This window comes from Muntiacus reevesi, chromosome 14, assembly GCF_963930625.1.
Source record: "Muntiacus reevesi chromosome 14, mMunRee1.1, whole genome shotgun sequence".
Lineage (NCBI taxonomy): Eukaryota > Metazoa > Chordata > Mammalia > Artiodactyla > Cervidae > Muntiacus > Muntiacus reevesi.
The window spans coordinates 63046558-63118175 of NC_089262.1; the positions used below are offsets into that span (position 1 = coordinate 63046558).

Below are 71618 nucleotides of genomic sequence, written 5' to 3' on the forward strand. Positions count from 1 at the left end.
CTTATTCCACATCAAGAGTACCCAATTACTTTTATAAATACTTGCTTTAAAAATATCACAGTGGTTTCCTGCTGCTTCAAATTCTGAAGGGCTGGTGCAGGATTTTTAGACTCTTATAAATCTTTCAAACAGTTCATATTTTATCAACAAAGTGTGCTTTTTTGTAAACCCTAAGTATAACTCCTCATCGAAAGTTTTTTTTTCCCCAATTATTTGACCTTTCCTTAAAAATAACAAAATTAAAGGAATTTGGGTCATTTCAAAAGTTACTTGCCATGTTGTCCACAGGCTCATTAACTCCAGCTCACCCACCAACAGGAGTGGGGTTTGGTTAAAAGAGAAAGCAGGAGGGCTGTCAATTTCAAAACATCCCAGCAGATGTAAAGCAGGGTTCTGTACTAGGTCTGTAAAACAGAAGTCCAGGAAGGCCGCGACTTTTGTTAAAACTGAAAAGTTCGAGGAACTTCCTGAATGAATGTGGTGTCACATCACCAGGGACACAGAAGGACTGAGCTTGATGGTGGAGGCTGGGCCCCCGGCCCTGAGGAGGCACCAGTCCTGCAGGTTACCCAGCTGTCTGAATGCATACAGCCACTTCCGTGGTTTTCCACTTGAAACCCCTTAGAGATACCCAAGGCTTGGCCACTTAGGAGACAAATCCAAGAAGGATGTTCAACCACCAGCAAGATGCAGTTCTAAGCAACACAAAAATCAAGGTGTATCCACCAACCAAATGATCACCTGGAAACTCAAGAGATTCAAGGCTTAGTCTCCTCTGTTATATTTGAATTTGTGTAATATCTTATGATCTGGAAACCACTGCTGGGCGTAGAATCAGAGAAGAAGGGGGGAGAAATGTAGTCTAGGTATGTTTTAGAGCCTCAGGTAGCAAACACAAAGAATAAACTAGGACATCCCTGGTGGTCCAGTGGCTAAGACTTCTTGCTCCCAACGCAGGGAGCACCCCCCAGTCCGATAACTGGTCGGGGAGCTGGATCCCACATGCCACAACTAAGAGTTCACATGCCACAACTAAAGATCCTGCACACTGTAAGTAAGATCTAGAGATAAATATTAAATATTTATTATATTTAATAAAATATAATATTTTATATTTTAAAAATAAATATTAAAGAAAAAAAAAGGAATAAACCAACTCTTTGAAAAATGACCTTGGGTTAGAGACCCTTGATTACCCCCACCAAAAATCCAGCTTAGAGTCACCCCCGTCCCCAACTCACCGATTCCCCACATGCCTGCATCCAGCGAAAACCTGGTGACCACCTCTATGTGCCCAGTTCTGGGAGCTGAGGCAGGGCCAGAGAAGCACGAAATGGACCCAGAGATTACCATACTAAGCAAAGCAAGCCAGCCAAAGACAAGCGTCATATGATATTGCTTACATGTGGAATCTTAAAAAAATTATACAAATGAACTTAAATATAAAACAGAAATAGACCCATAGACATAGAAAACAAATTTATGGTTACCAAGCGGAAAAGGGAGGGGGGAAGGGATAAATCAGGAATTAGGGATTAACACATACACTCTACTCTAAATAAAATAGATAACAATGAGGTTCTACTGTGTAACACAGGGAACTATACTCAATATTTTGTAATAACCAATAAGGGAAAAGAATCTGAAAACAATAGGTAATATGTATGATTAACTAAGTCACTTTACTGTCTACCTGAAACCAACACAACACTGTAAATCAACTATACTTCAATTAAAAAAAAACACAGAATGGATACCTCTCCTCAACAGTGGAATTGTGGGTGCACAGCCTTAGGGCTGCATAACCCTATCAGGCGCTAGGTGAGCAAAACCAAGCAGGCATCCAGTCAGGGCACTCGGAGCAGGTGGGTAGGCACGGCTTCTGAAGGCTGGCTACTCAGGGAAGGGGTCCAGAAAGGGAGGTCTGGGCCAAGCCACAGGAGGCAGTCACAGTGAGGGTTCACAGAGAGACAGAACTATATACATACGTATCTGTGTGTATGTATATTCACACACACGTACACACACTTCCCAGGTGGCACAGTGGTAAATAACCCACCTGCAATACAGGAGACGCAAGAGATGCAGGTCCCATCCCTGGGTCGCGAAGATTCCCTAGAGGATCCCCTGGAGGCAACCCTCTCCAGTATTCTGGCCTGGAAAATCCCATGGACAGAGGAGCCGGGTGGGCTACGGTCTATGGGGTCGTAAAGAGTCGGACACAACTGAACACACACACACACACACAGAGGATGATTTTCTGTAAGGAACTGGCTCCTGTAATCATGGGGGCTGACAAGTCTGAATTTTTAGGACAGAATGTAGGCTGAAAACATAGGAGGAGTTGATACTGCATTCTGCAGGCAGAGTCCCTTCTCTGGGACGCCTCAGCGGACTATATGGGAACAACCCACATCATACAGGGCAATCTTCTTTACTTACAGTCAACTGACTGTAGATGCTAACTACATCCACAAAATACCCTAGCAGCAATACTTAGCTTCCCATTTGATTGACCAGCTGGGCCTATGACCCAGCCAAGTTGACACATAAAACTAAGCTCCCAGGAGGCCTCTGGAGAGAAGCAAGAAGGGGCAGGCTGTGGACTGTGGAGCCCAGCTGGGCCGAGGAGAGAATGGTGGGCCAGAGAGCCGAAGGCAGTGAGCGGAAAACAGGATCACGGGGCAGGAACTGCTGCCTGGGGGTCAGCTCAGGGCTCTGAACTGTGTGCTCAGAGGTTCGGGGCGCATGCCCCAGCCTCTAGAGTCACTCAAGGTTTCCCGTGATACAAACAACCCTGCAGTCTGCAGGGAGCCTGAGGATAAACCAGGAAGAGCAGACCCCTGAGAAATCTGCATGAATCCACCCAAGGGAAGGGCCAGATCCCAGACTGGTGAGAGGAGCTGAGGGGAAGGATGAATGGCTACAAGAGGCAGGCGGCCCAGACGGATGCAAGGGACAGACGCAGGGCTGGGGCCTGAGCCACAAAGGACAGCGCATCCCACGGGCAGCAGTGGGGATCAAGAGCAGCAGCCAGCTTGGAGGTCAGGCTGGGGGTCCTGGGTCTGTGTCTTGAGGGTGTGTTCACTGAGCCCCCAGGGGACACAACCACACACAGCGCAGAGCTCAAGGTCACCACAGAGAGAAACGGGCCAGCGCTAAGTCACCTGGTGACATCTCCCACGGAGAGACCGAAAAGAACAGTTCGGAGAGTTGAGCCTTGGAGGGTGGCTCCAAAGAGCCCAGAAAGCAAGGGGACGGAACCAGAAAGTCAGACGGGCCATCACCCGATGCCAGCCAGGCCACAGAGGGAGTGGAGGGCCATCGTGCAGACCAGGGTATAAGCAGAAGCTTTCAAATGGCAGAAGCAACACAGTGACCCAGCAGCTAGGCATGACCCCAGGAAGAAACGTCACCTACCTACCCTCAGGGCCTCTCCCCCATGCAAGGGACCCTGAGAGAAGAATCTACAGCCTGGGGCACCGGCCATGTGATCAAAGGTGGAGGCTGGAGCAGAGAGAGCTTCTCCCTGAAATTCTCCTCAGCCCTTCTGAGCCCCAAAGCAGTGAGCAGAGGATCCCCAGGAGATGATGGGTGGATGTGCGCTAGACTTCAGTGGAAGTCTACTTAGCCTAGTAGGCTGGAGGTGGGGACAGGTTACTCAAAGTGGGGGAGCAGGTAACAGGGATAAAGACAGCTGCATGAGAGTAAACTGGGGGAAAGACGGGGCAGGTGACCACGGGGTGGGGGGGGGGGGGGGAGGAGCAGGCACCTTGTTCCTTGACAGACAAATTAGATGGTTCACACACCGCGGTTTACAGGATACTGAGGCTCAAGGCAGGGATGGAAGGTTCCCATCAGTAGGTGGGAACCAACCAACACTGCTTCAGACAACTGCCTGGTAATAAAGGGGTGGTGGAAAAAGAGGTACAACTGGATCTCGAAAAAATAAAAGACTACTTTAAACAAGAGATGGCAGAGGCAGCAGCCCCAGATGATGTCAGCAGCTCACATTTCTCCATGGTGCCTACTGACCATCAGACACAACTCGAGCTCTGTATGCTAATGTATGTCAAATCTCTGAATCACCACAACCCTAAAGAGACGCAGTACAATAATTACCACCACTTTACAGAGAAGTAGAGGAACAGAGAGGTTAAGAACCTGCCCAAGGTCACATAGTTAGGACGTGGCAGAACTGGGATTCAAACTAGACAGTCAACCTAGGTGGGAGAGGTTAAAAGCCTTGTCTGAAATAGAGCAAGAAGATAAATGCAGAACTCCACAAGCATACACATATGGTGACTGGTTTACCCACCCAGATGCACAACAGCCTGGGGCGTCCTCTGGGTACCCTGATTCGGAGGCAGAAGAAAAACACTCGCCAGAAGCTTGCAATGCCCCCTCCAGTCCTTAGCCAGACACACTGGTTCCGAACATCCTTGCAAAGATTTGTCCTAAACCACCATGATCTGTGCCCAAGAGCCAGAGGTCCAGGGTCCAGAAGACAGGGGCTGCAGCTGCCAGCATCACAGCATCACAGCATCACAGCATCACATACTGGAGGGGCCCGGAGAAGCCAGGGCTTCACCTGCCAGGCAAGTCCCCCACCAGGCTCACAATCAGATTCCAGAGGTGCTGAGTATGCTAGAAGTAGCTCAGCCAAGGGGTCTAGGAGATGCTTCACAGCAAGGTCCCTGTCGACTCTAGGAGCCTCTGTGTCTACACTGAGCCAGAACACAGATTTGGAACCTGGAGGTATACTGATGAACTGCTGTGTCACTTGACCTCTTAACCTGCCAAAATCCAAACTGGTAATGAAGGCAAGTCCAAACATCCAACACAGAGAGAACCCATCTTTGCCCTAAAACATTACCTATTGCGTTTACAGTTGTACCTTGCCTTTTACTGATAAAACCTTTCACCCTACAGAAGGGTTACCCGTTCAACAAGAACCAAAATGTTGATTTTGTGCTTGTCCACCCAGCCAGGGCCTTAAGGCTCAAGAGACAAATATACATTGTGCTATTTTCTCGCTCTCAGCCAAAACCGTTTTCCTGCTGCAAAGTATTAAGGCCAACTCTCCATACCTCTCCGCCCCCGTCCTCCACTGGCTAACCTCTCATCCCATTGTCTCCTCTCCAGGACAACTGCCCAGGCTCTGTTCCATAAGCCCAGTTCCCTTCCCAAGCCACACAGCCTGGCCTCTTCCTCCTCCTCCTTGTCTCTCTCGCCTCCTCCCCGTCATCATCACCCTCCTCCTCTTCTTCCTTCCTGTCCTCCTCTGTGTCCTCCTTCTCCTCATTCTCTCCCCTGCCTCCTCCATCTACCTCACCTCCTCCACCATAGCTGTTCCCATGATGGGGATAAAAGAGTGGCTTCTACTCTGGCAGGAGGAACCTGCAATAGGGCAGGGGGGCAAAGAGCAGGGGGTGCCTAGAGGCGAAAGAAAGGCACCAGAGCCCTTCCATGGGCCCTCTCCACGGTCACCAAAGCTGCCTTTTCAGCAAGAGCCACAGCGGGTGGCAGCGCCTGGCTGCTGTGACCGCAGATCACAGAATGGCAAGTCGTCCCAGATCCAGAAGTGTGCCCAGGGCCAGCGGGCATTCTTCTGACTGCATCCTCACCCATCATATAAACCAGAATTCCCCAAAGTGTGACCATGTGTGCTCCTGGACCCCTCGAGATCACTCGCTGGGTGATGGACACATGCTTTCTATTTCAGAGATGCGTATCTGTTTTTACAATCAACTTCCATTTACAGGAAGATAAAAACTGGTTTTAAGGCACAGTTATGGAATAAAGTTTCCTGTTAAAATTAACTTTCTAAGTGAAAAACATAAGCTACTTTAAAGAAAAGTAGACAGTAGTAAACGCATGGGTAGAATGCAGGTATGGTAAAAGCCACAAAGGCAATAAGCAAATGATTCATGACTGGTGATGGTGACATTAACTGCGTAGATATGGACCCATCCCACAGGTCCAGTCTGTTCCTTGGTTAAGTGAGAACAGATCAGACTCACAAACTACTTTCAAATTCAGTGGACAAATATTCACCGAGAGCCTCTGCCGTGTCCAGGAGCGTGAGAGTCACAGAGAAAAGAGAACGCCCACAGCCACCCCTGACTTCAGGAAGTTTTCCATTAACTTGTTGGAAAGAACAAGGAAACCGGAGAGAATGGAACGAAAGTCTGTGAGAGAGACAAGCTGACTTTAGCAGTGGGGAGACAAGACAAGGGAGCCCATGACTGGCTGCAGGGGCCCCGGGGTGGGGCTCAGGAAGGGTCATGGAGACCCTCAGCAGTTCCGAGGTGCTTGGAATGTTCCTTCCACCCTGACCTCGTCACCTGGATCCCAAGAAGCCACTCCAGGCGCCGGTGACCTTACGGCAGCAAGTCACCAGAGGACCTCACTTCGAGAGGCTGTGAGAAGGGGGCAGACGCCGGCAGGTCACGTCCCGGGCAGCTGTCATCCTGACGGCCACCCCCGAGGCCTGACGGCAAGGCTCTTCTGCCGCGGACCCCAGCAGCCTCCAGCCAGGCTCCGCCTAGACTCACAGTTCTAGGACTCCTCAGCTCTCTGCTTCCTGGGATGGCCCTCCTGCCTCCCAAACTCTTTGTGCTGCCCTCTCTGTGGTGGCTGGGAGAGCCATCTCCCTGCCCAGTCCTACGCCGACCCGGGAACCCAGAAAGCTGGGCGTAGCTGAGCGGGAACAGAGGCAGATTCACAAGCGCCGAATTTCCCTCCAGATCTCGAGAGCTGACCCTTCTGGGTGCCTCTTGGTGCCCTGTCTACCATGAGGTCCCACCTTAGGGAACGGCTTCCCCCCAGCCCGCCCACAGAGTCCCAGGGTGGGCCCCCATCCATCAGATCACAGCGCACGGCCCCACCCCCCGACCACGAAGCATCAGAGCAGACACCTGAGCCAATCAGATCCCCCCTCTGGAGCTGGGAGCTATTCAGAATTTGGAATTACAGCAGAGAGGCTCCAGCTTACGCTGGGCGGGTCTCTCGAGAGTAGAGATGCGAAACTCCGCAGTTAGGGGAGGCCGTCTTCTGCCACATGGCCCAGAGACGCAGGCAAAGTGGATCTGCAGTGAGAAACAGAGAAATAAGACAAGAAGAGGTAAGTCCTAACGAGCTATGCTCTCCCTCAGCCTTTCAAATGTCGCTGTCCCAACACCCTCTGCCTCCTCCCTATCCAAGGTGACTGCCCCGGCCTCCCAGCTTCCATCACACTTAACAGTAAAACCCATTGTCACAAACAGAATGCTTGCACCCCCCAGTATTTATATGTGGAAGCCCTAACCCCTTGGTGAAAAGGTTTTAGAGGTGGGACCTTTGAGAGAGAATTGGGTTAGATGAGGTCACGAGAGTGAAGCACCCCATGATGGGATTAATGCCCTTAAAGAAAAGACCCGAGAGCTTCCCTCTTTCTCTCTCTCCACTCTGTGAAAACCTAGCAAGAAGACCGCCATCTACAAGCCAGGAAGGGGGCCCTCACCAGAACCCAGCCGAGCTGGCACCCTGACCTCAGGCCTCCCAGCCTCCAGAACCGTGAGAGAAGAGATGTCTGCTGTTTCAGTGGCCCCATCTATGGCATTTCGTCTCTAGCAAGCCAAGCCAAGACATCCAGACTTCTTGCCCTGAGCCATTGGCCTTAAACTCCCCTACTTCCACTTTCCACATCACTCCCTAGACCCTGGCCACACCAACCGTCTTTCAGTTCTTTGAACAAGTCAAGCTTAATTCCAACCTCACAGCCTCTGTACTTAATACTGTGCTTCTGCCTGGAAGCAGCCTCCCTCAGTCTGCAGCGGGTTTTTGCATGTCATTCAGATTTGTCTAGAAATGATCCCTATTCAGGGCGGCCTTCCCAGACCACGCTTGCTGACACAGGCCCTCAGACGCTCTTATTTTCCCAGGACTTTGTGTCGAGCTACCTTGCCCATCTCATTCGCCACACGTGTGTTTGCACCCAGTGGCTTCAGCTGTACCCAACTCTGTGCAGCCGGCCAGGCTCCTCGGTCCATGGGATTCTCCAGGCAAGAACAGTGGAGTAGGCTGCCATGCCCTTCTCCAGGGGACCTTCCCCACCCAGGCACCAAGCCTGGGTCTCCTGCTCCTGCAGGCGGATTCTTCACCAAGCGAGCCACCACACAGTCCAGCCCAGCCCCCGGCACAGGAAGGTGTTCACCAGATATCTGTTGGATAGATGACTGACACTCAAAAGCCTGGCCTCCACGAGTCCAGACAGAGAGCCCCGCTGCGGGTGGAAAAGGGGAAGGGGTGGCGCTGGACGAGGACCAGCTTGGCCCCAGCCAGCCAGCTCACACAAGACCCCTAAGGAAGCACGGTCAGTGCAGAGCTCGGGGACACGGAGCCCAGGGCTGGTCAAAAGACAGTCGCACGCTAAAATATGCACGGCCAGATTTTGTGCACTGCGTGTTTTATCTTTGACCGTACTTGTGGAAACATTATTCAAGAACATCATGAACACACAAAAATAAATCTCTAAAAATATCATTTGGACGACACACACATACGAATGAAAAGATTTTTCTCTTTTTACTATAGCGGTCCATTAAGGCATTTTGAAAAAGCAAATTTGCTAAGTAACGGCACAGAGTAACCTGCGAATATAAACGGATCCAGTTGCTACCTACACAGCAGCCCCCAGATGAAACCCACCCCAATCTCTCTATCAATCAAGGCAGGAGAGGGGTAGCTCACCAACTCTGTTCCCTGCCTTCTGAGAATCTGACAGTGTCCCAAGCAACAGAAGGTCGTGGTTCTTACTCACACCCGGATGTGGGTCAGAGAGTTGCCACAGCCCCCACCACTAGCTTTGATCACCAGGGGAAAAACCAGGGAAAACAAGCGCCAAGCAAGGCCTTTGACACCGTCTCATTTAATCCTACAGCAGTCCATGAAGCACACAGTGTTATCCTGAAACTGAGGTTGAGCAGACTGAAGCACAGGGAGCCTAAGTAACCGAGCTGAGAAGACAGCAAATTAGCATCAAGGCTAAGATTTGAAGTCCGCAGCATCTAAATCCCCACCCCCGAGAAGCTGCCCCAACCTCCACACCACAGATTAGCTCTCCTTTCCCGTCTTTTCTCCACCGTCTGTAACTAACGTCAAGGGCCCAGCACCATCCTCTTTTCTGTCTCTCCTAAACACCTGCCAGCCTGCAGTGAACGTCACATGGCTGGTAATAATGAACCCAGGCTGCTTGCAGAGCAATGATGAACCCTTCTGGTCTGCCTCTCCCTCCCTCAGCCACCTCCACACACATATACATGGGGGCTCTTTTCTTGTCAATTAGCAGCCCTCTTGCTTTAGTTTTGTATGTCTAGCTTGTCTTGTTATCCACATCTTTTTGCTTGTAACCTAGCCAAAGAACAAGAAGAGTCTAAAACACATTCTGTGACTTTCTTTTAGATTATAATCTTATCTTAGTTGTTGTTCATTTCTTTCTTCTGAAGACTTTCTTTTACTTTTCTCTTTGTTTTTCTCTTCTCTTTGTTTTTCTCTTTTCCTAGTTTTTCTGTCTCTCTCAAGGTTTTAAGGTCTTAGGGAGAAAAAATACATATACATATATGCACATACATGGCCACCGGATTCCTCTGGCCATCAAGCTAAGTTCACTTTGCTCATCATCAAAATGAAAATGTTCTGCAACATGATCTACAAGCCTTATTGTCACTGCTGGGGATGGAGAAGTAGATTATGAACTCAGAACAACAATAAAATACAAAGATCTAGGAATCTAAATACCCACATTTAAATCTGGACATGAACCCTTGCAGCTATATGTGATTTTTGGATAAGAATCTCTGAGTTTGAGGATTTCATCTGTAAAGGAATAATAATGCTACTCCCTCCCAAGGTTGTTGAGAGGTTTAAAGGGGCCCTGTATATGAGAGTACTTTTAACCTAGAAATTATTTCAACATAAAGCAGTATGGAATCAGGGTCCTGGCTGAACTATGAAATGCAGAATAGGAGGATGCTGTTGAATTGTGCATTGCATATCGCACCTTGATGGCCCACTAACTCTTTATAGCCACCGTCTTTCCCCCAAACTGGGTTTCCCCCTGGAAGTCCTAGTTCTGCTAATGGAATCAGGAGGCATTTCATCACGCAACAACCACACCCACAAACACACACACACACACAATCTGCTGTGAGTCGGGGTAGTTGGTGCTAGGGACTGGACATTGAACTTGCTGGACAATACCCTCTCCTTCAGGACCCTTGTAATACATTTTGGGTGGGAGAAAGAGTAAGACAGCAAGCAATGAAAATAAGGCAACAGTGTAATAACTGATCAAGGCCCCTAATTTACAGGAACAGCCTGTATGAAGGCCCTAATGCAGGAGAGAGCTTGGCCTAATAGTAGCATAAAAACAAGGTGCTGGAAGGGAGCGATTGAGGGAGCGAGTCCCCTGAGGTCTGCAAAACCAGCAGAGCCAGATCTTACCGGGCCTTCCAGTCCACGGTCAGGAGTGTGACCTGGATTTTTTAAGGAGGCCTCTGGAGTTATGCAATAGAGTGATAGGATCGGGTTCGGGGTTTATTTTTGTTGGCTACTTGTTTTGTTTTATTTTATCAGTCTGGCTACAGTGCAGAGAATTAGGACTGGATAGAGTGTTGGTGAGCATAAGTCGAATCAAGAGAGCAGATGATCAGCTCCACAGTAGGACAAGACAGAGATGACTGAGGCTTGGATGGGAGACACGTAGAGAGGCGGACAGAACTGACAGGTGTTTTGGAGTCAGAAACATGAATTGATGATAACTTCCATACAGAGGCATGCAAAGGGAAGGAGAAAATTATTCGTTTTCATATGGAAGATTATTCCTGGGTTTTTGTGCTCAGACAGTAAAAGAATCCACCTGCAGTACAGGAGACCTGGGTTCAACCCCTGGGTCAGGAAGATCCTTTGGAGAAGGGAATGGTAACCCACTCCAATATTCTTGCCTGGAGAATTCCACGGACAGAGGAGCCGAGTGGGCTACAAGCCTAGTGGGCACAGAGTTGGACATGACTGAGCGACTCACTCACTCACACAGACCCCCAGAAAGGCAGTGACAGCACCGACCGGGAGATGGGGGTGGGGAGTGGAAGGGGGGCACAGGGCAGGTAAAGAGAGCGGGCAAAGAGAGGCCTAAGCCGCCCCCATTGTTCCCACCTACCCCTCCAGCGCAAAAGCTGGTTATCCTGTCCGTCTGTCCCCCACAGGCTTCTCAAAATCACCTCTACACTCGCCACCTGACCTCACAGTGTGTCCTCCTGCGGACGCGTCCGTCTCCAGTTCACTGTCTGCAATGGGGAGTAATAAGGTTTTTGCTCAGGGTTTCCTGCTAGTTGCAGATGAGGACAGACACAATCGGCCCTCAGGGTCTAAACCCAGTCAGTGTCTGGCCGAGAGTCCCCTCCTCCACAAACACCACCCTGCCTGGCCACACCAGACCACCCAGCTCTCCACCCTGCCTGCTCTCTCTCTCTCCTCTGGGCCTCTGCATATGTTGGCCCTGCCGCCTGGGAGGCTGTTTCTTCCTGTTTCCACCCTCCAAATGCCTCCTAACCATTCTCCTCTTTAATTCCTGTTTTTTAAGTGAATGTAAAAAACTAGTAATGTTCATCTTTGATACCCTTCGTAAGGTGTCAACTACTGAGGTGTCAATAGTTGAAGGCAACCATTCTCTTGGTTCCCAGGACACCCTGATCTCACCTCCATGGTAATTCTAACCACACAGTGCTGGAAAAATTATTGCTTCCTCCTCTCTAGATTGATGCTGCTATAACGGCAGTCATGACAGTCGCTCAGTCGTGTCTGACTCTGCAACCCCATGGATAGTAGCGCGCCAGGCTCCTCTGTCCATGGGATTCTCCAGGCAAGAATACTGGAGTGGGTTGCCATTCCCTTCTCCAGTGGATCTTCCCAACCCAGGGATCGAACCCAGGTCTCCCACATTGCAGGCAGATTCTTTACCATCTGAGTCCCCAGGGAAGCCAGAAGGGCAGTGCCTGGGTTTAGCTCTTCCTTCCTGCCTGGTGTGTAACACCAGGTCTAAAACATAGCCACACTCGAGAGTTTACTGAATGAACCAGTGTCAGAGTGGCTTAGTGCTACAGACTGAATGTCTGTGTCCTCCCTGAATTCGTAAGTTGAAAGCCTAATCCCCAGTGTGATGGGAATTGGATGTGGGGTCTCTAGGAGGTAATTAGGGTTAGATAGTTTATGAGGTTGAGACCCTCATGATGGGATTAATGCCCTTATAAACATGGAGCTCTCTCTCAGCCTCTCTCTCCCTCTTTTTATGTATAATCAAGGAAGCAGGCCTCCACCAAGAACCTAACCAAGCTGGCGCTCTGATCTCAGGCTTCCAGCTTCCAGAACTATGAAAAATAAATATCTGTGGGAATTCCCTGGTAGTCCAGTGGTCAGGACTCTGCACTTTCACTGCCAAGGGCACAATTTCAATCCCTTATCAGGGAACTAAGAACCATGCAAGCCGTACAAGCAGGCCAAAATAAAATTGTTAGTTAAGCCAACCAGACAATGGTATTCTGTTACAGCCACATCAGTGGACTAAGGCAGGTGGGTTCTAAAGTCTTCAAAGTAAAAGTTCTTGAATGGTCAAAATGAACCTTAAAAATCCTGCCTACCATACACTAAAATACAGTATCCACATTTTATGTCATGTACAGCGATTCTTATCCCCACTGAATTTTGAGAAGTAGAGTTCCACTAAAGGGGAGAATAAACAGAGAGGCTATATGACAATGTCATTCAAAGCACCCTGCTGTAAAAGTCATTAATCCTTAAAGGTAAGCTTTAAGGAAAGTGGGGTGGGGGAAGGGCTGAGAATGGACAGATGGACAGAGTCTTCTACACTGGCTCCTGCTTACCTGAAGGAGTTTATTTGACTTTTTTTTTTTAATATTCTATGTATGTAACCTCAGGTCCTGCTCTATGTACAGCAAGAAAAAGTTGTCATCATCATTTGGTCCAATGAAGTCTTTTTATTTTTGAGTAATTTATAGAAATAATAATAAAAGGATAGTTTTTAAATTTTTACTACAAAATTTGTTCAATCATTTAAATATAGCACATTTTCATTCCCTATTCTCCTGACTTTGAAGGTATATAAACTCAAAATGAGAAATATTCTCTACACGCAACGAACTATTCATGAGCTGTCAAATGTGAACCTGGGGCAGATCCATCTCACAAATACTAATTCCATATTTCAAGTAATTCTCCAATAAGTTCTAATTTATTACCATTTCTGGTTCTTCTTGCATTATAAAACTAGTACTTTTGAAACCTCTGATGGGTCATAAGTCTGCTAAAGAGAAGATGGTCATCTTTCTCCATAATTGCAACGCATTTTCATTTTTACATTTATAAACACTGGTAAGAGTATTCTTTGGATCACTTTTGCAAACACACCTGATTTTGTCATTTGTCCCCTTCAAACTGTATCAAGAAAATTTTGTTAAAAAAACACCACAAAAGGTAAAAGAACTTTGGTTCCTGCTTCTTCGAGCAAAACAGGATGGTCCCAGTTCTTGTTGCAAAATATTGGGTGATGAAATCATTCTTGTTGAACGACTAACTGGACGAAAATATCATATTTTCTCTTTGTCCTCAAAAATATATTGTTTATTCATCAATTCTGGAGTGTGAGAAAACTCATCTAGATCATTGTACGGTAAATTCAGAGTTTATGAGTTTGCGTACAAAGTGAATTTTACTATTACCATTACCGTCAACATCGCTATTGTCTCTTCCGATTTGTCTAGCTACTGTAAAAGCATTTTCTTTTGTCACTTTTCTTCTCTTCGCCATTTTATGCAGGCAATAAAAAATTCTCTCTTCTCAATGGCCTGCAATGAAAGCAGTAATAATAAAACTACAAAGATGGTATCTTCTATTCTCTTTTAAACTTTCTTGAAAGATGTTGTAACACTCTAAGCAATGTAATAAGAAAACTGAAAGGTGATGCAATCATGATGATTTATTTCACTATTGCATCATCTTTCTGGATGGTGATGCCATCATTCTTTCATTTTCTTATTATTTTAGTATTTTTTAGTATAATTGGTAATAATTGACGGGTAATGATAAAATAATTCCAAGGATGATAAAACGAAAAGTGTTTCAAGATATAACAAAAATCAGATTCCACAAAGTCTTAGATTTATAAATGGCCCCAATGGTCCAACATGGTACATTCAAGATAGAACGGGTTTTATTCTGCTTTTGTTTAAAAAGTAAATGTTCTCTTCGATCTTGGCAAGATTTCTTTTAAAAAAGGACCAAAATTATGAAATATTAACCTTTACAAATAGTTAGAACTCCTCAGAAAAAAAAAATTCAAAAATGAAAATTTAGTTCCATGGACCCTGATAGCACACTCCTGGTTAAATCACATTAACAGATTTGATCATTTCATGAAGATTTTCAAAATCTGGCTCACTAGAAAATTGCCCCCCACACACACATGCAAAAAAGCAACAACAGCTCTTCGTTTACTCACAGTTTTTGGACCAAACCCATCAGAGAGAAAGCGCCACAGTGCTCCAAGGCCAGAGCGGCTCCCCTCGGGCCCCAGGAGCCTCCCTGTAGAGATCAGGCAGATCCTGGCCTGGGACAGTTCCTCCGGAGTTTTGTCTGCACACAGTGAGGAAGCAAAAATCATGACCCTAGGAAAACAGAGATGCCAAGTGGAATACCATGCAGGCTTCAGAGCAAGGCACAAACAAAATTCAGACCACGATCGGACGCCCGATGATCACGGCTTTTGATTCTTTACAGTGAGGAGACAGTGTTATTATTCTCTTAGAGTTTTTTTAAATCCTCATGCATCTTTTGTTTCCAGTCAATCCACAACTATGGTTTGACTATTAATCTATGACATAGAGGAAATGTCCAATTCACAAAAGTGGTGTACTCCAAATCTTTGGGAGTTGATTATTTTGGGAACTAGGAATGGTTTTTCCTCCAATAAACAATACTATAAATGATGATGAGGTTTCCAGAGCAGCCCCACAAAAGTCTTCTTAACTCATAATGTTATTGAGGCCCCGGACATTTACTGTGAAAATGAGTAGAGAGCAATTTTGCTATAACACCAATATACAGACTCAAAGATGGATGATACAGACTCCCTTCTCTTGAATTCCACTTAATGAAACAATTGGTTTAATGAAAGAAAACAAAGGGAAAGATAGAGACTTTTTAGGGAGAGCCCTCCACTTATTTGGGAGGCTGATAGCAGCATTTTGTTGTTATTCTGTCTGGCCAGTATCACGTGGGCACCTTTTTTGCCATGTTTCCTCATAGAGACATGATACAAATGAATCGTGATGAGAATACATTTGAGGCTCACATCAAAGGATGGAGGAGGAAAAGCAAGAAGTTTGAATGAGATTTCCTTGATGGGGTGACTGAAGCTTGTGGTTGCAAGGAGGAGACTGTCTAACTCTGTATTAACTTATTTACTAGGGAAATTGAGGAGAAGGTGGAAGACCTAGTATCAGGTCTGAGTCTGGAAGAGGAGAGTCCACTATTTGGACAGGCAGTTCCCTCTCTGACCATAAGGTGGTGCCATCAGTCCAGACAGTCGGCCCCCAAGGGGGCGTGGCTTGCAGGAGGAGGAGCTCCACACGTGAAAGCCACGTTTTCCACTCTGGCTTTAGAACTCAGAAAGCCTGGACCAGCCACCAAGTATTAACATGAACCTACACAACACCGCCTCATCATTCAACAACTTCCCATCCTCCAACGCACCACCTGCTCACACCCAAGCAAGAACATCCTTCTAGGCATAGCAATCCACATCAAGATTCCAACTATTATTTACCATTCCTCTCACCCTTCACAGTGTCAGCTCTGGGCTGCTGACCTTTTCCTAACTCCAAAAGGGAATCTAGTCTGAGAGTATCCTGGAGTTTCATCCTTAAATGCCGCCAGGATGAAATAACAAAATCTTCTCTGGTGAGCACAGATATGTTCACAAAGACCCTGCAACAAGGTCCCAAAGGCCCTTGACAGGTTAATCTTGCATTTGAATACCAAACTGGGCAGCTCCTATTCCTCATATGAAACGCATGACGTCCCCTCTGGTCATTTAGCCCTGCTGGTCCTCCCTCCTACGATACCCTCTGTTCCTGTTCCACTTGTTAGTATCCTCTCCCCTTTCAAACTCAGACTCGAAGTAACCCACTCACTGTTTGGATTTAATTGGCGAATTGGAATGAAAGGAAAACTAGGGTTCCACGCATTAACCACAGAAGCCCCCAGATGTCATGAAGGGAGCCTGCCTCCTCCTTCCCACTGCCAGTTGGGTCTTAAACTGAGAAGGAGGGCCCGTCCAGCCAAGAACCCTTGCGGAGTCTCAGGGCAATACCAGCTGGACTGCCCTTACATCTCCAAAGTCTCAATTCCCATCTAGTGAGAGATCAAATCTGCAAGCACAATGCATGGTCCAGTGTCTGTTCCCCATTCATGTTTCCTTTACAGTAATAATAATACTTACTATCATTATTACTACCCCTTACCTACTCCCTACTGTGACCAGCCTCAGACTGCCAAACCAGGCCTGAGTTATAAGGCTAGAAGGAGAAAGGGAAGATCACAGCAGTCACCAGCCTGAGCTCTTCTCCCTACTCTGACCCCAGGCCCGTGGCCTCGACTGGTAATCCCAGTACACTGCCTCCTGCTTCTGCAGAATTTTCTCAGCCCTGATGGGACAGACTGGGATGGGCATTCTTCTCTGGATGTCTGGCTCTGGCCAAGTGGTCCGAATATATAACTCTTAAGAACTGGTAACTGTACTTACTATACCTCAAATCCAACCACCGATTTTTTTTTTTTTTAGTTCTAAAAGGGGCAGGTGGCTCAGGTAGCAGACACGAATGTCCCCTGTGAAACTGGAGCAAATAGATTCAAGATGAATTTTCCTATTATGCAGGTCCTGAGGGCAGTCCCAGGGCCTTGTGGTGGCAAAAGGCTGTGCCCCAGCTCTGGGAGGCAGAGATCTGCATCTGCCTGGCCCCTGCTCCACGTGGCGGCCCAGCCTTCTAACAAGAAGACTCAGAGTGACTGCATCCCACAAAGGTGGGCTTGCTCCCACCCGCTAGACCTCTCCTGTTTCTGTTGCTCAAAGAGCCAAGAAATCAGATGCCCTTTTTAATGCCAATATTACTCATGTTCTCACCTACAAAAGAGGCTCTCCAAGGAAAGAAATCCTACCCAGGAAATTCAAAGGCTTATGGACTTCGTGGGAGGCCAGACTGCCGTTGGTTTTTTGTTATGTTTTGTCTCTTAAGAATCTACAGGAGATGGTGTTTCATAAACCAATAAAGGAAATAAATACCCAAACAAAAGCAGAGTGGGAAGTGCGCACCACCTATTATTAATATAATGGACTTGTACCCCACCTCCTTCCCCTCAAACTGTTGAGGCTGTAAGATGTAATTGTTATTGGAATCACGGGCATGAGTGGTCAGTTCTTTGTCACGACACAAACTCAGACATTCAAAGCGATCCTTTCCTGGAGCTCTGAATCGGGTGGAGATGGGGGACAGCGGCTAGCTCCCAGGCGCTGCAACCCCTGGGGGCGGCCTGCTCGAAGGCGCCTTTCCCGCCCCCTCCTGTCATTCCTCCCACCTCTGGGCCGCTGGACACTGGACAGCCGCAGCCACTGGTGCCCACCCTGCCCCCATCCCGGTTCCCAACGCCCTCCTGCATCCGGGACCTCGGGAGCGGAGCTTGGGAAGCCGAACGGTGGACAGAGGACGACCTGGCCCCAGCGTCTCCGCACCCCCTCCCCCAACTGTGTCACAAGGCTGCCCCAACGAGGCGCTTGGTGCGCCCCGCCGCGGAGACCCAGCGCCGCGTCGCCGCGGGCAGTGGGTGATGAAACCTCCGGGGCGCATTACCGCAGAGGGCGCGGGCTGGGAGCGGGGCGGGGGTGGGCGTTTGGAGCTGGTACCCAAGCTCACCTGTTCTGCAGGAGGGTGGAGACGGCGGGGGAGGGGCGAAAGCGCGGCGACCCGGGTGAGCGGCGCGGCGCTCGCGTCCCCGCCCTCCCCCTGCCCTACGAGCCCCCAGAGCTGCGCCGTCGGGCTGACGGTGCCCGGAGCAGTTCCTGTCCCCGGCCTCGGCGCGGGGGAGACGTGAGCGTGCACACGTACACACATAGCGGGGGAAGAGGCGCTCCGAGCGGCGCCCAACTTTCTCCCTGCTTCCGCGAGCCGGGGCGAGAAAGCAGTCGAGCGCAACCCAGCGCCGGCCGTGCTTGGGGAGGGAGCTCGAGCAAGAAAGGAGAAGAGATGGAGAGAATTTCCTCGCGTTCTGTTTTTAGGGTTTGGGGAGAATTTTTTTTTTTTTTTTTTTTTTTTTTTTTGACCTTTACCATCCGATGAATGAAGAGTAAAGGGAACACAGAACGCGGCGGCGAGTAGCGCTTTGGGAAAATGGAAGTGTATGTTTGGAGACGCGTAAAGTTGCCTTTCAAGCTCCAGCCTCTGGGGCACGCGATGCTCCGCCGCGGGCTGACTCAGGGCTGCCTGGGCCTCCCTGCCACCCGCCTGTAAATGATGCAAGTCCAGTCTCTCACCTGGATCCCTGCAGCCCAGCCCAGAATCCTCCTGGATTGAGGGAGGGGCAAGAATCTGGCACCTAAGGTGTGGCAAGGCCCACCACGGCGGGGCGAAAAGAGGAAGACGCGGCAACCGCTCAAGCAGAGTCCTGTATCTAGTGCTTCTGCTCCTATCTTAAAATAGTTTGGAGGAGTTTTTGTTTTTAATGCAAAGCATCACACCGCCAGGAATTCCTATCTGTGCCCAGCTTGCCCCCAGCACCACTGTGTCCAGGAAATTCTCCAATCTGTCAAAGCCTTGGGGCTGGGAATCTTAACTAAATTGCAAAAGGCAGAAAGAGGAAACTTTGCCAGCCCGTTGCGGGTGTGATGCAAGCCAGGAGCCCGAGGGGGCTGGAGGGGACGGGGGACGCTGTCCCAGCGCAGACCATCCCCTCTCGCCTTTCTTTAGCTGCAACCGGAGCTAGGATTCGCTTTGAGTTAAGTCCGTTCGGCCATTGCCTTGGAGCACCCGCACACGCGCATGTATCTCCGGCCGCGCTCTCACACACTCACACACGCACGCAAACGCGTGGCCACCGCCAGGTCGGCAACTTTGTCAGGCGCTCCCAGCGGCGCTCGGCTTCCTCCAGTAGTAGTTGGGCGCAGGCCCCGCCTCCCAGCCGTGTTGTCAAACGGGCGGGGGTCTCGGATTGGTCCAGCCGCCGGGACAACACCTGCTCGACTCCTTCATTCAAGTGACACCAGAGCTTCCAGGGATATTTGAGGCACCGTCCCTGCCATTGCCCGGCACTCGCGGCGCTGCTAACGGCCTGGTCACATGCTCTCCGGAGAGCTACGGGAGGGCGCTGGGTAACCTCTATCCGAGCCGCGGCCGCGAGGAGGGAAAAGGCGAGCCGGGAGGAAGAGTGGGAGGAGGAGGGGAAGCGGCGAAGGAGGAGGAAGAGGCGGAGGGGAGCACAAAGAATCCAGGTCTCCGGGCTGGAGATTTACACCAAGAACCATGTGTGCCGAGCGGCTGGGCCAGTTCGTGACCCTGGCTTTGGTGCTGGTTACCTTCGATCCAGCTCGAGGGACCGACGCCACCAACCCCCCCGAAGGTCCCCAAGACAGGGGCTCCCAGCAGAAAGGCCGTCTGTCCTTGCAGAACACAGGTAAGCGCGTGCGCCCCGGCGGCGGGGAGCTGCTGGGAGAAGACATCCCGCACCAACGCAGCGCGCCCCGGGCGCTTCGCCCAGAAGTGGGCGCCCACCCTGGGCCGCTCAAACTCTTGGGGGTGGAGCGGGGCGTGAAGAGGAAAGCGCGAGGTCCACACCGGGCTCCGCGCGCCCGGAATCCGCACGTGCTGGCCGGGTGATGAAATGGCTGGGGCAGGACTTGTTGCTGTCCTCCCGTGATCGAGGGTAAATGAAGCACCGCATGACGCGGCCAATGCCAGCTTCAGCGTCCCCGGACCGGTTCAAACCTCCCTGCTCCATCCTAACCGGCTTGCAGGCGGCACGGAGCGTCTCCGCTACCGGGCTGCGCCCTGAACCGAAGAAGTTCTCTTCCCAGCCGGCCGGCCGCGGCAGGACTGCTTCTCCCCCTCCTCAAAAGATGCCCGACATCCAAGAACTTTGTAGGCGAGACAAATGGCATGGCGAACTTTCCCCCTTGTGGGGCATTCCTTTCGGAAGGGGCAGGGGCGGGTGGAGTAAAGCGTACCTCTGCGGTGCTGCCTCCGTCCCTGGCTCCAGGGCAGGTCAGCAAGAGAAGAAATGGTGACACAGCCCGAACCGTGCGCGGCAGCTGCTCGACCGGCTCTCCGCTTACCCCCGAGCTGCCAAGCACAACCAGGCGTGCAGGGCACGGGGCTGGCCCTTTTCCCAGCCCCCGGGAGAGGAAGAAAATCTGCCTAGCGCTTCTTCGCTCTTCACGGCCCTCCCTTTATTAAGGGGGCCTGCGAACCCGGCGGTGTCGTGCGTGCGCTCACCGCACGAGCAGGAATGCACGAGTGCCCATTAGGGGCGCCGGGAGCGAGTGAACCGCGGCCCTGCGCGCTCCTGGCCGGCGCGCCGGGGCCGCGCATGGGACCGTCCGGGAGTCCTCCACCTCCATAGGCGGATGCCAGCACCCCCGGCTCGCGCCCCGCTCGTCCTAGGAATCTCACCCACCTTTCCCCCTCCCAGAGCTTTCCCTGAGAATCAAACGTGATTTTCGCTAGTTGGTGACCCTCAACAAATGCACTCCCCTCTTTCTCTCGGCAGATTTAATCTGAATGCGGATTATCTCCTCCGACCCGCCCTTCTTCCAAAATATACTCTTCTGATGTAATTTTGTGGTTGGTTTAAGTCAGGGATTTGGGTAGGGGGAGGGAAGGGAGAGAGGCTCTGCAGCCTGACAGTTAACTCCCTCTCAGCCTGTCCTTTCAGAGAGACGAATTAGGGCCACATTCTACGAAGAAGGGCAGCGGACACCCGGGTCGCGAGAAGTCTAGGGAATTAAGCGACATCTCACCCCAGATCGCTATTAAAAAGGACCCTCGAACTGCAAAGGTTGCGTTTCTGCAGACTAACCCCTATCTGACTCGACTCCTGAGCCTGCTTGCAAGCAAACCGCAGTTTCCCTAGCCTGGTATTTTTAATGTGAATGGTTTGGAGGCGCTGCCTTAATAGGAATTTTGTTTTGATTTTTAGGTGTTGAATCATAAAGCTAAATTGAAACTGCTTTTTGGACGCTCTCATTTGGGGGTCAGGAAGGAAATGGCCGTGATTTAATAGCAGCAGCTTCATCCAAGTACAGAAGAGTATTTCATTGATGAAGGACAGACGGGAAAGACCAAGCTAATGGGTTGAAATTTTATTTTTGTCAGTGGGTTTAGAAAGCTGAAAAATCTGCAGCTGTCAAACTAAATATTCCCACAAATACTTTAATAAGATGAGAAGGATGAAAAAATGGAGTGTTCTGACCTAACTTCTCTTGTGACTTTTGTAATGTAGGTCTGGCTAATTTTTACAAATATTACAAATACTAGTTATCTTCATAAGTAGATTAAGTGATGAAATTTTCTTTCCTTGGTTTTTGGATCCCGAAACAGTCATTTCTAACACTCTTTCTTAATTTTCCTTCTAGTCATTACTTTTATTTCCACCGGCATCTCTCTGCATTCCCCAGCATGGCAGAGAATTTTGTATATGATTGTATGTAATTCTCATTTTAGCGGAAATCCAGCACTGTTTGGTCAGCGCTGGCGATGTGGGGTGTGGCGTGTTTGAATGTTTCGAGAACAACTCTTGTGAGATTCGGGGCTTACATGGAATTTGCATGACTTTTCTGCACAACGCTGGAAAATTTGATGCCCAGGTAAAAACCATATTGAGCACCAAGAATGTTTTGGGTTAGCAGAGCATGACTGAAACGTTCACTGGAAAAACCTGTTAACAGAGTTTCCTAGCTGATCGTCATGGTGGGTTTTCGTACTTGCCAGAGACCTTCCAGGTACGCAGCAGGGTGCCAGGGACTCCCCACTCCACTCCTGGGGTTCAGCTTTCTGGACCTGTCGTATCGGCCGAGTCTTCCTCCACCCTTCACCTGTGTGTGCACACACAGAGTGGGGTGGAGACCAAGCTGAACAATTGTTTGAGGATTCTTAGCAGAGAAAACTCATGGTAAATAGTAAGGCACATACACTGTCTGGCTACCCAGAACCCAGTCTGCAAGGACCACAGCATTAGGCTGGGGGTAAGGCAGGGAAGGTCAGGGACTCCAATGAAACATGCCAAAAGCTATTTGCACCTAATAGGCAAGAATAAAACAGACTTGAAATTTGTAGAAATTCCTCATCTCCTAGAGGACATGTGGGCAGGCAGCATGGATAAATCAGGGCCTCCAGAGAGCAGGTTTTTCTTTCTCCTAAGTAGCAGATCCTCCTCTCCCAACCTAAAAAGTTGGAACCCTGAGTGAGTCCCGCTCTATATAACAAATATAGTCAGGGCCTGACCCACTTCACTTATCCCAGAGTCCCCAGGGTAAAAGCCTAGATGCTGCATGGGTAGGAGAAGAACCCAACAAGTAACCTTACGGCTCCAGTGCACACCGTTCGAACACGTTTCAGGTGGAGCGGAGCATCAGGCTCATCTCCTTCGTGTCCTCCCCAGCCTGTGTCTGCACTGTGAAGTACCCTGTTGTCGTTTCATGGGACAGCCATGACTGTTTGGATGAGGCCAACAGTTGAGGCGTGACTTATGAACATCACCAGTTACCATGTACTGACATCCTGCGGACAGCCTGACAGAGCAACGCCTGGGAACCAGGAAGGGATGCGACAGGGCTGGCAGCCTCCCCTGCAGAGGATGTGGGGTGCCAGCAGGGGAAACCAGGAAGGAAAGAGGAGGAAAGTGTTTGAACTCCTTGAGATGCCCTAATAAAGCATCCCTTCTGGATTAACTGGAATTAGGAAACGTAATAGGAAATCCGGAGGAAAGATGTGTATTTCAGGGCAATCCCACAGGATGTCAGGGAAGAATACTGAGAACAGATTGCTGCAGCCCTCGCATACATTCATCTTCCTTTTTTTCCTCAACCAACAGGAGTATGTTCTCAAGTTAGAAGCATCCCTTTCAAGTCAGGTCTCAGCCCATAACTACTTAATCAACCGGCACGCCCTACCCTCCATCCTATTTGGCTCTCACTGGCGCGTCAGAGGAAAGGGAATCACCATGAGGTGGCTTTTCAGTGATCAGACTCTATCTGTAGACCTTTCAGCTGCTTCTACAGAGAAGGACTGAAATAAACGTGCTGGCCAGTGTCCCAATTCCAACCTAAACCCATTTACTTTCTCAACTCTGTTACTTCCAGGCCTGTCTAAAAAACAGGGGTGACCTCTCCAATGACAGCTCACTTCTATAGAAGATGGGGTGTGAGGATCCCTGGATGGGTATCCCACGGTGCCTCTGTGCCCCGCGAGGTTGATAAGGAAGCCAACGGCTGGGGCTCGCCTCCACACCCCCAACAGCTGTCTCCTCTCTAGGATGAGAACAATCTCGCGGGGTTGCCAGGAAAGAGAACTGCAGGCCAGATGTATGCCTGGCTGCCTTCGCCACTCGGAGGCCTGGGGTGAGGGGGAGGGGCCGTCAGCCGGGCAGTTCAGGCTCCAGATGCTGGCAGGCAGTGTGCCAGGCGGGCCTTTTAGAGGCAGTAATCCTAACAGTTTAAAGGAGTCAAATTGCTTTCAAAAAGGAAAAGAATGCTCCTCCTTAAAGGCTAGGAGGAGGAGAGAGTACGGGTTGGGGTCGGCGGGAGGCACTGAGGCAGGAAAGGCAGGCCCAGCTCACACCCGACCTTGACATCACTAGAAGGAGCAGGAAAGATGCGAGATCTGGACATGAAGGCACCTGGGGAAAATTCTTGCCACACACCGCCAAGGAGCTCTCGGCTTATGCCTGCCCAAATTTCCCTCAGAAAATTTGAGAAATGTTGCCACCATACAGTCAACACTGGGCTTCCTTGAGGACAGAGGGCCACGGGAGCCCCAGGACGAGGGAGGCTAGTACAGGCGTTTGGGAGGAAGGAAGCAACCATGTCAGTCGCCCAGGTAACATCCTTTGGGACCGAAGGCAGAGGTCTCACATCACTGTGGACAGACCTCCTGATGTAGCCTCAGCCTCTCTCCTGCAAGGATGTCCGTCTGGATGGGGCCATGAGGTTCGGTTGTCAGAAAAACCCCATGTAAGCCCAACAAGGCTCAGAATGTCAAAGCGTGTAATAAGGACTGGCCTCTTCCCCCCTCTCTTCCTCCCCGTCCCCTCCCCTCTCAGGGCAAGTCGTTCATCAAAGATGCCTTGAAGTGTAAGGCCCACGCTCTGCGGCACAGATTCAGCTGCATCAGCCGGAAGTGTCCGGCCATCAAGGAGATGGTGTTCCAGCTACAGCGGGAATGCTACCTCAAGCACGATCTGTGCTCTGCGGCGCAGGAGAACATCCGGGTGATGGTGGAAATGATTCACTTCAAGGACTTGCTGCTGCATGCGTGAGTGCTGCCCTGTGGGGTGGGGCGGGGGCGGGCTGGGGTGATGCTGCAACGCGGACGCAGGGAGGAGAGGTCTGCTGCGGTCCAGAGACAGTCTTCTTCAGTTTGATGGGTTGACTAGCAGAGGCTGAGCTCTCCTATTAAAGGGGGAGGTTGTGGTTTACCACAGAAAGCTGCACTGACTCCCCTCAGAGTCCCTTTCCGGCTGGCCTTCAGGAAAAGCAAAAGAAATTTCCACCATCAGTTTCAAAATCCTAAGCAATAGCAACAGGAAATCTATTTCACTGAGCGTGAAATGTGTGGAATTCAGGAATACCTTTCGTCTTTCCATTAGCCAGGACCCCAACAGTCCTGAGTGTTCCGAGTTGCCATGTAGGTGCCCCAGCATAGGGCCAAGGGCTGGTAATAGATACTGAGTGTGTACTGAGTGCCACGCATTGTGCTAAGGCTTCATATGAATCTTTCACTTGATCTTCATGACAGCACCATGAGCTAGGTACCATTTTCATCTCCATTTTACAGATGAAGAAACTGAGATTCACTGTGGTGAAGGCCACACAGACAATGATGAGGAGCCTGCAGTCCAGCTCCAGGACTTATACTCTTAAATACCAATAGCTTTTTCCCTTGTCCCCATAAGCTCTGCTTTCCCTTAGAATGTCCAATTCACCTTCAACATTCATGCCCTCTCAGAGAAAATGCAAAACAAATGATAAAAACTTTAATCGGCTAAACACCTTTATGCCAAAATGAGGGGATAGGAACATACTCTTTGGAAGACTTGTAATTCAATCATAAACCCAGGCCATCTTCCTTTAAAAACATCCCTACAGGATCCTAAATTTTTGCAGAGTAGTAAAGCAGATGAAAGCACAGTTGGCTCCTAACACAGTAACCCATGGCAGTTGCAATGGCTCCTTCCTTGGGGACCTCAGGGCAGAAAGCAAGGTACTAGCTAAGCAGCCCGGTACAAGTTACTGCACTGTTAGTCTTTGCCCAGTGACTCACTGGGCCAAATCAGTACAATTTTATCAACCCTTGCTCCTTACTTCATGCCATAGCCTCCCTCAACTATGTCACTAAACAGGCCACTCCCCATCCCACCCACACCACTTAGACCACAGAGAAGAGCAACCATCATCTGTCACTTTCCACTCGGTTATAAGGCTCTAGGTACCTTGCAACATCCCTGGTACTGTGTTAGAATTATTAGATTCACCATGAATCTCTATAGGCAGCTCTTGCCAGGAGCAAAGTGATGTTGCCTTTGCCCTGAGTTACACTGTGTTCTCAGTCGCTCAGTCATGTCTGAGTCTTTGTGACCCAATGGATTGTAGCCCACCAGGCTCCTCTGTCATGGATTTTCCAGGCAAGAATACTGGAGCAGGTTGCCATTTCCTACTCCAGGGGATTTTCCTGACCTAGGGATCGAACCCACATCTCTTGCATTTCCTTCATTGGCAGTCAAATTCTTTACTACCAGCACCACCTAGGAAACCTGAGTTATACTAATGCCCAATAAAATATTTTCTATTCTTCCAAATTTCTGTAAAGAATCAAACCAACAATTGCATCAACAACAATAGCAATAACAATAACTCTCATTTTCTGAGTGGGCCAGGCCCTTGGCCAGGGACTTGGCCTAGATAATCTCATTTACCTTTCCCAACAGTGCTACAAGCAAGAGAATACTAACCCCGTGCAACAAAGAAAGTGAAGCTAAGAAGTTAAAGATCTTGCTCTGAGGTTCAATTCCTAATTTCCAACTTGGGAATTGGTGATTCTGAAGCCAGTTGTCAGGAATGGACTTCAAACCTCCTTGTCCTGGCCTCCATTCTCCCCACTAGACCAACTAAAGGCTCATTGGTCCCCAAATGCAGCAGGACTTTTTCCCCTTTTTTCAAAAACAGTCCTGTTACACAAGCAGAACACTGGTTTCCTTCCTTCAAGGTGGCCCTGCAAGAGGCAGACACTCCATTGCTGAGAAACGCATGAAGTTCATTTGTCTTTGACTTACTCTCCTCCATCAGAGATAGTTTGTTGGCCTCAAAAATGGGTGACAGGCCCCTAGTTTTTAATTCTGTAACACATTCCTGGAGCCAAGAAGACTTTTGTTTCTTTGGGAAAACTGAAGGTTTTGAGGGGTTTTGCCACCCCACCCCACCTTTGCATTTAAGAAGACAGAAAGTGCTATGGCTGTCTTTTGTCTCCTCCATGGAAACATCGTCCATGGGACCCTTACTTCCAAAAGGCTCCGTGCATCACTTAGAGCCCACATAGCCCCCACCCCACCCTGCTCTGGAAATGCAGGTGGTCTACCCCAAAAACAAACCTGGACCTTTTTCTTAAATACTCACTGTGGCTACATGCAATTTCTCTTGCTAAGCCAGCAATTCAAGCTCCCCACATAATCCCACTGCCTTCCCTTCTGAAGCTGCAACTGCACACTCTGTCAACTAGTATTTAAAGCTGAACTGAATTTTTTTTTTTTAGTTTTTCTTAACTATCTTAACTGATTTGGGCACCAAAAATCCCATCAGTCCCCAATATCAAGAAGGCCATTTAAGAATGTATGACCTTGGCCACAGATAAGAAAATGAAAGCTGAATTTGCTCGTCCCTCTAGAGAGAAGGAAATCAGAGTCATCCTAGAATCCATATCACCCCCATCCCTCAACCTGACCCTCCGTTAACCCCTAAAATGCTCACATTCGGTTAGTGACTTCCTTCACACACTCTGCTCCCCTCGCCCCTTCCCTCCCACTTTCTCCCTATCACCCGTCTGGCCGTCAGACACCCTGTCACTGGGTGCTGGCAGCCTCCAGGCACATCCCCCTCCAAGTATTTTTAAAAACCCTTTAGCCTTGCTGACGCCCAGTGGAGAGAGCTGGGCTTTGTCATTAGACACGGGCTGAGCTAGCAGCCTGAGAAGGCACCATGCCAGCTTGAAACACAGCTTAGATGAACACACCCCTCCCCATGGTTCACAGCTTTCTCCTCGGCAGAGAGCGCCAAGGGCAGAAAAGAGCGTGGGGTAGTCCAGCCTTCTGGGATCCGCCTTGGGATTCAGCAAGCTCGTCTGGCAGGCAGGATGCCCTGCTGAAGGAGGCCAAGAGGCAGTCCATGGATTCCCAGGAGGGCCCTTCCTCTCCTTACTCTGGGGAAAGAAACTTGGAAAAAAGCATCCCCAAAAGACAGATGCTTAGTCTCCGTGATCTGCTTATCTAGCCGCAGGAGGTGGTAGGCAGGCTCAGGTGCTAAAATCCCAATGGTGCTCTAGCAGACACTCGGTAAACTTGTCCCTGAGGCTGTCAGTTGCTAGTTTTCAAAAGATGGAAGGAAACAGACATGCATGGAGCACTTCCCTCGTGTGCCCACGCCCCCCTCTCTTAGCTGAAGTCAACTTGGGTCATCACTGTCCTTGTCACGGTTAGGGGCCTGTCTTCAAGACTTTCAGCACCCTGCTCATCAGCTGAGCCCAGACTCTCCGACTCCAAAGGCATCAAGTAAGCCTTAAAAGGCAGCCTGATCTCTGTCAGCCGGGACATTCCTCCCCTCCGCTCTCAGCCCAGCCCCAGGCCTTCTCGGCCCAGAAGCTTCCAAAAGCCACTTTCTCCCCCACCATGTCTCTGCTCTTCTAGCTGTGAAATGAGGGCAGTTCACTCAATTACAACTTGAGGACTAATTCATAAAAATGGCAGCAAACTGCTTCACGAGTCTTAAAACCATCTGCCCTTCCTGCTGGGCAACAACTGCCAACACGCAGAGAAAAGATTCAAATGGACTGCAGCGCAGCCTCCCATGGTGCAGGCTCACCGAGGGAAAAAAGTCCTGTTCTTATAACTGATCTTACGTGCAAGACTGATTTCCTGCCCAAGGGGATAGCCCAATGCATGGTCAGATAGACCCAGAAATTCTGCCAGTGAGAGCTGCTTAAGAAAGCTTGTTAGCCATCTGGAACATGCCATACCCCTCCCCACACCTTGGGGATTTTAAGAGTCCAGTGAGATGTAAGAAAGGCTTGGTGAGTTGGCCAGGAGATCCCATTGCAGGGGGCACCTTTTGCCAGATGGGCCCCAAAATAGGCACACTGCTCCGGCTTTCTGCACACATCTCCACCCCCAGGAGGAAGGTACGTAGTCATGCCTCCTTCAGCACTTTTCCTAAAGATGGCCTGAGCAACTGGTCCTCCCCTTGGGAACCAAGCATGCATATTTCATAGACAGCTGGCTCTCGTCCCAAGCACAGAGGCCCCTCTCTGCCAGACCAGCTCTCACCTCCCTTTGTGGGGAAGCCCAGACCCAAAGAATAGAGCTGTTCAGACAGCCACTCCCCCACCTCAGCCTCTGCCACCAAGGAAGGGAAATCTTGGTTGGAATCTACACCCCAGCCCCGCCCTTCACCTGTTCCAGACGCCTCCAGATACAAAGGAGAATGCATCCAGAAGCTTCCCCAAACACCCTTCATTATCATGAGCCCAAACCAGGGGCAAATACACACAGGGGGAAAGCTGATTTTGGGGAGCGTCACTTAGATTAGGCTTATCAAGGAGAAGGACACCCAGTGCAAATCCAGCCAGTCTCGCTTCCCTGCCATAAAGCTTCCTCAGTTTAGTATTTAAGGCCCTTCACTATTTGCATAAGTAATATTCCACCGGCTCCAAGACCCATTTCCCCTCCTGCTAAAATCCTCCTAGCTAGCACACCCTAAACAGGCCGGGGGACTCCCGGTGGCTCACACAGGAAAGAATCCTCCTGCAAAGTGGGAGACCTGGGTTTGGTCCCTGGGTTGGGAAGATCCCCTGGAGGAGGGCATGGCAACCCACCCCAGTATTCTTGCCTGGAGAGTCCCCATGGACAGAGGAGCCTGGCGGGCTGCAGTCCATGGGAATCACAAAGAGTCAGAGAGAGACACGGAGCACAGCAGAAACGGGCAGGCCCGCCTCATTCCCACAGCTGTGTGCCTCACTCCCCAGGACTTCTAGGCTTCTAGCACAGACACCTGTATTGTCAGGGGCCCTTTTTCTTGTGGCGGGCTCCCTCTCCCAGGCTCCAGTTCCTTCCAGTGCCTGGCAGGCAGCCCAGTACTCCACAGAATCCAGGTAAAGACTAGCAGTAATTCCAGGAACATCTTTTGCCAAACCAAACCCAAGTGAAGCATCGGCCAGGTCTCTCCCCTCGTGTGGGTCCTGCCCTCCGCAGCCCACAGGAGGCCTTCTCCAGCCCCGGTTTCTCTCTCAATCCCCAGACCCTACGTGGACCTAGTGAACCTGCTGCTGACCTGTGGGGAGGAGGTGAAGGAGGCCATCACCCACAGCGTCCAGGCTCAGTGTGAGCAGAGCTGGGGAAGCCTGTGCTCCATCCTGAGTTTCTGCACCTCGGCCATCCAGAGACCCCCCACGGCGCCGCCCGAGCGCCAGCTCCAGGGCGAAAGGGCCAAGCTCTCCAGGGGCCACCCCGCGGAAATGGGGCACCACCTCGCGGAGCCCAGCAGTCGGGAGGCCGGCCGAGGTGCCAAGGGTGAGCGAGGTAGCAAGAGCCACCCCAACGCCCACGCCCGGGGCAGAGCGGCCGGCCCCGGGGCCCAGGGAACTTCTGGAAGCAGCGAGTGGGAGGATGAACAGTCTGAGTATTCCGATATCCGGAGGTGAAACGAAAGGCCCGGCCGGGAAATCTTTTCCTCCACGCCGTCCATTTTCTTCTCTCTGGACATTCCAAAACATTTGCCATTAAAGAGGGGGGCTATCACTCGCAGGATGTAATGGGGAGTTGCGGACTTAGGTGTATGCTAGCGGCATGAACAGGGGAGGCGGAGGCTCCCTGGGCAGCCGCGAGGGCCCGGGGGTGCCTGGTGTGTCCCGCACCCACACGTCCCAACGGGAGGTCGCCCTCCTCGCAACTTTGCCTTCTTCCCATCCGCGGAGACCCTGGGCTGTGGCTTGCGGCTCCCCTTGCCGTGGGAGGTGACGAGAGGGGCGGGGTGGCCCCCGGGGGCCAGACTGAGCGCTTGGTGCTGGGCCCCCGCCCCCAGCTTCTGTGGGTCTTAGCGGAGCGCAGCTGGATTCCCGCGCAGGAGTGGGTGTGCAAACCTCGCTGGGAATCAGGAGAAGGGTGGAGCGGGGGCAGGGCCGTGTGGGTGCCTGGTGCCAAACAGAAATCCAGTTTCTTGCATGGGACCTTGAGGTTTGGAGTAACTTAGGATGGGGCAGGGGGTTGTGGGGGTGGCGAGGATTCTAAGTGTAATTTCTGAGCCATTGTTCTGTCTGGGGGACCCTGCTGCAGGGAGTGGCCCCTGTGTGTTTGTATTTTAACCACTGCTTCGAGCCTCAATTTCACTTTTTTTATTTATCCAGTTACATCTCCGTATCTGTCGTCTAAATAAATAGCTTTCAAACAAGCAACTGGGTCATTAAAACCAGCTCAAAAGAAAGCAAAAAGCAACCCATCTTTGGGGGCTGAATTTTTTTTAAGTGCTATTTTTAAAGTAATCAAAAAGTGATGTAGCTTTATGTCTGACTGCCTGACATGGGCTCATTGCCACTAGCACAAAGCCCACCCTGGAAAAAAATACACCCAGGAGTGCATTTGACAGAGTTCCCTTTGCCTTTCAGTACCTCGCCTTGACCCTCAGCCAGGGCGGACCCTGGGTTCCATTGGGCCGAGTTGGAAAGCTGGCCTGTCCATGCTAGAGGCTGGGAAAGGGGAACCCAGAAGGACTACTCTAATTTTCACCAGGGAACGCCAACCTTTTATGTAAATGGAGGAGACTGCTGCACATCACTGAGGGACAAGATTTCCCAGATCCAGAATGAAAATTTAGCAGTGAGAAAAGGAGTCAGAGTGGACAAAGAAAAGCAGGGAGGAGAGATAGAACTGAGGACAGGGAAAGGATTAGAACAGAAAGCAGTGGCAACCGGTGTCTTGTGGTTACTGAAGAGGTCTCAGAGATAGGCCTTTTCTTCTCTTTCCTGACAAAGCTTATCCCTTCTTGCAGCCAGTACTCAAATAGGAGCCCAGTATTGCAAGGAATGGATGGATGTTCTGGGCCAGGTCCTTCTAGAACAGGGGTCAGCAAACCTTGTCTGTAAAGGCCCAGATAGTGAATACACTATTTTCAGTTTGGCAGGTTGTATGGTTTTTGTTGCAGCTACTCAACTCAGCCTTTGTTGCCTGAAAGCAGAAACATACACAGACAACACATAACAAATAGGCTTGGCTCCACTCCATTAAATTTTTATTTAACAAGCGCCCAAATGGATTTGGCTCTTGGGCCTGAGTTTGCTGACTGCTGTCCTAGTGACTGGGCAAAAAAGTATGCATCCTCCATTTATGTCAACTCATAGCTCTCCCTCCAAGCAACCTGAGGCCAGAGATAAAGAGGCTAAATTTATCTACTCAAAAATGATTTGTTCCACAGAATGCCCTTGCCCAAAGCCCAGCTAGTGTTTATATAACCTAAATCCAGTCTCACTGCTGCCAGGACAGGGTGCCAGAGTGTCGTTTTCCCAATCTTTCACGATCCATGTTGGAAAGAAACCATCTGTTGGGGGGAGGGGTACAAGAGGCTGGGAGAAGCACCTAGAAAGAGCTGGAGTTGCAGAAAACAGAGGAAATGTTGCACTTGATCCGGCTCTGCCCTCGGAGAGAGAAGGACCGGTGTGTCAGACTCTTCCATGGCAACTGAACGTAAACCATGACTGTCTGAAGCCACACAGCACGTGGACTGTTTTCCTTACATCACTCAAAAGCTGAAGCAATAACATTCTGTCGCGTTGCTGGGTCAGCTGCTCATTTGTTCACCTGCTTCTGGGCTGGGTGGGTGAAAGGCATCACTTTTATATTTTCCTCAATGTAAATGTTTTACATGTTCGCTACTGATGCCCCATGTGTTGCTTCTGTTGTAAATATTTGTCATGTGTATTTATTATCTCGGTGTTTTCCCCCGAGGCATAAAATCGCTTACTGTGTTGATCTGAACCCCCTCATTGATCGCTGTTGTATATTTTTTCATGCCACTGCTTCGTCTCTTCTCAAAAGTCAGGTAGAAATCCTTGCATTCTGGTTCCTAATATTTTGAAGCCTACAGTAGTATTTATTGCTGAGATTCTTTATCTCAAAACTGAGGAACATCCAAATTCCTGTAAGCATGGACTCAGGCATTTGTACAGTCTAAAATGTAAGCAAAGTTGTCCTTAAAAATAGACCCTCCACTTGGGGCTTCATACTTCATACAAATTTACTCCTGAGCCTTCCTTTGAGGAAGGATGTGGATTTCCAAATAAAGATATGATGTTTATTTTGAGCCCTGCATCTTAACAAGATGATCCGAACACCTCTCCTTTGTATCAATAAATAGCCCTGTTATTCTGAAGTGAGAGGCCTTAGTAGAGTGAAATGCTGACACTCAAAACTAAATAAATAGAAAATGCTAGCCCAGAGCTGTAGCTGTACTTTCACACACAGACACACACACAGAAATTTCAGCTCGAACTTAGGAAAAGGCTTCATTTAGAACAACAAGGCCAAACAACGCTTCCAGGGCCCATTTCCTAAGGAAGAGCAACCCTCGTGTGATCTCAGCATCGGCACCATGTGGGCTGGCTAGGTTATAAGATCTGTTTCTGTTACGGATTTAAGCAGCAGGACCTGTACGTTGTCACATTGCATTATCTTTCTCCAAGCCTTAATAAAGGTTTTAAGTAACTGACTTCCTCTTGAGTAGCATTTTTGTCTGAGAGAGCTTTGGATGGGCCAAGGGGATGGCTGTGAGCCAGTGGGCTTTGAGTCCATTTAAAATGCTGGATGTTCAGATACCTACGAAACAGAAACAGGCTCACAGACAAAGAGAACAGAGGTGTGGCTGCCAAAGAGGAGGGGGCTGGGGGAGGGCTGGGAGCTTGGGCCTAACAGAGGCAAACTGTTACATATAGGATGGATAAACAAGGCCCCAGGACATCCCTGGTGGCCTTGTGGTTAAGATTCTGGGCTTTCACTGTGGTGGCCCAGGTTCAATTCCTGGTTGGAGAAGACCTCACAAGCCACATGGTGTAACCAAAAGAAGAAGCAACAAGGACCTACTGTATAACACAGGGAACTTTCAATATCCTATGATAAGCCGTGACAAAAACTAATATGAAAAAGAATATATGTGTATGTGTGTGTGTGTGTATAACTGAGTCACTTTGCTATACAGCAAAAGATAATACAACATTGTAAATCAATCTTATGTCAGTTTAAAAAATTTAATAGTGAGCATTCAGTTTACAGGGAGAGGAACTCAGGGAAGAAGACCACTCTGGGCTTTTCTTCCATCACAGGGCCTCTGTCCAAAACCCTGCCTGAACCACCAAAGAGGAGGCTGAGCTTCTGTGGCCAGCCTGAAAGCTCCTATCCCAGGGCCATCAGGGTGGTCCTCACAGCTCCTGTGGAGTCCACAGACCTTGGAGTCAGCTACCCTTTCTTGCAGATGGAGCCTACAGAGGACGCAATTAAGTCTTGGCCAGAAAACAGCTCAGGGGCCAGGGGCCCTGCACAGGCAAGAAAGCCTCCTCCTCACCTCTTCCTTCCTCAACACTGCTGGAGAGTTGGAGCCCCTGACTTATTAATCCTATGGTTTACTCCACCATCAGCATACCTACTGTTCTCAGCACCATGCCAGGCATCTTACATATGTAACCTCACCCCCACTATGTCCCACAGGCAGCAGGTATTATCCCCACTTTACAGTGGGGATGGTTTCTTCTTTAAAGAAGAAACCAAGGTACAGGAAAGTAAAGCAACTTCTCCCAAACCATGTGACTAGTGGCGGCGGCGGAGGGGGGGACATCTGAACTCGATCCCCGATCTATGACTCTAAGCCCACATGCTTTCCCCTACTCAGGCCCAGATTCTTCACATACAATTTATTTTTAATTTAAACCAATCAGTATGATTCTATTTTACACAGAGCTTAAAGAAAGAATAATTATACTCTTATATTTATAGCACCAGGCCTCCAAGGAATTCTGCTTTAGAACGGAAAGGAAAATTGATGCTCTCACCTTTCCTCTCTGCAAAGACTCAGATTTTAGTTCAGATTAAGGAAGGGGAGGAAAATCACGGAGTCTGATCGCTTTTCAGTGCATATGAGTGATTTTTTTTGAAGATGCTGCTTAAGTGTTCCTAAGGAAAGCCTTTGAGGTGTGGCTGGCTGGAGTGACCCTGCAGACAGTTTTCGCCACTAAACCCACCCAATCGCCAGCCCTGTCTTGAGACGTCGGGCATTGCTGAACTCTTCACCACCGCCATCGCCCTCATCATGATGGCTGGAGTTTACGTGCCCCGGTGCTGCTCGGTGCTTCACAGATACCATGTCTGAGCTTCGTTTTACGTATGAAAAAATTGAAGCCCAAAGGCATCTTCATTTGCCTAGAGCCATCACAAGGCTAGCAAGCTGCAGGGGGTGGCAGGGCTCTGTCAGCATTGTCTGCTATCTGTCGATTACATCCCTGATGTGAAAATGTGGGTTAAATACACCCACTGTTCAGAAAGGCAGCTACCTCCCTCCCCCCAACCCTCAGAACTGCTCCAGTCCACTGGTTTAGGGATGATGAGGCTGTGGGAGGGCTAGAAGATCTTCCAAATATTCTGGATTTAAGCAAAGTTTTCAAAGGAAGCTGGAGCCGTGGGTCCCACAATCTGGAGACAGAAATCTGAATTTATTCTAAAGTTGACAAAAAGAAAGCCTCCAAAAAAAAAAAAGAAAGAAAGAAAGCCTCCTACTGAAGAGGGAACAAGTCTTGGCCAGAGAACAAGTTTCATGTGAAATTGTTCTGTGGGGTCAGAGAAAAGATCAATACAAGCCTAGGGCTAGGAGTCATATGAGGCTGCTAGCATAAGAAGTTCAGTTTCTATCACTCCACAGAAAGAACATACAACTCAAAAGTCACTCCCTAAAGAGAAATGCGGGGGAAAGCCACAAAGTCAACCTAAGCTGATGCATGAAATGGGCCCTGTTTCACTCAGCAGGATGAACCCTGCTGTCCCACGGGACCTGGGCATGTGCCCACCGCATTGAACATCAGGTCTGCCTGGGTGAGCTAAAGCTTGGGAGGGACAACAGAGGCCCCTCCAGGAATTCCGAGGCAGGTCAATTGTTCACAAGGTACAGAGGAGAACTGGCCAGTTCCATGCTCCACTGGAGAGTTTTCAGAGCTTTCTGTGGTTCTTAAAGCACAGGAGTGCCCACGTAACAAGCAGTGGTACACCGACAAGGATGGGGACCGCCAGCTTGCTCACCCTCACAAGTCATGACGAATACTCAGCAGAGGAGTAGGGCACCACAGAGGGCTTTGTGCAGGGAGAATAACTAGGCCCGGGAACTTTGTCCTGATCATTTTTTGCTGTGTTAACAACCTCAAAACTTAGTAGATTGAGACAACGATTTTATTTTGCTCACAGTTTTGTGGTTCAGAAACTTAGAAAAGGCTCTGCTGGGTGGTTGGTCTCTTCCCCAGATGGTGTTAGCTGCCTTCCCAGATGGATGGACGTGCCCTTCAAGATAACTACTCAGTGCTCCCAGGCCCTCCCCACCCTCCACCGCCCCTGCTTCTTGCTCTTTCTCCACGTGACATCTCACCCCTGAGTCCTTGCAAAGTATGGCCATTTCAGGGTGGTTAGTCTCCCTTCTTTCATGGTGACTGGCTTCCCCAAGATTGGCTGGAGAATTTTACAACACACTCTGAAGATATAAACTAGGGTTTGGACTTCATCCTTGGAAATGAATGTCACAAGGGCAGAGACTGTCACTTCTGCACACAATTTCATGTCCCTGCAGTGACCCTGCCATCACACAGCTAGAATGAATGATTAAATGAAACCTCTTGTCCAAAAGGATGCCAAATGGTCAAATCAGATAAGTTTCTATTCACTTTAACTCCTAAAGGAAATGTATCCTTTGTCCTTGGAAGGACATGTGTCCTTGGAAGGACATGTCAGTGAGTCAGTGGGTGGGTGTCAGAACTAAAGGTCACAGGGAAGTCTAATAATTTTGGAGTCAGGAGACAGACTATTAATCAAACCATTCATTTCTCTTGCACCTGGTAAATCTTTTTATTCTTTTTAAATAACAACTGAAAAAAGTCAGGACTGGCCCTGAGATCCTGGCAAATCAGGTAAACTTTCTCAGCTACAAAATAAGGAAACTGACAGACACTCTACTTCTCTCACAAGGGATAGTAAAGAGAAAATGACTGAAGCTATATGAAAGTGACAATACACAGGAGATGCTTTGAAGAGCGTGGGTGCCATGTCAATGGTGGGGGTTATTTCTCCTGGCCATTTTGAAAGGCTTGTGTCTAAAGTCAAGAGCGATGAGAGGATGGGCCACCCCAACCTTTCCATTGTCCTGGTGGTTTTCTGAGGCAGGTACAAGGTCTTCTACAGCCAGGATAGAGGGTCAGCCCCACACAGTGGGAATCTGAACCAGGTATGAGGGAGCAGAGCCTAACCAGAGGGGTGAGAGCAGCCCCTGAGCCGCTCCCCAGTGCAGACGGGGCTGGGGAGCCACCAACAGGCTGGGGAGCAGAGGGCCTTCCTGCCAGGCTCTCCCTCTGCAAACCTCAAGGCAAGGGACCCACCAAAAAGCCAGTTCATAAGCTCCTTAATGAGAAAGGAAAGCAGAGACTGACAGAGATGAGGGAGGAAAGAGATTCGGGGCCAGAGCCCACTCCACTGGGTGCCAAGGTTCCTGAGAGTTTGACATTTGGAAAAGATTTGGCCTGGAGGAGCCAAGGATTTGGGACAGGACTCCTTCCGGCTCCCGGGACTGTCAAGAAGAGAAGGAGGGGGAGGAAAATGACTCAGCTGAAATAAAGAGAAATGTATTTTTAAAAAGGGAAACGATGAGAGGCACAAAGGAATGAGATGGAGCCCCAGGACAGGGTCCAGATGCCTTCTCAGACGAAGCGGGGCCAATCTGCAAAACGCTAACAAGCTCACGAGCGCTTCCAGACCAAGAATAACACCTTGAAAATGAAGAGCATCTTCCAGGCTTGCCAGGCCTCAGGGCCCGGACCCTCCAGGTCCGGGGTCCCCAGGGGCTGGTGCCCACCTCTGCAGGAGAAACCCTGCGGTTGACCCAGCAGCGCAGAAGCTCCTCTACAGTTTTGACTCTGAAGACGGGGGCGGTTTTTGCACAGAGGAGTTAGATAGAAACTCATTTCACATTCAGGCTCACACTCACCCAGCAGGGCAAGGCTGGGAGGAGGGGCTAGGATGCCCTTCAACTCCTCCCTGGCTTCATTCCATCCACCAAACCCTGGGGGGTGGGGGAGGCATGGAAGCAGGCTCCCTCCCTGGAAGCTGATGCAACTCTCAACACGAACCCTCTGCCCCCAACAGCCAAGGGCAGATGGCCTTAATTGCAGAAGTGTCAATGGAGACTGCGAAGAGAGATGAAAATAAAGAGAAGCTGTTGGGACTTCCCTGGTGGTCCCGTGGTTAGGGGACTGGTTCCATCCCTAGTTTGAGGAAATAAGATCCCACAGGCCACATGGTGTGGCCAAAAGGGGGGAGCAGGGTGGTCATTAAAAAAAAAGAGAGAGAGATAGAGAAGCCACTGGCTGACAACTCTGCATCTCCATGCCCCAGCTCACCCAGAGCTGGGTTCATGCTGGGGTCCACCTCCCCTCAGCATGGAACTCACATTTCTAGAAGAGGAGAAATTAGGAAGAAGAGGTCAGCTCAGCATGACCGAAGAACTGTGAACCCCTTGCACAAGCCTATCAGCCCTGTCAACCTTTCTGAGTTGGTCGGCATTTACCCAGAGGCTCCTGTTCCTGGAGAAAACATCATGTGTCCTTCTGGGAGGACACGAAGCAGGGAGGCCAGCCTGCCGGGGAGCACAACAACACGTGCAGGGGAGGACCAGGAGGGGGTCGACAGACCAAAGCCAGCTGTCCCACTGTCCAGAAGCTAGGCTGGGGTGGGAAGCCTCCCCTGACTTGTAAGAGAGCTCTCTAACAGTAGCCCTACATTCTAGCAGAAAACAGGAAACCAGCAGAGAATTCCTGGCCCTCCGCATGCTGGGTTATCCCAGCACCTCCGAGACTAGAAGCTGTCCCTCTGGTCCATTCAAAGGGCTGCCAGCACCTGGCAGGGGGTTTCAGGCACCTAGAAACTGAAAGCATGGGACCGACCGGCTGCCCTCTGAGCTTGCTCCCACTAGCTGTGGCTGCCCTGAGGTTCCTTAACCAGCCTGGGACCTGCTCCACAGACAACCACAGGCAGTGTGGGAAGCACAGCCACACCTGTCTTTCCAGGGCCCAGGACCTCGGAAACTGGTTTGGTGAGGGAAAGCAGAGACAGAATTAAAAGTGTGAGAGATCTGTTAAGAGAAACAGTGTGAAAGGTCAGGTGAAAAGAAGAAGCAAGCAGGTGGTGCCTCAGACCGAAGTGCAGAGCTGACACCTGGGACGGGAGAGAGGGAAGGAAGGAGCGCTGAGTAGGACTGCAGGGCAGATCTGAGAAAGTCTCAGCCAAGAGGGTTGGGAGCCCAGGGATGCTGCTCTGTGTGAGCAAGAGTGGCAGGCTCTGCCCCAACCCCCACCATGAGCTCAGTCATTGCCAGGAGCAGCCTGCGAAGAGGGTGGCTCGGCATGAACAGAGTAATGGGCTGGAAGGAGCGTCAGGCAGAGGCTGAACCAGTTACACTCTTCACAGCAGGGAGGTATGAGCAGCACCCTCCCACAGCTATCTAATAGCCAATGCCTTATTAAACTTTAGCCAATGCCTTATTAAACTTTAGCCAATGCCTGTTTTAAACTAAGCCTTCCCTGCTGCTCAGATGGTAAAGAATCTGCTTGCAATGCAGGAGACCTGGGTTTGATCCCTGGGTAGGGAATATTCCCCAGGAGAAGGGGATGGCTACCCACTCTAGTATCCTTGCCTGGAGAATTCCATGGACAGAGGCACCTAGCAGGCTACAGCCCATGGGGTTGCAAAGAGTCAGACAGAACTGAACCGCTCCCGCTTTTTTTAAAACTTACTTGGTGCTAGGTGAAGTAAGTCAGACAGAGAAAGGCAAACATGTCTCTTATAGGTGGAATATAAAAATGATACAAATAAACTTATTTACAAAACAGAAACAGACTCAGAAAACAAACTTGGGGAAAGCTGAGAGGGGCATAAATTAGGGATTTGGGGATATATATGAAGTAGATAAACAAAGACCTGTAGTATAGCATGGGATATAGCACTGTACAGCACACAATATTTTATAATAACCTATATGGGGAAAGAATCTGAAAATCTGAAATATATATATATGTTCGTTTTCAGATTCTTTTATCTTTCACTTTCATATACACATATGTGTATATATATGAATCACTTTACACATGAAATTAGCACAACATTGTAAATCAACTATACTGCAAAAAAAAAAATTAAAAAACAAAACAACAAAAATAAATCCTTTAGCAGAGCATTCAATTCTTGAAACAGGTTCTACCAGCCCTTTTGTAAGAGCCCTTACCAGGTTGTCGTGCAAAACAAGTCCAAGAATGAAGGTAACGCTGACCGGCCAACTAGAAGGCCCCCACTAGAAGTTCACAAAACGAAGGCTCACAGGTCACATGTAGCCTGAGGTTTTGTTTGACTCACACACTGACTTTTTTTTTTAAGTTAAATTAGTTGTCAGCACAGAGAAGCCATCAAAATCTAAATTTCCAGCTTCCCTTCAAATATAATAGCATCCATCAATCCTGAGACTTCCCTGGTGGTCCAGGAGTTAAAACTCCACCTTCCAGTGTAGGGGACACGGGTTTGATCCCTGAGCAGGGAACTAAAATCCCACATACTAAGGGCAACTAAGCCCAAGCATTGCAATGCAGATCCCACTCACCACAACGAAAAAGACACAATGCATCCAAATAAATTTAAAAAATAATGTCCATCAATCCTGAGCCCACATTCCAGCTCACCACGGTTCTTATCACTCCCCACTGTCTTACTCCCTACCTGCTTCCCTCAGTCCTTGGCCAGACTGGCTCCTGCAGGCTTCCTGCCTACACTCACGGATGCATCTCAGCCATTCATGGCCATTCCATTTCCTAAGGGGATGCAAAGAGGAACATTCAGAACATCTAAAAAGGGCTCTGAAAAAAAAATTTTTAATAAATAAAAAGAGCTCTGGGTAATTAAAATATACCAGAGAAAAATGAAAAAAAAATCAATAAAACAACTGGGAGGTAAATTTAAGAAAATCCTTCAGAAAGAGACTAATTATGGAAGAAAAAGAAGATCAATCTAGGAGATTTATCCAATCAGGAGGACTTCTAGAATAAGGGAAGGAGAAAACAGTAGGGAGAAAATTGTCTAAGAAATAATACAGAATTGAAGCACAAGAGCTTTCAGACTGGAGAGGCCTAAAGAGGACCCAAGATAATGAATGAAAAACTCCCCAATCGTATGCATCCTTGTGAAAGTTCAAAATTCCTAAGGGGAAAGGGGAAAAGCCCAAATGCTTCCAAAGAGTGGAAAAGAAATACAAGGAATCAAGATCAACATGTACACACTGCTATATTTAAAACAGATAACCAAAAAAAAAAAATATAAAATAAAATAAAACAGATAACCAGCAATGACCTGCTGTGTAGCATAGGGAACTCTGCTCAATGTTATCTGCCAGCCTGGATGCAAGGGGACTTTGGGGGGAAATGCATACATGTATATGCGTGGCTGAGCCCCTTTGCTGTTCAGCTGAAATTACCACAACATTGTTAATCACCTATACCCCAGGACAGAATTAAAAGGTTTTAAAAAAAGAATCTGTAAGCCCTCAGACTTCTCACCAGCAACTTTGGAAGCCAAAAGACAAAGGAGCCATGCTTCAGCATCCTGTGGGAAAGTAACTCTATCCCTAGTCAGATTATCAATTAAGTGGAGTACAATCTAGATATTTTTTAAACATGCCAGGTCTCAAAATTTTTCCTTCTGAAATATCCTTTCACAGGAAGCTCCTGAAGGCTGCATGCTGCCAAAATGAGGGAGTAAAATTAGAACAAAGACATAATCAGATCCAGGAAGCAGAGACCCAGCCCAGGAGAGAGGGAAGGGGCTTCCCAGGATGATGGTAAGAAGAGTCCAAGGACTTCCCGGGTAGCCCAGTGGTTAAGACACCGTGCTTCCAGTCCCGGGGGTGAGGGTTCAATTCCCTGGTCTGGGAAGTAAGATCCCACATGCCACATGGCATGCCAAAAAAGAAAAAAAAAAAAAGGTCCAGGCTGACAGTTGAGCAGCCAGCCCTGCTGGGAGCAGGGGACCATGGGGACTGCAGAGGATCACTTCATGGTTTGGCCAGAGGTCTTGAGGGGTAAGTTAGTGATGGTTATATTACTCACAGGAAACTAAGCAAACCAAAAATAAGTGAAAGACTTGAATGGGCATTTCACAAAAGATCTCCAAATAGCCAATAAGCACATGAAAAAGGCCTCAACACCATCAGTCAGTAGGAAGATACAAATTAAAACACCTATGATCATCGCTGTCTACCCAGCAGAATAGATCAAACAAAGAATAACAGAGTCCCCAGCACTGGCGAGGCAATGAAGCAACTGGCTCTCATACGTTACTAGTGGGGCACCAGTGGCCCAAACACTTTGGGAAACTCTTTGACAGTTTCTGAGAAAGTTAAACATATGCCCATCCTATGTCCCAGAAACTCCACTCCTAGGAATAAATCCAGAAGGAATGAACACAAACAGAGCCACAATAATACTAGTACAAGAATGTTGAGTAACTTCATGCATAATAGCCAAAAACTGAAACCAGCCCTAATGTCCATCCAACTGGAGACGGATAAACGAAGCGTGATTCTTCCATCCAAGGAATATGAGTTGGCAATCAAAAGGAATGAGTGACACACACAACCATGTGGACGAAGAGAGGAAGGCGACAGAAAAGAAACTGAAGGTCCTTACAGTTCACACCCAGGAAATGCTAATCTATGGGGTGAGAACTCAAAATAGTATTATTTCTAGGGGATCAAGACTGACAGACATTAACTGACAAGGACAAAAGGGAAATGTCTAGAATGACAGATATGTCCTGGTGTCACAGGCATATTGTATTTAAAACTCATTAATCAGGGAACTTAAAATACACTTTATTATGTGTTAATTTATTCCCCAAAAAAGTACTGGGGGAAAAAAAGAAAATGAAATAAATTTAAAAATTATTAATTTCATGAAAAATAAAAACATATTAAAAAAGAAAATGCTACCATAGGACACTCCATGTAAAATGGACCTAGTTTGGCTGTGAGCTGTGAACACAGTTCTAGTAGATAAATATACTATATACAGATTCAACCAGAAATCTCTATTGGCAGGATGAGCAGAAGGGCAGTGTTTATGTATTGCAGAGGGTTGGGGAAGAGTAAAGAGAGACAAATCCTAATATTTTATAGTAGGAAGTCAACAGATCATGTGTAAAATCAAATATACAAATAAACAAAAAATAGCAGTGAGGTGTGTTCTTCGGGCTTCTGAAGGTAAATACAAGAAGAAATAGCTAAAGAGCAGCAAGTGGTTGTCTCTGCGGAGTAGCATTCAGCGGTGGGGACGTGTGGGCCAGATCATTTGAATCTGCTAGAGTTAGGTTTAGCAAAAAGAAATAGGAACCCGAAACAAAATCCCTTAATTAAAACAGAAATGTAAAAGTCTGGAGATAGACAACCCAGGACTACTCCACAAAGGTATCAAAGATTCAGGCTCCTTTTTCTCACTGCTATACCATACACTGGCTCCAGTTTCAAGACCACCTTATGCTTTTCAATATGGCTGCTCCAGCTCCAGCCATCAAATCCACATTTCAACCAGTGGGATGGAAAAAGAGATAAAGACAAAAAAGGGTGCCTATATTTCCCCAAAGCAACCCTACAACACTTCTGTCTAAATCTCACTGGTCAGAACTGAGTCCCATGGTCACTCCTAGCTGCAAGGGAGGCTGGAACAAATCTTCTCTGGAAGAGGGTAGTCTCTGTCATTAGGATCTGTGTTTAAAATTTTTAACTATATAGGTATCACTTTGATTTAAAAAGAAAACTGTGAACAAAAAGAAGTCGCATGAGCAGGCAACAAACAAAGTGAAGAACAGTTCTGCTGCATTATTGTACTGCAGGCTGCATCAGTTCCGGGCAGGCAGTAGAAAATACCTAATGATGCATAACCACCACCTCAGTCTTCCCACCACAGCAAGGGAGCCAGAGGGGGCCCAGAAGGAAAACTAAGGAGGTGATATATGGAATTAAAGTATTGGGTGGTGCATGCCAGGGCAAGAATCCATCCGAGGGCCAAGTGACTCCACAACGACAACCTTTCAGATAGCCCCAAGCTCTGAAACCTTTCCTAGCCTTCCACATTTAGACCAGCTTTTAAAAAGATAAAAATCGCACAAGACCCCAGAAAGGTAGAAACTGCTACTCCTCCTTTACAGATAAACAGACTCCCAGAGGTTGAGTAACTTCCTGCAGGTCATATCTGGAGAGGCTAGGACTTGACCTCAGGAATCCCCAAGACAGAGTCCTGGTTTCTCTCCTCCATGACACGGGCACTCCTCCAAGGGGTCTGGGCGGCCACCCGAAGCTTTTGGATTCTCTGCAGAGCCACATCAGGCCTGTCAATAAGTCACAAGACGCCATGACTCATCTGAAGACAAGATAAACAACAGGGAGGCCCGGTGGGATGAGAGGCCCTGTTTCCTAGGAAGTTGCCTTCTGCAGGGCTGAAAGAGTACACAGTCAGCAGGCAGGAACCTCTTCTGCAAACATCAGCGCAGCAGTTTGCAGACAAAGAAAAAGCGCTGCTGGTCCTGGAGATGGGTGGCAGAGCTGGGAGCCGTGAGTTATTTCCATCCTGAAAGGGCTTTTGTCAAGCCCAGGCCACAAGCCTGAGCATATAGAATTCCAAGCCTTTCCCCTCCAATTTCTCCAAAACCAGAAAGGAAGGTCCATCTGCACTGATCTAAAGTGAGTTCTCTACTGCATCCCTTCCAAGAATCCCAAAATGTTTAACCAGTGTTTCTGGATAAAACTGCAGACCCTCCAAGTGACCTTGGGGCAACCATTTCCTCTTCCTGCATCCCAGCTCTCAGGGGAGAATAAGATGGCTCTCAGGGAGACGAAGGTGATCTGACAGAGGGCAGAAGGAGCTTATTGCTCCCAGCACCCAGCCAACCAGATCTGTCTGGACACGACAGGCTCATGGGACCAGTCAAAGCACACAGCCCAGATGGCCCAACAGCAAAGTGGCAGGTAGTCAGGAAGGGCAGAGCAGACAGTGCAGAGGCCAGCAGGAGGGACCCAGCCCCAGGGTTCAGTCCTGCAAAGACTCAGGCCACGAGAAGAAATCTACTGTCAAATGAAGGATCCAAGTAGAGTCTTGAGGCTTGGTCATCAGGAAATATGACAAGAGATAGACTTGCTGGACTATAGGTCAGAGTGAGGTGACATAATGCTGATTCAGCCAGAGAGAACTTAAGAGGAAATTTTCACTCTCCCTAATCAGTCACGGAGCTGATGCCAGAGTCTGCAATTGAGGCAACATCGAATGCTTGGTGATGAGAGGACAGGGAAGCCCCACAGGTAATTCAGGAAGCAGCACGTGCTTGGCCACCTCCCTCCTGTCCACCTGATCAGAAGAACCTGCTCCTCCAAATCATCACAGCCAAGCAGGTGGCCTTCAAAGCAGCCGCAGGACTCTGTGACAACACTCAGAACAATGTCTTGCTTATCCATGACCTCTTCTTGGACACCTCCAGTTTGAATGGACATTCCCAACCACACATTTTATCTCTGAGTCAATTCTAATCTTCTATTGCTATTGGCTCAGCAGTAAAGAATCCACCAATGCAGGAGATGCAGGTTTAATCCCTGGATAGGAAAGATCCCCTGGAGTAGGAAATGGCAACCTACTCCAGTATTCTTGCCTGAAAAATCCCATGGACAGAAGAGCCTGGTGGGATATGGTCCACAGGGTTGCAAAGAGTTGGGCATGACTGAGCAACTGAGCACACATTGTTATTTTAAAATGACTGACTCTCACTCTATCCCAGCACAATGCAGGGTACTCAGAAGAGCTTAGTAAATATCTTTGTCTTTGACTACACTTGAAAATAATCTATTTAAGGAGATTAAAAAAGAACTTCATGAGAAAGTGACAATATAAGGACAAAATGATGCTATGAAAACAAAAGTCATAAATCCTGAGGGAGCATTGAAAAAAATAAGTAAATCAGAGAGAGGGGCCATTAATCTGGGAGGGCTTCTTAGAGAAGGTGAGTTTTGAACCAGTTACTAAGAGAAATAGAGAATATATTAGAATTATTTTGTTTGCAAGCATCAGCAATCTAATTCAAAGTAGCTTAAGCCAAAAAAGACAAGAAAAAATAGGAAGGGGGAGGGAAGGAGTCAAGGAGAAAAAATACAGGGGAACTGCATTGACTCATGTAATGAAATGTAGAAATGGCTGGATCCAGGTGCTCAGATAATATTATCAGGAAACAACGTTCTCTGTTCTAGTTTCCTCTGTGATAGTGTCATTCCAAGGCCAGCTCCCTCTAGCGTGGCTCGCTAGACATGGACCCTACAGCTTAGCAACCTCAGGAGGAAGAGAAAGCTTCTGTTTTCAATAGTTTAGAGGTACTCAAAACAAAACAAAAAACTTTTGTTGTAAAGAGATTCTGAGGGTTTATTTGTTTTTGCAGCTTAACTTGGTCTATCCTGACTAACACATGACCTGTATGTCTAGCCTGGGGAACAGACTCACCCCTATAGTCAGCAGAAAATGCTGATCTGATTGACCAGGCTGAAGCAGGGTGCAGTGCTCTGATTGGCCAGGCTGAAGTCAAGGTGTAGTGCTCTGATTGGCCAGGCTGAAGTAGGGTACGGTGCTCTGATTGGCCAGGCTGAAGCAGGGTACGGTGCTCTGATTGGCCAGGCTGAAGCAGGGTGCAGTGCTCTGATTGGCCAGGCTGAAGCAGGGTGCAGTGCTCTGATTGGCCAGGCTGAAGCAGGGTACGGTGCTGTGACTGACCAGGCTGAGCTGCACACCCATAGGGGAACCAGGGAACTGAGGCCAGCCCCACCTTAATCATGTGGTCTGAGATTTCCTCGCAGGAAAATCAAGATCCTGTTACCAAAAAGGAAGGGGAATATTCACTGGGCAGCAAAAAATCCAAAGAGCTTAATACACATTTGGCAGAAAGGTGAAAGGAGGCTGGGCATACTTCACAACCGCGATTCCTGCATCTGGGGCCCCCTGTTCTGTCGGATGATCCCCCTCCCTCCAAGGCACTCCCTGTCTCCCCACAGGAGAGTCCCCAAGCGAAAGCTGGGTTTCGGAAGAGAACTTGCGGCCCCCAGAGAAGGGACAGGTGTATCCCTTCACCCCATCTTTGCAGCTCACCACCTGCTCTGGCCAAGACGCCCAGCTGTGAAAGCTCCCGGTAGTGCAGGGAGGCTGCAGGCATCCAACGGCGGCCTGGAGGCCCAGCGCCCACACCTGCAGCCTCTGAGGGCCCCACCAAATCCTGCCGGGACTCTCCCAGCAGCAGGCGCGCGGATGCTCGCACGGTGTTCCAGCGGGGCCGACTCCTCGGGGAGCCGAGCGCAGTGCATCAGTCAGCGCTTTTAGCTCTGTCATTCCCTTACAGACTTTTAACCTCCTGGACGAAAGAATTCAGCCCGGCTTGTTGCCTCTCCGCAGACTTCAGAATCCAGCCGGAGTCGCTACGTCACACTTCCTGCAGCAGCCCAAGGGTCAGGAGTTCACCCGCTGAACCGTTTGCCTGGGGAGCCGTGGTCCTAATAAGCATGACATCCTCCCCCAAAGCTTCAGCAGCTGTGTTTCCCCCTGGCTCGGAAGGGAAGGAACCAAATAAAGCAGCAGGAGGAATTACGTGGTGCAGAACTGCTCAGCGTGGGATTCCAGGTCCAAAGGTCAGATGCTCAATTATGATTTTGAGGAGGTCAGTCTTGGGGGTTTTGCCTCAGTTTTCCTGTTGCTAAAATGTGGGGAGAGGGGATCGTTTCCGGGAAATGAGCCGGTGTATGATAAAGTAGGAATTTCACCCGGGTTCCAACAGTCGCCCAAAACCAAGCCAACACTATTTTGTAGAGAACTTTCTAGACTGCCAAACCCACCCTAGGTGCAGAGAACTGCAGTCCAGCTGAGCTTGCATCTTCAGTTCTTGGTCTGCATTGTACACTGGATGAAGCAGAAATCTGGAAGGCTGAACCACCAGTTGATGGCTTAAGGCCCCCAAGCATCTCTCCCAGGTGATGGAAGACTGGCAGAGGGCCAGGAGCAGGGCAGACAAAAGTGTCCCAGTCCCTAGAACCTGTGCTCCTACATTATTCCTGGGAGCACCAAAGTAAAAGAGACTTCTGAGAACTCACAACCTACCACTCACAGCATTACATGGATTTATAAAGGCAACAGGAACCAGAGAGATGGAGGGGCTGCAAAGTTTGGGATGGGGTTGAAGAGAACTAAATACTTGACTAGATCAGAACAGGCAAGAGAGAAGGTGGCTCCTGGCTGTTAGTCTAGAACTCAAAATTATTGTTATTTTTAGAAGCAGTAGAAAAAAAATTTTAATCTGAATAAAGCACCTCTGTGTACTAGGCTAGGAAGCATATAGCTAAGTATAAAGGGCAGAGCCCACTTGGGGGACAAGACTCGTAAGGCACTTGTATGGTGCTTCCAAAGGACACATATAACAAAATCACTTAAATGGAAATTAGGCCAAGTCCTGGCAATTGTATTAGAGGATTTTGGTTGCCAGTGGCAGCCATCCAATTTCAACTGTCTTAAGCAACATTGGGAATTTATTGCCTCGCTGGACTAAAAAAAAAACCACGGGTTTCAGCTTCAGGCATAGTTGGATCCAGGCTCAGACAGTGCCATGAGGACTCAGCCCCGCTTCCCTCCACGCCAGCTTCATTCTAAGATGCTATGTGGCATCCCCTGGAGGCTGAAGGCTTACAACCTCCTTCCTGCTGGCCATCGCAGAGGAGAAAGAGCTGCTCCTTCCCATGGGCCCTCATGGACCCCTTTTGTGTTATAGTCACTGTGCAGGGAGAAGGGTCCATTGATTGGTCAGACTGCAGCCATGTATAGAGTTTCATACAAGGGTCTGCAACTTTATGAGAAAAGCCTGGTCTGGAGATTTAAAAAAAGGACTCATTGGGATAGAGATGTTACCAGTTCTGTTATTAGTGGGCTGCAGGGCCTCGGGCAGCCCAGTGTCCCACTGTCAGCCTTTGTTTCCTCTCCTGTAAATGAATAACAATATCTACTGCAGATGGCTGCTGTAGAGATCAACCAAGAGAACTTACGTGAATTACCTAGCATAGAACATTCAACAGATGGTGGCTACTATTCTTTTTTCCTGGGTTTCCCAGGTGGTGCTGGTGGTAAGGAACCCGCCTGCCAATGCAGGAGACATAAGAGATGCAAGTTTTATCCCTGGGTTGGGAAGATCCCCTGGAAAAGGGCACAGCAACCCACACCAGTACTCTTGCCTGGAGAATCCTATGGACAGAGGAGCCTCGTGGGCTACAGTCCCTGGGGTCCCAAAGAGTCAGACATGACTGAGGGGACTTAGCATGGCACACATTCCTTTTTCTATTTGTTTCTCACTTGAGTTTCCCCCTCCCTGTTTCTGCCTTCAGACTGCTGGAGGCTCACTCTTTGGCACTACTCAGAGTCCTGGTAAGAGCTGGCAGAGGAGGGGCCTCCTGAGAGAGGAGGGGCCTCCTGAGAGAGGAGGGGCCTGGGCTGCCAGGCCTTATTACAACTACCCCTCTGTTCCCTTTGGCATGCTTCATCTTGCAGCTGTGGGCTGGGAGATGGGGATTGGCCATGCCAGGTGCCAGCCAGGATGTCAGGGCTAGAGCAGGGAGTTCTACCTGAGACATCGCAAAGTGTCAAAACTACAGGGCCCCTGTAGGGACAGCAAAATGCAGAGCCTCCAAGAATGCACCTCTGGTACATCACGGCAGGAATGGGGTTGGGACTGCTGGGTCGAGTGAGTGGAAACAGGAAAGGGAACCAAAGATGAGAGGCAGAGAAGTGACCCAAGGAATCCAACCACTTGCCAAAGGCCGGGAAAACACAGCCTGGCAGCTCCAGGGCCAAGTCAAGGCCATCCCCAAGTTCTAAGGGATTGGAGAAATTCTTTGAATTCAGAAAAACATCAGGGAAACCCCACCCACTGTTCCTGGAAGGGGGCCACAGGATGACACCAGCAATCCTGGCCCAGATGTGGGTTACAAGGAATAAAGAGCAGGCCACTGATTTGGGGAGGCTCTCCCCCAACCCCAGCCATCCTGCCTTCCCTTGGCCTTTGCCTTTTTAAGAGATTCTTTCCAGGACTTCCCTGGAGGTCCAATGGTCCCCTTCCACTGCAGGGGGTACAGGCTCAGTCCCTAGTGGAGGAACTAAATCTCACATGCCACTTGGCGTGGCCACAATAAATAAATACATAAACATTTTCTTTAAACAAAAAAAAAGATTCTTTTTGTGGAGAACCTCCCTGCAGACCTTCCCAAGGGTAGTAAGAGTCCTGAGTTGGGGAGGTGGGCTCCATCAGAGCACTTGCAGGAGAGTGAATGTGAGCAGATGATGCTAAGTTTCTATCATTCCTGGATTGAGGGACTCTGGACAAGTCCCATTTCCTAGTCCAGGAAGTTGTAATAACCACCAGTCACCTCTGCTCAGGGCTGGGCCCAGACAGGGGCAGGATGAAGGAGGGAAAGCAGTGGGAGAGCTATGAGCCTGGGGGAAGCTTCAGGGGCCCTCCTTGCTCCATCCACCAGCCAGCGGGCCCCCTGGATCAAGAACACCCAGCGTGGGGGCTGAGGGCAATTTTTAAAAGACCTCTAGCTCTTCCCCTCCAAGCCCAACCCTGGCAGCCAACCTTGGCACATCACCGGCCTTCTCTGAATCAGAATTCCTGATCTGAGCGGCAGTAAGCTTACTTGGAAGCGACACTGCACCTGCCTTTTGGAGTTATCTTGGCTGCATTCAAATACTGGCTCTAAGCCTTATTAGCTTTGTAACTTTGGGTAAGTCATTTCCCCTTCCTGGGCCTCAGTTTTCCAATCTGTAAAATGGTGATAACAGTCTCTATGTTGAATGACGTGAGCTTTGTGACTGGCACATAAAAATCACTCAGTGATAATGAGTAATTATCATAATAGCAGTAAACTGCTATGATTGATTTTTGTTGTTAGGCTTAGGGGGGAAAAACAGAGGTTTCCAGCAAAACATTTCAAAATTCACAGATTCAAGAGAGGTGACTCAGAACCTAAAATTCAGTTTTATTGCTCCTTTAACTACTGTTCTGCATTCTTGTCTCCAGGCCCCTTCTTTGCAAGATCACCCAAACATCTGCCTTTGTCCATCAGCAGTCCAGAAGTAGATGGTAAGAAATCCAGACAAGCAAACGCAAAAAGCTAATATCCCAGCTTGAAAACTGGACTGACCTGCAATGTTGGCACTTGATAACTGAGTGGGTGCCCAGGGAGCACTCGGTCACAGGTGTGGGTGGCAGTAGTGTGGCTGTCAGACACAGATCGCACACTCAATTTCCCACGGGGGCTTGCAGACCAGGTCAGGGCCCAGGAGCCACGCGGTGACCATGTGCCATTCTCCCTACAGAAAAAGGACGTGAAAGAGTCAAAGTATTAGTTGCTCAGTCGTGTCCAACTTTTTTCAACGCTGTGGACTATAGCCCACCAGGCTCCTCTGTCCATGGGATTCTCCAGGCAAGAATACTGGAGTGTGTTGCCATTTCCTTCTCCAGGGGATCTTCCCGACCCAGGGATCGAAGCCAGGTCTCCCACACTGCAAGCGGATTCTTTACCTTCTAAGCCACCAGGGAAGTCCATCAGTATGTCCTTCTTCCTATAGAAAAAGGCCACCATGGTTTGCAGTCACAAGCACCAGAGCCTCAGCAAGCCCTGGGGGAGATTTGCATGGATTCTCTCCCATGTCTCCTTGCCTCCTTGCTTGCTCCTCCTCTTCCCTCCTCCACATTTGCCCAAGAACCAAGCTGCCCATCTGTGGGTCACAGAGAAATTGAGGGCACATCCCTGACCTGAGATGGAGAGAGAAATCTAGAGGGTCCAAGAAGGAAGGAGCCTCACCTTACCCTCAGTGATACCCACTCCCTCTCCAACACTTTGATTTGGCTGAAGTTAAAATGAAGCTGGACCCCTCCAGCGCAGCGGCTGATGCCAAAGATAGCAGGTGGTGGGAGGGAAGGGTGCTGGGGCATGGTCAAAGGGAGCAAGGCCAGGCAGGCCTTCCCCAAACGATCCAGATTTTCACACTAGTGGACCCTGGAGCTGAGTTCCAGCAGCAGAGCCTTTCCTCAGGTGTGAAGGTAGCTCAGGAAGTGGAAGAGAAAAGCAAGAAAACAGAGGCAACAGGGAAGGTGATGAGAGGCAGGGAAGGGCAAAAGGACAGATGGGGAGAAGAGGAGAGCCTGAGGATGCAAACAGCTTGGGGGTGGGGGTGGGAGAGAAGGTAACTGTCTTGTTCCAAGCAGAGACTCCCCCTGTCCACATGATGGGCTACACAGGTGTCCCCAGCTGTCCCAAATCTAAGCCAAGGACAAGCCCCTGGGTGCCCCATGTCCACACACTGCAGATCGTGTGTTTGGTCTTTGTCAGTCTTGCAGAATGAGCCCGCACAGCTCCAGGGGGCCCCTGAGTGCCTGGACGCCAGTGGTGGGCCCATGGTTGTGCAGTAAATAGCCGGGGCAGCCCCGTGCCATGCCCTGGGAGGCAGCCATCCCTGCTGTGTGCTCTCCTCCAGCTCCACCTCTCTGACCTTGGCAGCCTGCACCCCAGCTATGCCCCTGACAGGTGGTGAGGATGCAGAGTGACCACAAAGGCAAGAGCCCAGAGCAGGGGGAAGAGCCGGAAACATTAGACCTGGAACTGCCCTGGCCATCCAGTGGCTAGGACTCTAAGCTCCCAACGGAGGGGCCTAGGTTTGATCCCTGCTCAGGGAAATAGTGCCCACATGCCACAATTAAAGATCTTACATGCCACAGCTAAGACATGGCACAGTCAAATAAATAAATATTAAAAAAAAAAAAAACACTGTCACCAGAACAGTCACATGGGACAAAGTAAAAGAATACTAGACCTACTCTCTGTCCGTTAAAAGGGCCAAACGTGTGCTGTGTGCTAGTCGTCCTGTCGTGTTCGACTCTTTGTGAGCCCACGGACTATATGGCCCACTAGGCTCCTCTGTTCATGGAATTCTCCAGACAAGAATAATGGAATGGGTTGCCATGCCCTTCTCCAGGGGATCTTCCCAGCCCAGGGATCAAACCCAGGTCTCCCACATTGCAGGCAGATTCTTTACCATCTGAACCACCAGGGAAGCCAAACAAATAATAGTCTTGTTGAATCCACCGGAAGGTGAGGCTGCCTGCACCCAGCTGCTCCCACCTGTGGCATCCTGCTGGCTGCTGAGGTCGGAGCTTCCAGGCCATCTCTCACAGGTGGGCCCACCTCCTCCAGGTACACACGTGCCACGGCAGCCTCCCCTCCTGCCCCAAACTAGACCCCACCCCTAGGCCACGCTAGACCCAGCCCCACCACAATCTCAGAGGACACTGGTAGTGTCTTACCCAAAAAGCACTCCCCTAAATCACCCTCCAACCTGCCTGCCCCATTTTTGTTAGTGTTATTAAAATGGACATTGAGACTTCCCTAGTAATGCAGTGGTTAAAACTGCATGCTTCCAATGCACGGGATACAGGTTTGATCTCCGGTTGGGGAAGTAAGATCCCACGTGTCATTTAGCCCAGCCGGGGGAAAAAAAAAAATGGACCTTGTTTAGACATCTTGCTGTGTGAAGCCAGACTCTTTTCCCAGACTTAGGGGATAAATTATGCTTGGTCTATGCCAACCTTGGTCATCCTTTTCCTCCTTGCCAGTGAGAGTCCAGGAATGAGCATGTGACTCAGCTCTGGTCAATGAGATGTAAGAAGTCTGCCAAGATTTTCTGAGGTTGCTGACTAAAAAAAGAACACTGTGGAGAAATGTCCTCTTTGCCATCTTTCCTGCTCTGTGTGAAGACGTGAGACCGGGAGCATCAGCAGCCACCTTGTGACCTAGAAGACAAACTTAAGGCCAAAATGCCAATGCTAAAGATGGCAGAGTAGACCAAAAGAACACGTGTTGCTCTCATGTAGCCATCATGAGATTGCTGAGCCAAACCTGGAACTGCCCTCTCCAGATTCTTTATTGGCGAAATAATTAAACGTTTCTATGACTTAAGCCATTGATAGTGGGGTTTCCTGCACTTGCAACCAAAAGCAGCCTAGATGGTACAACAATCAGCAAGTCCCTCTCCAGTCACCCTGGCCAGGCTTGGGGTGCCCTTACCCAGCAGCCAGATCTCACACACGTACCCTTCTTAGTATCCCAGGCACCTGCCCATCCCCACTGGAAAAGAAACTCCAGCCTGCTTTGCCTGTAGAGGGTGGGATGACCACTAGCCAACCTAGGGTCCATGGACTCCAACTCATTCTGTCCCCTCTGTTCATCAGTCAGCTGTCTCCTAGACAAGCCACAACCTTTCTGGGCCTCTGTTTCCTTGTCTGTAAAGTAAGGGTGATTTTTTACGTTGCCTTATTTGCTCATAGGATATCAGAATGGAAACCAGACGAGAGGACAAGCAAAGGCATTTTGTGTATTTAAAGTGCTCAGTAAATGTCAGTTAGCATTATTACTAAAATCATCTCTGGATGGGGAGGCACATTGAAAAAACATATAAATTGTTGTGGATCTTTATACTTCAAAGGAATGAATTGTTTGATATGTGTGATTCAAAAAACAATGACATAAAAGTCATTTAATACATATGTATGTAGTGTATATACATATATATGTGTCTGTATATTCATTGTTATCAAAATCATTATTGTGATGATAAAAGGTTTTGGAACAGGTAGGCCTGGGTTAGAATTCTGCCTCTGCCACTTACTAGCTGTGTGACTTTAGGTGAGTCACTTACCCTCTCTGAGCCCTGTTTCAGCTTGAAAATGGAAAATGTTAGTTGTTCAGTCATGTCCAGCTCTTTGCAACCCCATGGACCATTCTGTCCATGGAATTCTCCAGGAAAAAGTACTGGAGTGGATTGCCATTTCCTTCTCCAGGGAATCTTCCCAACCCAGGGACTGAACCCAGGTCCATACTCAAGAGAATCATATCTAGCTCACAGGGCTTGAAAAGGATTAAATAAGATAGTGTGTGTGTTCCTGGCCCAGAATGGGCATACAATAAATGTCAGTTCCCCTGCTCAGGGGACCCCTGTGGTTTGGCCGTGGAGTGACTTCCCTCCACCATTCCCAGAGAGTCCAGGTTCTTGTTCCAAGTATAGTCGGTGACCACTTCCATCAGAAGCGCTGAGGTCCTTCCAGCAAGCCCCTGGACTGGCACCTACACAGCCAGGGTCTGGGGAGCTGCCTGCTAACAAGTGTCCCCCAAGCTCTGCGGTTTAGACAGACTTAGTACTCTGATGGCCAGGTGCCCGGCCCAGGTTCCTGTCTCCTTGCCACACACCCCAAGAGGAGGGAGGCAGTCGTGATCTCTCTCGTTCCATGAGGCCATCTGATGGAGGAGTGGGCAGTGTGTTGGGCTAGATCAGTCCCTCCAAACCTGTACGGCCGGCCGGCAACTCCCCCTCCCCTCTCCTTACAGATGAGACTTCAGAGAGCAGAAGGCCTTGAACCTCAAGCGCCCCTGGGCGTCCAGCCCTCACTGCCCATGCTGGCACCCTTCGGACCTGGCAGATGCCTATGCAGGGAGCCGCTCCTCCAGGCTCCCGAGTCTCTGCAGCTGGACACAGCAGGAGGGGCTAGAACCAAGGCAGGCTTGCTTTCGTGGCTGCCCCAAGGACGGGCATCTTGGGCCTGCATGCCCAGTGGCCCGTATGAGTCCCAGTGCTTCAGCTGGGCTCCTGGGGCTTCCTGAGTGGCACCCCTCCCTCATCACTCTCCAGCCTCCCCCTCCTCCCCACACCAGCGAGGCAGGTCCATACACCTCCTCCAGTCCTCTTTCCCGCCTCCTGGCCTTGCCCTTGCAGTCCCCTGAGCCCCGTTGACCGGGATTCCAATCTCCCTATTCAATCCTCAGCTGTGTTCAAGGCCTGACTCATACCTCCCCTGCTCCAAGAAGCATTCCTGGACACCTAATCTGATGGCCTGTAGTATCGATTATCCCTCTCACAAGCTGAAACCTGTGGCCATATTCTGGAGTGTACATTTGCTCAACTGACTCAATATGCTGTGTGTGCTCAGTTGTGTCCAACTCTTTGCAACCTCATGGACTGTAGCCCACCGGGCTCCTCCGTCCATGGGATTCTCCAGGCAAGAAGACTGAAGTGGGATGTCATTTCATCCTCCAGGATATCTTCCCAACCCAGAGATCAAGCCTGAGTCTCCTGCACTGGAGGCAGATTCTTTACCACTGCACCACCTGGGAAACCCTTTGATAAATGGTGTCTCTAGTTATTATTGGGCTTCCCTGGCAGCTCAGTTGGTAAAGAATCCACCTGCGATGCGGGAGACCCCGGTTCAATTCCTGGGTCGGGAAGATCTGCTGAAGAAGGGATAGGCTACCCACTCCAGTATTCTTGGACTTCCCTAGTGGCTCAGCTGGTGAAGAATCCGTCTGCAATGCAGGAAACCTGGGTTCGATCCCTGGGTTGGGATGATACCTTGGGGAAGGGAAAGGCTACCCACTCCAGTATTCTGGTCTGGAGAATTCCATGCACTGTATAGTCCATGGGGGTCACAAAGAGGCAGACACAACTGAGCAACTTCCACTTTACACTTTTTTGGGCTTCCCAGGTGGCTCAGATGGTAAAGTGTCTGCTTGCAATGCAGGAGACCCAGATTCAATCCCTGGGTCAGGAAGAACCCCTGGAGAAGGAAATGGCAACCCACTCCAGTACTCTTGCCTGGAAAATTCCATGGACGGAGAAGCCTGGTAGGCTACACAGTTCATGAGGTCGCAAAGAGTCGGACACGACTAAGCAACTTCACTTTCTTTTCTTTTCATTGGGCACTTTCTCTGTACAAAGCAAGACAGATATAGTGAAAGATGACAGGCCCCTAACCCCCAGTGAGAACATTAAGGATGGAACACTGTATAGGACTTGAGGTCACTGCACCTTCCCGGCAGACTGTGGGAGCCATCCAGATAAGACCCCCTGCCTCCTTTCCTCATCTGCCCTGCAGCATGGCCTTTTAGAGCCAAGAACCTACCCTGACAACATCCCAAGGACCACCCATTTTACAGATGGGGAAACTGAGGCTCAGAAACTAAGCAGCTAGCTATGAACACGCCACTCGTAAGTGCCTGACCCTGGATCCACTGTCAGCCTGTGTGGCCCCAGAACCCACAGGAATTCCCTCTGCATCACACTAGCTCCCATATTAGGTGTCAACAACAACATATTAGTTGCCCCATTCCTGCTATTGGGGGGGGGGGGGCGGGGAGGGCATGCATGGCTAGCTCCAGTACTTTGGCCCCCTGATGTGAAGAGCCGACTCTGGAAAAGACCCCGATGCTGGGAAAGAGTGAGGGCAGAGGGAGAAGAGGGCGGCAGTGGATGAGATGGTTGGAAGGCATCACCGACTCGATGGACGTGAACTTGAGCAAACTCCAGGAGACGGAGAGGGACAGGGAGGCCTGGCGTGCTGCAGTCCATGGGGCCGCAAAGAGCCGGACACGACTTAGGGACTGAACTACAACATGGCAAGCGGGATCTTCATTTCCTGACCAGGAATGGAGCCCACACCCGCTGCGCTGGAAGCCTGGAGCCATCTTAGCCCCCGGCCCACCAGGGAAGTCTGGTGCTGTATCTTCCTTCCCCCGTGGTTTTCTGCTTTTTCCTGGGATCCCCTCAGCCCTCGCCCTGCGTGCGGCATACACCCTTAGTAGCTGTGCCTTTTCACTTGGCTTCTTTCTCTCTAAACGTCGCCGTCTGTGACTTCCTTCTTCTTCCCTAAGCGGCGAGTTCGTTCCCGATTCCGTAGCGCCACCTTGCGGTCATGGAAAAAAGCGCGTTTTTGATCAAGTGGGCAAGCGGAGGACGCCTCGCCGCCCTCTCAGTTCAGTTCAGTTCAGTCGCTCAGTCGTGTCGACTCTTTGCGACCCCATGAATCGCAGCACGCCAGGCCTCCCCGTCCATCTCCAACTCCCGGAGTTTACTCAAACTCATGTCCATTGAGTCGGTGATGCCATCCGACCATCTCATCCTCTGTCGTCCCCTTCTCCTGCCTCCAATCCCTCCCAGCATCAGGGTCTTTTCCAGTGAGTCAGTTCTTTGCATCAGGTGGCCAAATTATTGGAGCTTCAGCTTCAGCATCAGTCCTTCCAATGAACACCCAGGACTGATCTCCTTTAGGATGGACTGGTTGGATCTCCTTGCAGTCCAAGGGACTCTCAAGAGTCTTCTCCAACACCACAGTGCAAAAGCATCAATTCTTCGGCGCTCAGCTTTCTCTTGGTCGAGAGATATTCTGTCTGGCACACCAATAGCAAAACCAGTGTTTCCAGCACAGCCCGATCCACCTTCCGAAGGAACTCACACTTGCACTGACTCCATTACAGCCCAGCCTGCCCGTGTAGGAAACAGACCTGGAAGGCTTCCCCTCATCACCAGGAGGTCTCCTGAGGGTTTGACAGCCGCTGAGCACAGTTAAGTACAAAGAGGACTCCTGCCCTTCGGTGGGGTCCCAGGGCTCTGTCAGGCCCCAGTCGGGGAAGGCCACCCCAGCAGAGGCACCAGACGCAGCGCTAAAGTGACCAGTGGAGAGCTTATGCCTAGGTCTGCCCCAGAGCCCCAGGGATGTGCTTCCTCTCACTCAGGGAGAAACATGTGAAGAACAGTCCTCATTCTTATGACCTCGTTTCCAGTGATAAATGCAAATATAACATTGACGGACTGGATGACCTTTCTTCTTTTTACCTAAACAGTCACATGTTACAAAACTGCACCAAAAATCTGGAAGTATGTTAAATGTTCATGAGGGTTATTTGTGAGTGGTGGGGTTTTTAATATACTTTTCTATATATTCCAACATTTTCACAATTATCCTGGAATACCTTTATCATGGATAGAAGGGGGAGAGGGCAACATGGAAGACGTTCATTTATGCTCTTTGGAAAATGGGAGGCATTTCCTGTGATGCACAGTGGAGTTGTTCCTGTGAGGCACAGTAGGAATGTGCCTTGAACTGGAGGCCAAAAGCCCAGGTCATCCACTCACAGGCTGGGTGTCCTTGGACAAGCCACTGCCTTAACCCCGATGTCTCCCCCATAAACTAGAAATAATTTGGCTATCTACCTTACAGCGTTAGTCTGAGGGCTGAAGGAGATCTTGTATATGAAAATTCTGGTATGAAGTGAGTCTTAATGAGTGTTCTTTGAGTGAATAGTGTTTTGTATAGTTAGTATCGAGCAGTTCAGTGCAAGTGACAGAAACCCACCTCAATCCAGTTTAAGAAAAATAAGAAGACAGAATTTGTTAAGTCACAAAAATGAGAAGAAGAGGGTTTCAGGCACAGCTGTATCAGGTTGCTCAAAAAGTGTCTTTAGAGATCTGCTTTCTCTCTCTCAGTTCTTCTTTCCCTGTACTGGCTCAAATCTCAGACAGGCTTTCCCTGGAAGTGGCAAGAAACCCTCCGTCAGCTTCAACCCACATATCATCTCAGGTCTCAGGACCCTTAGCAGTGCTTCTATCTCCTGGGAACTCCGACCAAAGTTCCTCAGTCCTCATCCATACACTGAGGCAAGAGTGACTGTCAGGCCTGGGAAGTCATAAGAACTCCTCTGGGAAAGGCAGTCAGCAGCCGCCCTACCCAAACCATGAGTTTACCCAAGGGAAACTTTGGGTACAGTTACTCCAGAAAGAAAGAAATGGCAGACTTCCCCAATACACATCTGCATCGGTAACACAGCACAAAGGCTGCCTTCAACATAGGGTCCTGCCTCTCTTAAGAGAGAGATTCTGATAATTAGCTTCGACACTTATGCCAAGCGCTACCTTGGAGTGGAAGGAGCCCGGGCTGGGACCCGGAAGGCATGCGCTCTCCTTCCAGCCTGGCCCACGACCTGGAGGAACCCGGCTGGGCCTCAGGCTCTCCAGCTGTGCAGGCAGGGTGCCGGGCTAGGACAGACTCACATGCCTCCAGACCCAGGCAGGTAGCAAATGGACGAAGGGCCAGCTCTGGGGCCCCTTGTGAGCACACGTCCATTGGAAGGCCAGGCCTCGTGTGCTGTGAGGGAGGCCTCGTGGGCCCAGCTTGTCTGGCTTTTCAAGGTTTTCTGTGAAATCTCCTGACTTGGCAGTGTTGAAAACTAACTTAATCGAGGTGATGGCTGCGCACCTCTGGAACTATGCCCACGACTGGGAGAGCCATGAAACTGTATGCTCCAGGGGGTGAACTGGATGGAATGTGGATTTCTTCTCAAGACAGCTGTTGTAAATGAATACAAAAGCTTTCTAAAATTAGTGACAGAAGCCTTTAAAAGAATGAAGCCCGCATATCTACTGCAGCACGGAGGAAGCTCAAAATCATTATGCAAAGTGAGAGCAGCGGTCACAAAAGGTCATCTGTCATGTGACTCCCTTCATATGAAAGACCCAGAATAGGCAAAGAGCATTGATTGTTGCAAACTATTACACACAGACTGAATAAACAACAAGGTCCTACTATGTAGGACAGGGAACTATATTCAATATTCTGTGATAAACCATGATGGAAAAAATATGAAAAAGAATATATTTAATATAAATGCATATATACACATTTATCTGAATCCCTTTGCTTACAGCAGAAACTAACACAACATAGTAAATTAACTACACTTCAGTTTTTTTAGAAAGCCTGATGCTGGTAGTGGCCAGGGGGAGAGGGAAGTGGGGAGGGACGAGTTTCCTTCTGGAAAGGTCAGACTGTTTTGGAATCAGATAGCGGTGAGAATTGTACAACATGGTGACCACACCGAATGCCACGGAATTGTACACGTTAAAATGGTTAATTTTATGTAACAGGAGTCTTACCTCAATTTTGTGTAAGTTTTTAAAACATTCTGCTAGCCAAGTAAAACACATCCACGGGCTGAACTGCACCCAGTAGTTGCTGGTTTTTAATCTCGCTAAGGTCCCTTCTAACCCTCAGATCCCATATTTCCAGGGACAAAAAATGTCAACTCCTGTCAGAGGAGCAGTGGCAGGCTCACCGCAGTTTACGGCCAAGAGGAAAGAGGCATTCTGTCTCCTCGAAGCAGAACCTCCCCACGATAATTTGAGGCCAGAAAATAAAAGTCTGCTGGAACTGGAACCAGGCCAAGGTTTTCGGTTTTTTTTCTAACTGCCCTTTGCCACAATGAAGGGCAACGAATTGCATCTGTGTGACAGCAAATGGACCCTGTTGACACGGCCCAACTTTAATTTTTGTGAAGTTAATAATTAGGCTGTCATCCCTCCGCTCCAGAGCAATTAGCGGCCTGCAGGGGGAATGAATGGGCCCTATTATCAGGGGGAATTATAAATAGAAGGAGGCGCGGGGCAGCTCTGCGCAGCGTCACCCCTGCCCTCTCACACGCACCAGAGTCCCCACCAGCCCAACTGTGATCACTTGCCTCCAGCTGACAGCTTGAATCCCAGCTGCCATCCAAAAGGGCTCTAAATTCTGCCTGTCATCCGGGCCTGACTTTTTATGCTGTCCAGAGCCGGGCCGCCGCCCCACTGCGCCGCACGAGAGCCCGCTGAGATAAAGGCCTTTGTCTCCGCGGCCTCCTGACTCCGGGGTCTGGAGGTGTCTGGTGCTGAGCAGAAGGGACTGGGCTCAGCCTGACAGGCCCCGGTGTTGGGGACGCCGAGTGACAGCCTGCTTGGTGATTCCCCAGGTCAGCTCGGGCTCCCAGCAGGAGCGACGGCCCCCAAACCCCAGCCAGGGAGGGAGGCAGCTCGGGTTCACAGTGGGACCCTTCCTCTGCTTGTCTTGCTTCGTCCAGCATCTCAGGCAAGTTCAGAACCCTCTTTGCAAGCTCTTATGTGAGATCAGATCGAAAAAGGGTTTGATAGTTCAAGAAGGAAAGGCATTTGTCACTGTGAGCTGCAGTTACAAAAATGCAAATTACAATAATGATTAAATTATATGTTTCAATACACTACGTGCTGTATGTTGTTCATTTATTTGTCTGTACTGGGTCTTAGTTGTGGCCTGTGGGATCTAGTTCCCTGACCAGGGATTGAACGTGGGCCTCCTTCATTAAAAGCAAGGAGTCTTAGCCACTGGGCCACCACGGAAGTCCCCAGGCCCTTTTTATATATTAATTCATTTCTCACTTAAGCTTCCCCAAACAGCCCTATGAGATAAGTACTGTCATTATTCCCATTTGACAGGTTCATAAATTTAGGCAGCAAAGAGTTTTGATAACTTGTCCAAGTCTCATGGCCAGGAGGTAAAATTCGGCCCTACTCTGGCTCAATTCCACGCTCTTAACTACTATCTCTACGGCCTGTGCTTTAGTCGAGGAGTGCCGCAGGCCGGGGGTGGGAGTCAGGCAGGGGAGGTGGGTCCTGAACTGCCCTGGAGCACCATGCCCAGACTAACAGAGGACGTGGCTGCTGACGGGCTGCCTCACGGGGACCGAGATGCTGATTTTTTCCAAGAGAAGCTGGAAGTCTAAATTTAACATGAAATTTGATTTTCAAATGCTGGCAACTAATTCAAAACTCTTAAAAACATTGCAGAAACAAGGCACCTCTTTGAGGCACCACTTGGCAATTCTTATGCGGAGCGATGCTCCTGACTCTCTGGCCCCGCCTCTGGCGTCCCTGGGATTCCGCCTCAGTGAAGTGCAGCCTCTTGACTCTGCCAGGCATCTTTCCACCGAGAGAAAGTGAGAGACAGAGAGAGAGGTGACAATCCACCATCCGAGGCTGGGCTCTGCCAACAGCTGCGTGACTTTGGACAAGTCACTTCCCCACTCTGGACACTAATTTTCTCAATTGTTAACTAGAGGTGATAGTTCCTGTGTCACAGGGTTCCTGGGGGGTCTGGATGAAAAGAATTCAAGGACCAAGCCTACGAGTCACCTCCCTCATAGCTCAGTCGGTAAAGAATCTGCCTGCAATGCAGAAGAACCTGGTTTGATCTCTGGGTTAGGAAGATCCCCTGGAGAAGGAAATGGCAACCCACTCCAGTATTCTTGCCTGGAAAATCCCAAGAACTGTAGCCTGGGGTCACAAGAGTCTGACACGACTTAGCAACTAAAGCACCACCACCAAGGTGCCTCCAAGATGTGGGAACTTCTTCACACAGGTTGCCTCACCCTGTGGTCTGCCAGGACAGGCCAGAAGGAAGGACCCCCATCCCACGCAGCCCACTGTCCCTCTCACCCCTGCTGCCCCCACGTCCTGCCCGCCCACCCACACTGTGATGGCAGGACAAGCACGCACCACGGAGCCCACACACCCCAGTCCCTCCTGACCTTGTCCCCACACCTTCTAGGATGGAGCCTGCCCAGGTGGTCCTGCCAGACCAGGAGAGATTGCAGGCCCGCCTCTCACGTGACACAGAATTTTAAAATTAACGTGGTACAGACGAACCTATTTGCAAAGCAGAAATAGAGACATAGACATAATGAACGAAGGTATGGACACCAGGAGGGAAACGGGGATAGGAGGAGCTGGGAGATTGGGACTGACACACACACGCTATTGATTGTCTTTAGTAACTCAGTATGCCCGACTCTTTGCGACCCCATGGCGTGTAGCCCACCAGGCTCCTCTGTCCATGGGATTTCTCAGGCAAGGATACTGGAGGGGATGGCCATTTCCTTCTTCAGAGGATCTTCCCGTCCCAGAGATTGAACCTGCATCTCCTGCGTTGGCAGGCAGGTTCTTTACCACGGCGTCACCAGGGAAGCCCATACACTACTGATCCTGTATATGAAATAGAAAACTAGTGAGGACCTGCCGCACCTCACAGTGATCTGGGGTGACCCAAGTGCGAAGGAAGCCCCAAAACAGGCTTCCCTGGTGGCTCAGCTGGTAAAGAACCTGCCTGCAATGCAGGAGACCGGGTTCAATTCCTGGGTCAGGAAGATCCCTTGGAGGAGGGAATGGCAACCCACTCCAGTATTCTTGCCTGGAAAATTCCATGAACAGAGGAGCCTGGCAGGCTACAGTCCATGGAGTCACAAAGAGTCAGACACGACTGAGCAACTAACATAACTGATTTACTTTGCCGCATGGCAGAAAATAACACAGCACTGTAAAGCTGTGTTAATAAAAAAATTTAATGTAGATAGCACCATCCCTATGTCCATAAATAATTGGGTGCATATTTGACTAAGTATTTTTGTACATCAAAACAGAAACTATGTACAGTATGCTTTTTATGAAATGGGAACCAGATGTACATGGCAGCTAGCTTTTTTATTCACTCTGTCTTGGATGTCTTTCTGTATGTTAGCATATATACTGTATTCTTATGAGTGGTGCCACAGTTTCGTTATTTTTTAAAGTAGTCTCCTGTAGGTGGACATTTCTTCCAGTTCCTTTTCGGACACAAGCAGAAGCACCACAAGTGTCCCGGCACCTGTAACTTCAGTCATTAGGCCTGGGGGTAGATGTTCACGTTTGGCTAATTCTTAGCTGTGGAAATGCTGAATCGGAATGGCTGGTAGAACTCGAGTCCTTTCATTTTCTTTGACTTACGCAAGCTATCTTAATTTTTTCAATGTATTTGCTAAGGAAAGTGAATAAACCGAAAGTAGACACCAACTATCAAAATCACCCTTGTGACCCACTCAGATATCATTTATCACTATAGGTTGGGTGTAGTTACTTTAAAGACTGGGACTAAAATTCAGACCTTGCACTAGGGGTTTTCTTGAGTCCCTTCCAATTACTCTGGATGGGGAGCGGTCCCTGTGTCCTCCCTGGTGGGGAGGGAGACTCAGGCCAACAACATGGGAGACTGAATTATGGGAAAGAGATTGGTAACTGGAGCTAAACTCCAGGAGAGCATGTGGCCATGGACAGAGGAGATGGAAGGGGAAAACGATGAATTCAGAGGCCTAGCTGGGATCTTGACTCCTTATCTACTACCTCTGTGGTCTCTGACCCTCGTCTCTTCCTCTGGAATGGATGTAGTAGTCTGACTTCACAGGCACATGAAGAATCCAGCTTGATGCATGTATGTAAGTGTCCAAACTCATTGGTTAAATCAGAATCCAGGAAATTCCCTCTGTAATCAATCTCATAAATTCTGTGAGTTCATGAGGGATTACTCAGATGGTAAAGAATCGACCTGCAAGCAATCTTGAGAAAGAAGAATGGAACTGGAGGAATCAACCTGCCTGACTTCAGGCTCTACTACAAAGCCACAGTCATCAAGACAGTATGGTACTGGCACAAAGACAGAAATATAGATCAATGGAACAGAATAGAAAGCCCAGAGATAAACCCACGTACCTACGGACACCTTATCTTTGACAAAGGAATCAAGGATATACAATGGAAAAAAGACAGCCTCTTTAACAAGTGGTGCTGGGAAAACTGGTCAACCACTTGTAAAAGAATGAAACTAGAACACTTTCTAACACCATACACAAAAATAAACTCAAAATGGATTAAGGATCTAAATGTAAGACCAGAAACTATAAAACTCCTAGAGGAGAACATAGGTAAAACACTCTCCGACATAAATCACAGCAAGATCCTCTATGACCCACCTCCAAGAATATTGGAAATAAAAGCAAAAATAAACAAATGGGACCTAATTAAAATTAAAAGCTTTTGCACAACAAAGGAAACTATAAGCAAGGTGAAAAGACAGCCCTCAGATTGGGAGAAAATAATGCAAATGAAGAAACAGACAGAGGATTAATCTCAAAAATACACAAGCAACTCCTGCAGCTCAATTCCAGAAAAATAAATGACCCAATCAAAAAATGGGCCAAAGATCTAAACAGACATTTCTCCAAAAAAGACATACAGATGGCTAACAAACACATGAAAAGATGCTCAACATCACTCATTATCAGAGAAATGCAAATCAAAACCACAATGAGGTACCATTACACGCCAATCAGGATGACTGCTATCCAAAAGTCTACAAGCAATAAATGCTGGAGAGGGTGTGGAGAAAAGGGAACCCTCTAACACTGTTGGTGGGAATGCAAACTAGTACAGCCACTATGGGAAGCAGTGTGGAGATTCCTTAAAAAACTGGAAATAGAACTGCCATATGACCCAGCAATCCCACTTCTGGGCATACACACTGAGGAAACCAGATCTGAAAGAGACACATGCACCCCAACGTTCATCGCAGCACTGTTTATAATAGCCAGGACATGGAAGCAACCTAGATGCCCATCAGCAGACGAATGGATAAGGAAGCTGTGGTACATATACACCATGGAATATTACTCAGCCATTAAAAAGAACTCATTTGAATCAGTTCTAATGAGATGGATGAAACTGGAGCCCATTATACAGGGTGAAGTAAGCCAGAAAGATAAAGACCAATACAGTATACTAATGCATATATATGGAATTTAGAAAGATGGTAACAATAACCCTATATGCAAAACAGAAAAAGAGACACAGATGTACAGAACAGACTTTTAGACTCTGTGGCAGAAGGCGAGGGTGGGATGTTCTGAGAGAATAGCATTGAAACAAGTATACTATCAAGTGTGAAACAGATCAGCAGCCCAGGTTGGATGCATGAGACAAGTGCTCAGGGCTGGTGCACTGGGAAGACCCAGAGGGATGGGATGGGGAGGGAGGTGGGAGGGGGATCGGGATGGGGAATACATGTAGATCCATGGCTGATTCATGTCAATGTATGGCAAAAACCACTACAATATTGTAAAGTAATTAGCCTCCAACTAATAAAAATAAATGGAAAAAAATGAAATATAAAAAAAAAGAATCGACCTGCAATGCAGGAGGCCAGGGTTCCACCCCTCAGTCGGGAAGATCCCCTGGAGAAGAGAATGGCAACCTGCTCCAGTATTCTTGCCTGGAGAATTCCATGGACAGGGGAGCCTGGTGGGCTACAGTCCATAGGATGGCAAAGAGTTGGACACGACTGAGTGACTAACACAGGCCATTGAGTTAATTTCTTTATCATTTGACGAGGGCAGTAAAAATGGCTGTGACTGATTTTGATCTCAGAATAGGCGGGCTGTTTCACTGCCCTAGGATATATTAACAGATTGTCTTAACAAGGCCTGCTATTGTTTTTTAGGCAGGTGCACTGGCTAATATGCCGAAGATGTAAGTAAAACCATAGCATGGCACTTTTGTGAGAGAAAAATATTTTTGCTTGAGGTCCCTTTATCCCGAAAAGGAAAGTGAAGTCGCTCAGTCGTGTCCAACTCTTTGCAACCCCATGGACTGTAGCATACCCAGCTCCTCCATCCATGGTATTTTCCAGGCGAGGGTACTGGAGTGGGTTGCCATTTCCTTCTCCAGAGGATCTTCCTGCCCATATTGCAGGCAGACGCTTTACCGTCTGAGCCGCCAGGGAAGCCTGAAACACTCCCCCATCTTCTGTTTAGCAATCTGCATCTTCCAAAGCTGACTGAAGAGTTGTCTCTCCGGGGGTTCGATCCCTGAATCAGGAAGATCCCCTGGAGGAGGGAATGGCAACCCGCTCCAGTATTACTGCCTGGAAAACCCTATGGACAGAGGAGCCTGAAGGGCTGCGGTCCCGGGGGTCACTGACCGCTTTCGCTTTCACGCAGGATGACACAGGAGGCGCCGCCTCACCAGGCCACAAGGGGGCAGCATCTCCCTGCACCCGCCCACCCGAGGGGCGCAGGGCCGGGGAGGAGGCCGCTGCCGGGTAAGCCAGCTCCGCCCCGGTTCCCTCACCCGGCCTTTCCCCGTCAGTTCACCCCTGCACTGGCTGTTGGGGCGCGGGGCCAAGGCTGGGAGTGCTGAAGAACGCACTGCCACGACCCAGACCGCTGCCCTTTACAGGGCAGCTTAAAACAAACAGCTCAGCCCTGAGCGGCCCTTGTGAAGCCTGCGCTCCTGCCGGATGGGGGGAGTCCCCAGCACCCCAAGTGAGAAAACGCAGCAGCCTGAACGTGCGGGCAGGCAACCTCGTCTGTATGACTGGAAATACGTGTGCATCAGTGCGTGTGTTATTTGTGCGATGTGAGTGTGTTATTTGTGTGATCTATGCATAAGACAAATCTTGAAGAAATTCCACACAGCTGTGTGAATTTGGAAGTAGCTTGCACTTTTTCTTTTCAGCCTTTCCACGCTGTTTGAATTACTTTTTTTTGCCATTGGAATGTATTGATGATTTTTTTTAATTAACAGGTTATCCGGAAATTGCGATCTGTGGAGACTTTTGCTTGTTTGCGTTTCGTTTTTTACACTTTCTTGGTCCTTTAGCTTAACCAGGAGGAGGAGAGCAGTTTAGGGCTTGCTGCTGGCCTGCCTCCTTAACCGTCCCCCACTCCCCCACACCGCCCCGCAGGAGGCCCAGTTGTCAGGACCCAGATGCAGGGTGCCCTCTCCCCAGGGCGGGGTGCAGGTCCAGCCCTGGAGCACCGGGCTCAGGCACCCCGAACCACGGGGAGGCCGGCACCATCTAACTTTCTCGAGGCTGCCTTTGAGGAATCAGGACAGCCCACTAGGCTACTGAGGGCTGGGTGCGCGAATCCTGCAGGTAAGGCCCCTGGCCCCCTGGTGCAGAAGATGAAGCTTTGCAGCAGGGCCTCTGAAGCAGAGCTGAGGGTGAAGAGCAGGGCACATGGAGTTAAGAGGGCAGCAGGCGTGACCTGGGGATGTGTCCATCCAACCTCGGCTCAGGCCCAGGCTGTTCTAGCAGTTTCAACAGCAGATGGGCCGGGTGTAGTAAGATGGGTGGGGCTCAGAACGTAGACTTGACGTTGAATCTGGCTCCTGCATCTCACGGCTGGGCGACTTTGGGCAACAGGTTTGACCTCTCTGAGCCTCAATTTTCTCATTTGTCAAATAGCAGTTATAAGAGCACCGCTATACAAGTGAGCACTGATCAAACTCACAAACAAAAACAATAGACTTGTAGGTGCCAAGGAGGAGAGAGCGGCGAAGGGAAGGATTGGAAGTCTGGGGTCAGCAGATAGAAACCAGTGTATACAGGATGGATAAACATCAAGGTCCCACTGTGCAGCAGAGGGGACTGCACTCACTGTCCTGTGATAAACCAGAACGGAAAAGAACACGACAGAGAACACATGTGCGCATGCTCAGGTGCTTCAGCCGCGGCCAACTCTTTGCGACTCCATGGACTGTAGCCCGCCAGGCTCCTCTGTCCATCGGATTTTTCAGGCAAGAATACTGGAGTGGGTTACCATTTCCTCCTCCAGGGATCTTCCTGACCCAAGGATCGAACCTGTCTCTTCTGCAGCTCCTGCACTGACAGATGGATCCTTAACCACTGAACCACCTGGAAAGCCCCAAGAGGAAAAAAAAAAAAAAATATATATATATATACACACACACATATATATATATATATCTGAATCACTCTGCTGTATGGCAGAAATTAACACAGCATTTTAAATTAACTTCAATAAAAATTTAAAAGGAAAAAAGGGGGGGGGGGGGAGAACTGATATGCACAATCTCCTAAGAAGAGATCAGCATATAGAAGATATCTGATGAACGGTGACCACACTAATCACCATCATTACTACCTTCTTCTCCTCCTCCTAGAAGGAAAATCAACCATCAGACTGAATGGAATGAAAACTGAATCCAGAAACTCTCCAGCCTGGTGACTATGAATCTGGTCCATCTCTGAATCAAATCAGCATCTTACGACTGCTGAGGACGCTGCTCTTCTCTCAACCCTACATCTGAAAACCCCCGGCCCTGGCCTCTGCCCACCCTCATCCACCGCCCCCATCCAAGGCACAGGCCCAGCTTCCAACCCTGCAGTTCCTACAAGTTCTCACTTGAAGGCAATATTGAGCTTTGAATTTCAACCTGCCCAGGAGCACTCATCCTCCTCAATTTTGTAGCCTCCAGACCAATAGAATTAGGCTGCTCACAACACAGAGCAATTCTAGAGACAAAAGGCATGCTGCTTCCCATCACCTAAATGTGGCACTGGCTGAAAATATAAAGGGGTTTCAGCAGATAAGGAGCAAAAATGAGATGAACAGGGGGGACCTATGTATGGCTTTGCAGACTCATCTACATCCGTCGATGGAGGAGCCTGATGGGCTATGGTCCATGGGGTCACAAAGAGTCAGACACGACTGAGCAACTAACACACTTTCACTTTCTATGGCTAATAAAAACTTGTAAGCAATGTAAATGACTGATAACTAAGTAAATTATAATATGTCCACTTGAATAAGCATTTAAAATTCTGACAATGAAGATGTACCAACTTGGGACAATTCCCTAAGTGGAAAGAAGAATGCACGTTTTTTGTATATTTTTACTGCAGCCATCTAAAAATTAGCTTTGCTTGTAGAAAAATAACAAGAATAAATGAAAAATTAAACTGCAGAGATGAGAGGACTAGGGGTTCAGATAGTCTGTTGTGCGACTGCGTTGTTTATTCCTTTTGTTTAATATTCAGGACTATTTTATGGGTGTTGGTGGAGCTTAGTGCAATAGAAAACACACACCATAATAACACAATCCTGACGCTTCTGCCCACTAAAGTCACAGATCGTCCACCACACAGACTCACCTGTGCATTGATACAAATATTCTCCAGAGAGTCGCTGAGAAACTGCCCCACTGGAGAGAAGAGACCAGTGCCATCCAGGATTCATTAACACAGCAGAAAATAAGGAGGTGTAAAAAAAATAAATAATAAGGAGGTGTGCGTTTATCAGGTTCTCTCTCTTTACTACAGAAAAGCAGGATTTCAAAGTGAGGGGGGGAGAATGGAAAGAGATGCTACTCCATAATAATCATCCCTAATTTGGGCAGACCTGGTTTGTCTCAGTAATGACGTGCCATTTATTAAGCACCACCACGTGGCAGGAGCCAAGCCACGGCACTTCGTGTATACAGTACCCCGTGTGAGACGTACACTCAACCATCTCAGGAGATAGTAGGATTCAGTTTCCACCTTTTGTAGTTGAAAAAATGGAGGCTGTGAGAGGTCCTCTGCCAATGTTGCATTGCTTGTTTGTGACTGGGCCAGAATTGAACCCAGGTTGGTCTCCCTTTCTGAAACCTGTGCTTCCCACACAAGGAGTTGGAGCTCCCCGGAGAGGCAGACAGAGGAAACCCAGGGGAGGGGGGCTCCAGCAGGCAGGCCCTGGGCTTGGCTTTGAGCAGTAAGCAAGGAGCAGAAAGTATCGCCAAAGACACTTGTCTTCATCCTAATGATGGCACAAATGGCATCTTTTGCTGCTGGGTGGGATTAAAGGAATGCACTTGGGGGGCAGGAGGGCAGGGGCAGCGTCGGAAGATGTTGGCGGGTCCTAGTCCACCTTTGCTTGCCTCCTGTTCCGTCCCTCTGGATTTCCCACCTCTTAGCATCAGTGGGTGTGCGTACACAGCCCGCTGGCACAAAACCCTGAGTGCCTCACATGTGGGAAATCTCCAGGCTCAAAGAGCTCCATTCAGGGGCCTTCCCTGGTTAAGACTCACCTTCCAAGGCAGGGGTGAGGGTTCAATCCCTGGTTGGGAAGCTAAGCTCCCACACGCCTTCCAGCCGCAAAGGCAAAACATAAAGCAGAAGTGATATTGTAACAAATTCAGTAAAGACTTCAAAAATAATCCACATTAAAAAAAAAACATGAAGTTCCATTCAAACCACATATTCCCAGGACTCAGGTGAGCAGAGCCCATGAAATCAATGTTGGCCAATATGCAAATGGGCTAAAAGAGATGGTTCTTCATGAGACATAACTT

At 49.2% G+C, this 71618-nt stretch overlaps 1 protein-coding gene across 1 annotated transcript; it reads left to right on the forward strand.

Moving 5' to 3' along the window:
* Positions 1-18774: 18774 nt before the first annotated feature.
* Positions 18775-31024, forward strand: STC2 (stanniocalcin 2). The gene is made up of 4 exons (XM_065905671.1): positions 18775-19776; positions 21822-21964; positions 24418-24629; positions 29876-31024. Exons 1-4 carry the CDS (start codon positions 19626-19628, stop codon positions 30276-30278), a joined length of 909 nt encoding a protein of 302 aa, XP_065761743.1. The 5' UTR covers positions 18775-19625; the 3' UTR covers positions 30279-31024.
* Positions 31025-71618: the final 40594 nt, after the last annotated feature.

Excerpts from the sequence above, each read along its gene's own strand:
- STC2 (XM_065905671.1), top strand. The coding sequence starts at position 19,626 with ATGTGTGCCGAGCGGCTGGGCCAGTTCGTGACCCTGGCTTTGGTGCTG. Across the intron at positions 19,777-21,821 it reads TCTGTCCTTGCAGAACACAG|CGGAAATCCAGCACTGTTTG; the intron begins GTAAGCGCGTGC and ends TTCTCATTTTAG. Across the intron at positions 24,630-29,875 it reads AAGGACTTGCTGCTGCATGC|ACCCTACGTGGACCTAGTGA; the intron begins GTGAGTGCTGCC and ends CTCAATCCCCAG.